This window comes from Eucalyptus grandis, chromosome 1 (genome assembly GCF_016545825.1).
Source record: "Eucalyptus grandis isolate ANBG69807.140 chromosome 1, ASM1654582v1, whole genome shotgun sequence".
NCBI lineage: Eukaryota > Viridiplantae > Streptophyta > Magnoliopsida > Myrtales > Myrtaceae > Eucalyptus > Eucalyptus grandis.
Genome location: NC_052612.1, coordinates 41,332,630 through 41,402,961, shown reverse-complemented (window position 1 = coordinate 41,402,961; position 70,332 = coordinate 41,332,630). Strand labels below are relative to the sequence as shown.

General features: G+C 39.6%; 5 protein-coding genes and 1 long non-coding RNA gene across 10 annotated transcripts in view; 3 read left to right on the top strand and 3 right to left on the bottom strand.

Moving 5' to 3' along the window:
- The window catches only part of LOC104443507, a 4,017-nt gene extending 3,203 nt beyond the window's left edge, over positions 1-814 (bottom strand). The window contains exons 1-2 of one of the 2 annotated variants that reach the window (XM_010056963.3): positions 352-814; positions 87-257 (exon numbers count right to left, since the gene is read on the bottom strand). In XM_010056963.3, coding sequence (XP_010055265.2) covers positions 87-257; positions 352-543 — 363 coding nt within the window. In that variant the 5' untranslated portion in view covers positions 544-814. The remainder of the gene's footprint in view (positions 1-86; positions 258-351) is intronic. The other variant, XM_010056968.3, reaches the window with a different exon arrangement.
- A 3,520-nt stretch (positions 815-4,334) lies between these two features.
- LOC104443498 (regulation of nuclear pre-mRNA domain-containing protein 1A) lies at positions 4,335-15,166 on the top strand. Its single transcript, XM_010056951.3, has 8 exons — positions 4,335-4,583; positions 4,965-5,071; positions 7,362-7,609; positions 10,535-10,690; positions 10,779-10,935; positions 12,291-12,430; positions 12,513-12,548; positions 13,632-15,166. The coding sequence occupies exons 2-8, from the start codon at positions 4,993-4,995 to the stop codon at positions 14,514-14,516; spliced, it is 1,701 nt and encodes a 566-aa protein (XP_010055253.2). The 5' UTR covers positions 4,335-4,583; positions 4,965-4,992; the 3' UTR covers positions 14,517-15,166.
- A 1,858-nt stretch (positions 15,167-17,024) lies between these two features.
- On the top strand, positions 17,025-22,478 carry LOC104443485 (ELMO domain-containing protein A). 2 transcript variants are annotated; one of them, XM_010056924.3, is made up of 10 exons: positions 17,025-17,406; positions 17,740-17,903; positions 18,038-18,140; positions 19,142-19,251; positions 19,773-19,841; positions 20,777-20,892; positions 20,996-21,050; positions 21,595-21,715; positions 21,895-22,037; positions 22,168-22,478. In XM_010056924.3, exons 2-10 carry the CDS (start codon positions 17,766-17,768, stop codon positions 22,267-22,269), a joined length of 957 nt encoding a protein of 318 aa, XP_010055226.1. In that variant the 5' UTR covers positions 17,025-17,406; positions 17,740-17,765; the 3' UTR covers positions 22,270-22,478. The 2 variants fall into 2 exon arrangements, with proteins under 2 accessions (XP_010055226.1, XP_010055235.1); XM_010056933.3 differs by lacking the exon at positions 17,025-17,406 and adding an exon at positions 17,414-17,545 and having other exon boundaries at positions 22,168-22,404.
- Positions 22,479-47,391: 24,913 nt separating this feature from the next.
- LOC104443459 (protein DETOXIFICATION 24) lies at positions 47,392-53,942 on the bottom strand. Of its 3 annotated transcripts, none has more exons than XM_010056872.3 (14): positions 53,487-53,942; positions 52,758-53,253; positions 52,392-52,529; positions 52,041-52,212; positions 51,146-51,953; positions 50,995-51,028; positions 50,024-50,277; positions 49,254-49,795; positions 48,805-48,891; positions 48,655-48,711; positions 48,329-48,567; positions 48,120-48,238; positions 47,869-47,955; positions 47,392-47,697 (listed from the first exon to the last, which is right to left on the bottom strand). In XM_010056872.3, exons 5-14 carry the CDS (start codon positions 51,161-51,163, stop codon positions 47,611-47,613), a joined length of 1,524 nt encoding a protein of 507 aa, XP_010055174.2. In that variant the 5' UTR covers positions 51,164-51,953; positions 52,041-52,212; positions 52,392-52,529; positions 52,758-53,253; positions 53,487-53,942; the 3' UTR covers positions 47,392-47,610. The 3 variants fall into 3 exon arrangements, with proteins under 3 accessions (XP_010055174.2, XP_010055165.2, XP_018732164.2); XM_010056863.3 differs by having other exon boundaries at positions 51,146-51,229; positions 52,758-53,256; positions 53,487-53,941; XM_018876619.2 differs by having other exon boundaries at positions 51,146-51,229; positions 53,487-53,941.
- Positions 53,943-53,975: 33 nt separating this feature from the next.
- On the top strand, positions 53,976-56,761 carry LOC120294378. Its single transcript, XR_005551744.1, has 2 exons — positions 53,976-54,139; positions 56,412-56,761. It is a non-coding gene; the product is annotated as an uncharacterized LOC120294378 (long non-coding RNA).
- A 162-nt stretch (positions 56,762-56,923) lies between these two features.
- Positions 56,924-58,412, bottom strand: LOC120286184 (protein DETOXIFICATION 24-like). The gene is made up of 6 exons (XM_039314435.1): positions 58,302-58,412; positions 58,154-58,210; positions 57,828-58,066; positions 57,619-57,737; positions 57,364-57,450; positions 56,924-57,192 (listed from the first exon to the last, which is right to left on the bottom strand). Exons 1-6 carry the CDS (start codon positions 58,340-58,342, stop codon positions 57,106-57,108), a joined length of 630 nt encoding a protein of 209 aa, XP_039170369.1. The 5' UTR covers positions 58,343-58,412; the 3' UTR covers positions 56,924-57,105.
- Positions 58,413-70,332: the final 11,920 nt, after the last annotated feature.

Here is a 70,332-nt window from a genome sequence, read left to right as displayed (position 1 = left end):
AAAAGCAAACGTCTTTGGCACCCGCGCAATCTAAGCCCGTCATCACGATGCTAAATCACAACGCAAAAATCTCTCCTTTCCTTCACCTGTTCTCTAGAAATGTCCTCCCTCCACTGATTCTTATGCTTCAGCAGCACCGACACGAGAAGGTCCCGCAGACTGACCGGCAAGTCGGGCGGGAACAGCCTCAAGAGATCGCTCTCGCCGAAGTCGTCGCCCACGCATTTCCTGATGAGGGAACGGAGGCACGCCGAGACCTGCGAAAACCCGGACAACCCACGTCGAAACATCAAGAAAGAAAACAAAAGTTCGAGACTTTTCCAAGAATTCCGAACCAGGGTCATCACTCACGGGGTCGACTTCGGAAGTGGAAGCGAGGCCGAGGAGAGACTGGACGTGGGACTTGTCCGGCGGGGCGAGGCCGGTCTTCCGGGTCAGCCAGAGGGTGATGAGCACGGTCTCGATCGCTTCGGCGGCGGCGGCGGCGGCGGCCGAGAGCTTGTGGAGTTGCAGGAAGAGGGTCGCGTCCCCTGCTCCTTCCATTTCGCCTCTTCTCGTTTCCAAGCTTTTATATCTTCTTCTTCTTGTCTTCTTCTGTTGCTTCTCGGAAAAAAAGGTATGAGCTTCAATGGTTTCTCGAGCTTCTCAACAGCTGACACCTCCTTCTTCCTCTTCGTCTTGAGGGACGAGCCATTGATGCGGGTCTCGCGCAGTTTGCGCTCCTTGCGTTTCCATTGACTTGAGGACCGCCATGAACGATCGAGTCGCTTTGCTCCAGCTTCCCAATCTCCCGTCTCTCTCCATGCGTTCTGGTTTTAAATTCTCCAAATTGCTTTTCTCGTTTGAGTATTATCCAACATTTTGGATATTGATTTGGGGAAAATTTCCCAATGAGAACTTAAAAGTGCTATAATTTTTTCCAACAATGATTTAAAATGAATCTTATTTTAAATAAGAATCTAAATTATAAGTTATTTCAAATAAGAAACTGAAATAGTCATATGATTATATAAATATAAAAGAAAAGCCTAATTGAAGGGCATTTTTATTTTTTAATCTTTTATTTTTCCCTCTCCAATTGATGGGGTTAGGGAAGGAAAGAGGAAAAAAGAAAAAAGAATATAAAAATATAAAAAATCACTTTAATTTGTTTTGACTAAAATACCAATTTTCTGATTGCTACAATAGTCATCGGCTAACTACAGGCCTTTATTTGAAACGATATGGCCATTGGGCCTTTATTTGGGACATTTGGCCGCTTTAAGCCATTATTTTAGATAATTTGATCATTTAATGTCCTTATTTGAAATCATAGCTATTTTGAATCATTATTTGAGAAAATCAGGATAATTCAACCCTTATTTGAAATTTTCCCTTGAGTTGATGACATAGTTTTTGACTAAAAATGAAATTTATTTCACAAAAAATAAATAATATTATAGTAATTCTTTAAAATTGATTGCTTGTATCTTCTATAAATATAAACGAATGAAAATTATATTCATCATTCAAGAAAATATTTTAAAATAAATTTTATCGATAATAAGACATTTTACTTTATTAATTATTTCGAATAATATAAGTCATCATTTTTAGAAAATTATTTTTAAATTATTTATTTTTAACGAAACAAATATAGCTAAGCATATAACAAATGTGTGAAATTCTATAAAATTGTCATGAGGACAGTGTTGCCAATTGATCTTAGAGAAGGGAAAAAACACTTTTTTGGACATTTGAAAAATTGAAAAATTACTTAACAAATTCACACTTTTGTAGCGTATTTAATGAAAATTAAAAATGGAAACATTCTTTAACATAAATAAGGTTCTAAAGTGGAGTCATTTTCTTAAAAAATGACCTAGAGTAGATTTTATCTCAAATAAGGGTTGTGACCAAATTGTCTTAGATAAGGATTTTTGGTCGATCGGTGAGCATGTGACTATTCTAGCGGTTGAAGAAGGAGTATTTTAGTCCAAAGAAATTAAAGTATATTTTTTTAAAATTATTTTACCTTTTTCATTTTCCCCCTTCCCTTCCTTAGCTATTGTTGGGCCTTATCCATGTCTAGCATAGGTCATTAAAAAGCCACTCTTGATCATTAGATTGAGCAAGTCCATGATCCAAAGGAAGGGGCACCCAATTGCTGGCGTACGAGAAGCGAAGATGAAAGAAGAGGGCTACAATGAATCGGAGAGATGCTTATAATATCTTCTCTTTTTGTTAAGTTCTTTCTTTTCTTAAAAAAAAATTCTTATCCAATCTAGGCTTATCCAACCCTCTCCCTTGGATTTTTTATCCGGCATTTTATCCGGATGTATCCAAGTTTGTTTGATTTGATAGACATTCCCAAACATCGGATAAGATAACAAATTATCTTATCCAGACTCAAATCCGGACTATCAAACGCAGCTTAATTGTACGTCACTTCAAAAGGAACAATGATGTAGCTTTCAAATAGCCAATTCACCTTATGCAAAATCTCAAAATTAGTTTAGTTTTTGTTGTGATTTCTTGATTGCAATCTTCCATATAAAGGTAGTTCTTACCTATATCCTTAGGTCATTTATGCTATAATCATGAACCCTCCAATACAATATAAATATTTCTTAAAAGAAGACGTTGACTTAATTCAACTCCTAAAATATCCACATTTTTTTTTAATTTTTCAGTGCATATCTATTGAATGGTTTAGACACATGCATGCAATGAGCCAATTTTTTACTATTTCACGAGTGACCATAGCTTAAAAGTTGAATATTGATTCATAGCTATTCTATCCTGTTAACATCATGTCAAGAATTGACTTAATTTTGAAAATATAAAAGAGCTACAATAGTATTTTCGATGAGTCGATGGCATTTTATGGTTGCTTGTTAAAAAGCATGTGATTCACGTATGTAAGATTAGGCACTGTTTGTTTATTTTTGTTTATATTCTCCGGAATAAAAATTTATGTTCTTTTGTTTCGGGGAAAAAAAAACAAAAACACGTTTGTAAAACTTTTGTTCATGGAAATAGAAACAAAAAGTAGAAAAACTTGTTTATTATTCTTGAAACAATTCCGATAAATAATTTTTCTTTCTCCTATTTTTTTTCCTTTTTCTTTTTTTCTTTTCTTCTTCTTCTTCTTTTTGTTGGTCATCGACCTTGGCCATGGCTAGCGTCGGCAACCAGCTAGATGAGGGCTAGCGACCTCGCCGAAGCGTTGCCGGCCCTCGAAGACGCTGAGCCTCGCCAAATTTGGGTGAGCTCGAGCTCGTCCAACTCAGGCGAGGTCGACCTCACGCCATCTGGCCGAGGTTGAGCCTCATCGGTGGCCTCGGTGGCTAGGCAAGCCTCGTGAGGCCACCGGCGAGAGGCTTGCCTGGCCACCGAGGGCATTGGCGAGGCTCAGCCTTGCCTAGATTTAGCGAGGCCGAGCCTCGTGGTGGCCTGATAAGGCTCTAGTGAGCTTGCCGAAGCTAGCCCAGTTGGTTGCTGGTCGCTGCCGTGGCCGGCGACTGGCCATAAAGAGAAAGAAGGAAAAACAAGAAAAAAGAAAAAAGAAAAAATAAAGAACAAAAAAAGGAAAAATATAATAAAAACTATTGAAAAACTAAAAGAAATAACAAAATTATACAATTTTACCAAACGCATTTTTATTATGGGAATAGAATTTTTTTGCAGTTATCAAATACGTTCTTATACTCAAAAATTGTTATTGAAAATATAAATAAATAAAAAAACTATTTCTATTCAAAAATTATTTCCCAGAACATAAATATTACCAAAGGGGCTCTTATTGTCTCTTGTTAGTGCCCCAAACAGACCACACACCATTCAATTCTCCCCTTATCTATTGGAGTCAAGAATTATATGCTAACCCCCTTATCAAGATATTTGAATCACAATGTAGACACCGGTCGACAACCAGTCATTGGAACATGGCGTGTTTCCAAGAATCCTTGAGAAACAGAACCCGACCTTCACGATGAAATAAATAACGAATCTCGCCTATTCTCGAATTGATCCGTCGTAACATTTGACATGAGAATTACAAAATCATGCTAAGGAGCCACCACCCGTTGTGACTTCAGGATCCACGTCCGAGACCATAGAACTGTCCTGGGACGCGTCTTCTATGGGCAATCATAACTCAGCATTGTCAGCAACCAGATGTTTTGAATTGGAAGTCTTTAGATTCAAATCGAACTGAAGTGTTGAAAAAATAAATTGCAAAGCCAATTCCTAAGGGCCTAAAGCCCAACACAGGCCCATTCATCTTTAACAGCGAGGCCCACAATCGCGCTCTCGCCGAGAATCGCTTCTCCGCCTCGTCGTCCTCGTTTCGCCCACAACAGCGACACCGCGCAGAAAAGCAGAAGCACCGGCCAGTCTGAAAAGCTCAAAAAAGAAAAAAAGAAAAAAAAAGAAGAACAGAAAAAATCAGGGGCGAGAAGGGCGAAAGATCATGTCGAAGCGAGGCCGGAACGGAAGCCCTCGGTCGCCTCGCGGGCGGAGACCATGACGCGAGCTCGGAGAAGACGTGCCGGGGCGGCTGATCTCGACGGCCCTATCGCTTGAAGCCGAACGGACGATCGGTGAGTCGGCGATTCGCCGTCGAAATTCCTTTTTTTTTCCGGTCGTTTGCGCGGATTGATTCGCGGGGGAATGGAATTCTTGTACGGGAGAACTCGAATTTTTCCCCGAATTGCCGAGGCGGTTGCTCCGTGCTAGGGTTTTCTTATGATTCGGAGGAGGGCTGTCTTTGGGTGGAATGATGTTGGGAAATTTTTCTGATTTCTGTCGCGTGGATGCTTGCTTTGAATCCGCTTTTTGTTTCGCCTGGATTGTGGATTTTGTCGGCTGCATGTCAGTTCCACCATCATGAGGTTGAAATTGATTCGGGCCCGCCTTTTTTTTTTTTTTTTTTTTTTTTTTTTTGAAATTTTGTGTCTTTCTAAGTGTAAGTAGCCACGCAGGTTGTCGACAGAATAATTGGAGAGCAGAATGAGCAGTGAGGATTTCGACGTGCAGGCGTTGGGCGAGAAGCTGTTGAAGCTCAACAACTCGCAACAGAGCATCGAATGTACCTATTAAGTTTCTCATTCTCTTTGCACTTTCGGATTATGTCTCTCATTAGCTGTAGATGCGATGGAAGAGTAGCGTTGAGATGAAATTGCCACCTGATTCTCAAATGTGCTGTTGTTGTCAGTGTATGTTGCTTGTTTGTGAGCTATCGTATTCTCCCTTTCTGCTGAAGGATGTGCGTGTGATGATATGGAGTAGTTGCGAAGATAATGTTATATCATCCTTGCATTTCCTTTTGTTGTAGAGTGGTGCCAAGATATTCAGTAACAGTCTGCTTATGGACATCCTACTTGTCTGGAGGGTGTACTGTATGGTTTTAACTATCACATCACATGTACCTGTATGGTACATTGGTCAAGCTAGAGAAGAATTTGTTGTGATGTATTAACTTTTGAAATAAATCTTGATAAAAGGGATGATCTGGCCATGGTTTGATTTACTACTCATAACATCGATGAGCACAATTAACTCATTGCGAATACAGGACTAGTAAGTTTCCAGAGGGAGTAGTGGTATTTAGTTCTTGCAAAAAGTTGCAGTATGCTGGTGAGTAAGTTGTGAGGGGCCCAGAGTAAATTTTTCTTTGCCGTGTTTGTTATAACATAAATTTAAGGGCATCATCGACATCGGACATCCTTGAAGTCACAATATAATCGGATGGGGCATTTGACTGCGACTTTCATTTGGGACCTAATTTTCTATGGCTTCTGTGTATTAGTTTATCATTGGAAAAGAAGTCCAAATTTTTAGAGATATACTTACTAGTATCTTTTATTTAACACCAGATGAAATAACAGATTTTTTTTTTTTTAAGTAAATGAGATTATTTTATAGGTTCTTACAGGTTGCCATTCCATTTAACTTAGAAGGAACTCAGTGAAGTCATTGTCAGCTGAGATTTTTTTCTGGATTTACTTTGGAGATGGTCTTTGGAGGAGAATGGTTTAGAGAATGGATGCTGTAAAGGATTCATCATTTAAATGCTTGAAAAAACAAGTAATCTATGTAGAAGATGTACTTTTTGAGATGGATGGCTATAGAGTGTAAAAGATCATAGAATTTATAGAAGCTTTTGCAGAGGTCAAGCTAATCTTTCCCTTAGACTACTTTTTTCTTTTTTCTTTTAATCTCAATAGGGCAGAGGAAGTGTTGTGGCCTTTGGAACCTCTGATCAATATGATATCTCTATCACTTTAATACTGCATAAATTCCTCATCATATTATTCACTCCTAGATATGGCAAATGAAGTAGTGACGGCTTTGGCATTGGGCAGTGGACTACTTAAGCATTTCTTACTTTCTGCATCCACCTTTATGTTTTGGTTCAAGACATGTGAATATTTATAACAGATTGATGGTAAATAAGAAAGCTACTCAGGAGACCGATTCTCTTTGTTGATTGTTTTATTAAGTATGTTGTTTGTGTGTGTGGAAAACACTTTAGGTGCATGTGTCATAGACTTTATTGTGTAGGTGATCACTGTCGTGGTTTTGCCCTTAATTATATAAGCAATGTCTAGTTCCCTTTGGAGCCTTTCACAAAATTTTCAACCAGAAAAGAATTAATTTGCGATAGTTAACATATGTACACGACGAGGGAAAAAGCTACCAAAAACCCTAAACTATCCCTACTGTGACACATTTATCCTAAACTTGTTTTTTTTTTTTTTTTTTATATTTTATATTTTATATAAATTTGACACAAAGACCTCAAACTTGTACCCATGTGACACATTCACCCCAAACTTTTTTTTTGTGTCTCCAAAAACTCTAAATTGTATTCGTGCATCACAATTACCTCAAAATTTGGGTAAATATGTCATATGAATATAAGTTCAGGGTTTTTGGTATCATAAAAGAATAATTTGGGGTAAATATGTTACATGGGTAAAGTTTGGGGTGATTTGTGTCAGAAAAAAAGTTTAGGGTATATGTGTCACAGTGGGCATAATTTAGAGTTTTTGGTGGCTTTTTCCTGCACAACTAATAGCAATTCAGCCACCTATTCAGGTAGGGCCCCTATTATACACTTAGATGCATGGCTTCTTTTAGCTCAAGCAACCAAATGCAGCAGAAGTGACAATGTGTGTACTAGGGATGTTATTGCACACCCAGTGTATGGATGCTACTTCTGATTGAGTTTACATTATTGTCCCAGTTTTTCACAAAGCGCTGACCCGTTCCTTCGTACTATTTTTTTATGTGCTTTCACTATTTTAAGGTCTTTCTCTTTAATATGCTTGCATCTCGCTTCTTGTTACTGATACATTCCTTTTTCATTGTATCAGCATTGTCCCAGTGGTGTGTTTCTCACAGGAAGAAGGCCAAACAAATTGTTGAAACGTGGGATAAAACTTTTAATTCTTCTCAGAAGGAGAAGTGTGTTTCTTTTCTTTATTTGGCCAACGACATTCTGCAAAATAGTCGGAGAAAGGGTAGTGAATTTGTGAATGAGTTTTGGAAAGTTCTGCCTGCAGCGCTTAAGCATGTCTATGGAAATGGAGATGAACTTGGAAAGAAAGTGGTGACCAGACTGGTGAGCCTTTTTAAAAGATGCATCTTACTGTCTTGTCATCTCTTATTATCCATCTGATAGTATTTGAGTGATGGAATATCATATGTGCAGATATAAGTGTAGGTGATCACTTATCACTTGGTTGACTAATGTTTGAGAGCTTTTCTGATTCTGTTATTTAGCAGGAGTATTTTGAATTCTGTCTGAACAATTTTGCTTTAGGTTCATAAGTTTCTATTTCATTCTATATATGTTCAGCTAAGTAATGTACGGAGAGTAAGAGTTTTCCTGTTGTCTAGGTTTTTTTATATAAGTATGCTTCATTCACCTAATAATTGAAGTTTCTAGGTTGGCTTTTCAATGCACTACATAGATTCATCTCAGAATAAGAGAGGATGACCCTTTTGGGTTTTCTAGACACTTGATTTTGCATGTATGAGGAGAAACATTGATGATATCAGGAAGAACTGGCAGTAACAGCTTAAATGATGAATTCAACATCTAAGGTTAAGAACATTTAAAGGATCAAGCATTGGGTTATTGTTTCGAGGTTATTTTTTGACATTGTGCATAGTCAATTTTGGATAGAATCTACTGGAATTAACCATTTAGTCCAATGTGGAGTCTGTCTGTATTCAAGTTGCAAAGTCAGTAGACGCATATTTCTTAGTCAACTTTCGAAAAGTGTGCTGGTTGTTATATTCCATGTTTGTCAGGGATCATTCTTATCTGTTGCATCTCATTTCTTTCTTCAGGCTTCTGCTGAAACATACATTATGCTACTGATTAAGTGAAGCTATTTGTATAAATATTATGAAGCTCAGTGCCAGTTGGGCTCAGTCATATTGGTTCATTGTCTCTTATCTATTATTTATATGTGTATACAGAGGAGTTGGACTGGTGAAACATTTGTATGCATGTTGAGTTAATATTTATCTCAGGCATACTTTCTGAATACCTTGATCATTGTTACTCTAAGCATTTGCATAAATTTGAGAATATTTACCAGTCAGAGAATATTTACCAGTCATTATGTCTGTAAGCCCATTCTGGTGACGATATGAATGGCATGATTGTCTCCAGTGAACATTGTTGCGGCCGATGCTGTCTCTTGGCAAGGGTTGAGTCTAGTAGATGAGTTGGTGGGATACTATCTGCCTGGATGAGTTGATTGAACCTCAATTTTGAAGCTTATGATCATAACAGGGCTTTTATGCCAAGGTTTTGAATGAGCTGATGCTAAAACCTGATATGTGGAGATTACTTCGATGTTCTCCATCTTAATGTCAGAGACTCAAGTGAACTTCTTTTCTTTTTCAGGAGTTTCCTCCTTTCAGTATTCCAAAAATTTGGGTTAGAACTAAACACTTTGGGAGATTGTACAATTATATATGTCTGTACTTCCTTTACTTTGTATCTCTCTTGTCAGCTATACACTACTTGTTACTGAGGTTCTTAGAATGATGCTTAATCACATGCTAAGATTTGGTTAAAGCATGTGCTTCTGGTATTATTGGAGAACAGATCACTAGACTGATCGTCATGACTTCTTATTCAATTCCCCTTGGTCTTGCTCTTTTCTTGTATTAACCACAATTTGGAACTGTTGTTCAACTCTTGGTGAAAATGTCCTCAAAACAGGTATGGTAAGACTAATATTGCTCAATGGAGGAGTTTTATCTGTTATTTAAAGCCAAAACTTTCTGAGCTGATGAAAATGCTGACCCTAATTCAATGTTTGGAACATAGACAACATGCCCTTTTTGCCCTTTAAATTCTAATCACATTGTTCATGATGCCCCCTTGGTTGGGTCGGGGAGAATAGGTTTTTGGTTGTCGGAAAAAACCCTCTCATTGGATGATTGTACCCCCTACTTCTGAAATCAAGAACTATCTACTTAGTTAACAAAGGATAGGTCATAAACCAGTCCTCCTGTTTCTTAGGCTTTGTGTCCCTCTTCTCTTCTCCAGGCTTAACAGCCATTATCATTCCAACCTTGCCTACCTCTCTTGAATTATATTCCATTCTTTAAAGTACCCCTTTCTTTTTTTTTCATGGAAGATAGTCAAGGCTTCTGAGACAAGAGCTTGTTTGCCACGTCCGAATTACCACCTTCTTGTATGACAGCTCTTTTCGATGCTTGCAATCGCCTTTGACCCTTTTCCACATCTTTATTTTCTAATTATTCTACTTGAACGAGAGACTTCACCTTTACTTAGAGAAGGGCTTGTATTATGATAGTCTAAGAATAGTTTTTGTTGGATTGGTTGGCCCAATAAAATGAAGTATTTAGGCACCATTTACTTATATAGATGATGTGCAAGTCTAGATGTATACAGGTAGGTAGTAGGTACGTGATGTGTAGATTTGCTTGCCTGTGAATAATTCATCAGGGGTTGCAAGTTTCATCTCCTTGATACTTTTCAATAAATCTTGTTTACTTATCCAAATAAAGATATTTTTATGTAATTTGAGATATTTTCTTTTGCAAAGATACAAATCTTAAGAAGGTGCAATTTGGTAAACGTTCCCATTATTTCCTCCACTAAGGTTTTGACAGGGCACTTCTATGGTGCTTAATCACTGATCTTCAAATTAAGGGGGGTTATTTACTTCAAGTATTTTGTGAATGAATGTCCTCATCTATATTAGAGGTATAAGTTTCTAAAGGGATTCCCAAGTTCTCTCGTGTTTTTGCTCAGGCCCTTTGTAATTTCACCGTTCGATTTGTTTTGAAGGCACTAAGCTCCGTGAATATATATATATATCTTTTAATCACCAATTTTATTTGGTTTGCTTCACACTTCCATTTTACATGTTGGGGCGCTGCTTATTTAAGATGCTGTCGATTCGTTTTAAGAATGTTTTTGCCTTCTCTTCCTTCATGGCTTTTCTTCTACTTTTGATCCAAATTGATGGTTTAATTTGGTTTCAAATGTGGTAAGGTTGATATATGGGATGAAAGGAAAGTTTTTGGTTCGCGGGGGCATGGCCTTAAAGATGAGATGCTAGGAAAAGATCCTCCTCCTGTGTCTGTGAGCAATGGAAAGAGTTCGAATCCCATTAAAATTGTGAAGAGGGATGCTAGCTCAGTAAGAGTGGTGAGTATAAAGCGATCCTTTTAGCATTTATTTGCAGCATACTTTTGGCCCATTTTCCTTGACTATGTTCTCGGGCTTTTAATTTCAGAAATTAGCTGTTGGAGGTCTGCCGGAAAAAATCCTAACTGCCTATCAATCAGTACTCGACGAGCATTCTACTGAAGAGGCTGCTTTAGACAAATACAGTGCTGCGGCAACCCAGGTGGAAAAAATTGAGGAAGATGCTGATAGTAAATTGAATCAAGGTGAGATCCTTGCCATTTATCTTTTAGTCTTTTAATAGCAAACAGCATCATCTTTTTGTGTCTTGTTGGCTATCTTTAGATTGACAGAAGATTATTCTGACCGTGACTAAGGGACGCCTCTTTTACTTTTCGCACGTAATAGCCTTTTGGTTAGGAAAGGCAATTTTGTGAAAGTTGCTTGTATTAAATGGGGAGGGGGAGGCTTAAGAAAGCATGGTAAAGAAGCTACACATGATCTTGACATGACCCATCTTATGGAGGGTATCATTCTAGATTGAACAATCATGGAAAAGGAAGTATTCATGTGTGTGTGTGTGTCTCTCTCTTTCATGTGCGCGTGGGTATGTGTGCACGTGGTTACGTGCGTCTCACAATCTATTTGTCCATCGTTCTCTCTTTACGCTGGGGTTGTCAGATCTCGCCAGAGGCTGGCCAATGCCCACTGCAGCACAACCCATCTCCCTCTGTTCTGTGTGTGTGTTCCATGTGTCTGACTATCTATCTAGGTTTATTTTATTCGTTTTGGGTGCCTAAGTCATCTTTATGCTCTGTTTGGGAAAGGAGAGAGTGAAGGGAATTGAATATTGGACCGGACAATGACAAAAATGAGAGGAGAGAGGGAAATTAAAATTTGTCTCTAAATTTTCATTTCTCCCCCTTTCGCTAGTTCTCCAAACATAGTGTTAGTGTCTCATTCGTCTGATAATATCAGATGGGGGGAAATCCTGGTATGTAATTGTGTAAACCAGCTTTTACACTTAAGACTCTTTTTGTGTGAATAAAAAATCCAAGAATCTGGATTAACTCATTCTTAGGCCCAAGGCAGGATATTTAATGAATAGGAACGAATTTTGAGACCAATTGGCATTTGCGTTGGCGGACAAGTTGCTTACTGGCATTTATAAGATTAGATTTTATCCTTTTGAAGCTAAGTGATGGGTTTGACAGCCTGAGGTTTTCCTAGCAACACCAATAAGCAAAGGTTCAGGTGGAAATGAAATTGATGATTCTCATAAGGAATATAGACATCAATAGCTAGCACAGTTTAGTATAAGGATGGTCACAAAGATCCACTAAAGTGGCTTGTGGTGGTAATGGATCTGTGGAGTTCATGGTGAAATTGTCGGGCAGCAATAGTTTCGTTTTTTGGGCTAATGACAGGTGCCATCTGGCTTAATCGGCTCCATTGCTTCAAAATCCAAGGTAGGAGCAATGGTAAATGCTTTTGCTGGGGTAGGATAAGTTGTCTGCTGGAGTGTGTTTCTAGATGTGCTTCTTAAAGGGAGGAATTGGACTCTGCCGTGCATTGTTATCATGGAAAAATAAAGAACTGTAATCCAATTTTTGTTGATCAGGAAGTCAGCAAGGTTCTGCATTGGTAGATGATCTACAAGAGCAAGAAGATATCATTAAGCAGTGCATAAGTCAACTTGAAAATTCTGAAGCAACAAGAGCTACCTTGATTTCCCAGCTTAGAGATGCGCTTCATGAGCAAGTACATTTTACTACTCTACTTTTGCTTGCTATTGTTGAAAGTATGTGCCATTCTTGACTAAGTGCTGATCCACACTTTCCAGGAGTCAAAGTTGGGACATGTGCGTGCACAATTGCAAGTGAGTATTGTCTAATTCTGTGACTTATGTGTGCCTGTGCTAGCTAATGCAGATGATCTTGTTGTGATAGTGTCCTTACTGTTTTTATACATCATCTTGTGGTCTGTCAGAAAAGGAGAATTTGTTGCTTTTGGCTTTATGATTTTAATAGATATCTTCAAGTTTTGGTCAATGGATTTGTTTAAGTATTGTTATCTTTGACAAGTCAAACAGCTGGATCTTTGCCCACTTAGTTAATGATAAGATCATGGGAATAGTTTATTTCTGTCCTTCAGTCGCCTTGACATAGATGGACTAAGTTCAGTAATCTTTTTTATTGCATAAATATGTAAAGGCTTGATGATTGCTTTACATGGCATGGGGTTGATCTTATGGACATCAATCTATATATCTTTCTGAGTGACTCTTCATCTTGCAAAACTATCGGATGTTTTCTTGGCTGATACTCTTATTGATTGTCTTCACTTTCTGGAAGGGGTGGTTTAGCTGCAGGGTGCCTGGCTGGATGTCATCGATTTGTGAATACTTTTAGAGAGAGAGAGGCTGACCTAGGTGACTTTCGTGAAATTTGTCCTCCTTCCTTCTCTCTCTATGTTCTCTACCGAGAAAAGGCCTCGCCCTCCTCTTAAATGATAAATCCCAGACTGGATCCAATCCGCCTCATCCTTTTTCCCATCTGAGAGAGAGGTGCAGGTCTGAGAGTAGCATTGTTTTTTCCTTTTCTGTGTACAAGATGGGGAATGGACATCTTATCGCAGCAGTCATTCACTATAGAAGTTTACTCTTTGTTTATGATGTATGTGCATTTGAGCAGGTAGAATCTGGATGCTACGAATGTTGGCAGTCATCCCCTACTACACTGTGCCATGCACAGTCAGACATTGTCACCTGTGTTTTGCTTTCTGCATTTGGTCTTTTGGCTCTCTGTAATGTAGCCTGTATCTCATCTTTTCACATTATTACCTCATATAATGTAGTTCACTATTCTTTACATGTGTTTTATTTTGTTCATTGATCGTTGCCCTGATACCTTTTGCGCGACTTATCTTACATTTGATAGTTGACAAGGCTATGCATGTGCAGGGTGCTCGAGTTCAGGTTGAACAGGCAAGTAATTTGCGGAAAAGGCTCATAGCACCCTCTGTTCTTTTACCCCAAGGCCCTACTAACTCATTCCTAGAAAGGCCAAGGATGGAGCAAAGCCTGCCTTCGATTCAACCGATGAGCAACACGACTCAGCCTCCTCTCTCCCAACCTGCGATGCCTTTTTCCTCCCTCAAAACTTCAGATGAAGACAGCAAGAAAGCTGCAGTTGCTGCAATTGCTGCTAAGCTTTCTAACTCTACATCTTCTGCCCAAATGCTTAGCTCAGTACTTTCTTCCCTCGTTGCAGAAGAGGCTGCCTCAAAGAATGGTGGCTTGAAGCCCGCTTCATTTTCCTCGGCTTTGCCTATCTTTCCCCCAGAGAAAAGGCCCAAACTTGAGAAAATGCCTGTCTCCAATTCTGGCAACTCCGATTTGGGAAACTTGTCCTACTTTAGCCCTTTACAGCAGCAATCGGGGAGCAACATGCCAGTCGCAACGTCAATGGGCATGCCACCTGCGTCACAATCAAATCAAATGCAAGCACCATTTGCTTCACCACCTCCCCCACCGCCACTGCCTTCCAGTCTATCTTCTGCAAACCTGTCTGGGAGTCAATATGTCCAATCTGCTGGTATGAATATGATGGCGGGCCTGATTCCTTATGGATTTGGAGCGAGCCTACCACCACCGCCTCCCCTGCCACCACCACATATTAGTCTGCAGCCCTTGGCAAGACCTGGCCTTCAGCCACCTCAGCAGCCACATGTGGAGCAACCGCAGCAGCACCAGCAACCTGCTTCTGGGGGATATTATCAGCCACCAGGCCTTGGCTTCTTCGGACAAAGTCATCAATCAGCAACACCGCCAGTACCGAGGCAGTGAATTTTGCTTATTTGAGATGAGGGGCTTCCTTTTTAAGAGCAACTATTCGTGGAAATTTAGCGGCAAAGCCGTTCTTTGGAAGAGTGTACTTGAAACTTTCTGTCTTGAGGTGGCGATGTTTACAGCGTTATCTTGTAAATTAGTAGAGGATTAGCAACTGTTGTAATGGGATTAATTGCAGCACCCTCCCTCTCTCTCCAGGACATCAGAACAACATAGGGGAAGAAGTTGCTGCTCCAGTAAGAGAGGGAGCAGGGAGAAGGAGAGAAAGAGAAAGGGGGTGTAGGGGGGCAGGGTTTCTGGGGAGGAAGGGGTGGTTTCCGGGAGCCGCTTGGCCGAAGGAATGTTCAGATATCTGTACTTTAGTTTTAGATGATGGAGTAGCGGGACTGTACTTTTATTCACTGCTTCGGTGATCAGCACTGAATCGTGCGAATAAGTTGTACTTCTCACCGGCCTGTCTGCGAAGATGGGTCGAATCGTTGGATTTTAGCTGTTTAACAGGTTCGAATTGGTAGATTACGGTGTGGGGCATGAAAGTCATCTTTCTTCTTTGGCTCGTCTAACCATTTGGTCAGAGGATGAGAGCTGTTGTGGGATCATCTTGGTTGTTTTATTTTTATTTTTAGAAAAGGGTAAAAAGTTTTAAATTTTTCTCATTTGTGCTAATTTAGTCATATACATTTTATTGGCGTTAATTTAGTCATGCATTTTTTCACTTGTGTTAATTTAGTCTTAAATTTTTTTGTTTGGTCTCAATTTAGTCATTTTTGATTAATTTTAGCTGGATTTTATTGACTAAGCTTTAGTCGACTCATGATCGTCGTTCGCCGTTGATAATATTTTAATATTTTTTCAATTTTTATTTTATTTTTTGATTTTCCTTTGATTTATCTTTTTTCCTTTCTCCTCCTACTTTCTCCATTTTGTCATCGGACAACCTCATCAGCCTCTAGCGAGCTTAATGGCCGTTAGCGAGGCCTGAAGCCTCACCAAAGGCCGTGAGGGCTGTTCATGCTGGTGGGCGAGGTTGAGTCTCGCCCAAGGCTGCCCACGAGCAGCCCTTGTGGCCTCTCTAGCGAGGGCTTGAGCCTTGTTAGTGGGCTGTCAAGGCTCGTGGGCTGTCACCTCTAGCTGGTCGCTAGGGAGGAAAGAGGAGGAGAAAGAAAAAGAAAAGGAAAAGGAAAAGGAAAAGGAAGAAGAAAAAGAAAATAATTAAAAAAATGTTATTAAAAAGTTGTCAACGTCATTGTTAGTTTTTTTTTTTTTTTTTGGTGACCTAGGAACTCCTGCACGGCCGGAAACCCTAACGGAGAATAAATCCCTGGGGTACACGTGCTACCACCACACACACACCCTGGGTAAGTCTCCCAAATGTCTCTGCCAGCCTCCCCAGCTTCGCAGGGGAGCCGAACTCTCGACCTCTTCGGCGGGAGAGGGAGCGTCGTGCCAGCAGAGCCACCCTAGCGGGTGGTTCAACGTCATTGTTAGTTGATTGACGTTCGATCGTGAAAATTCGATCAAAATTAATCGGAAGAGTTGAATTGATATTAAATAAAAATGTTTAGAATTGAATTAGTACTAATAAAATGTTTAAGACTAAATTGTTATAATTATAAAAGATTTAGGATTTTTTTGACACTTTGCCTAGGGAGCTTGAAGGGATGTGCCTTTTAAAGGTTAAATTCTTTATTAAGTGGTCATTGGTGTGGATTAGGTGACTATTATCGTTACTTAGTGTGGATGTTTTAAAGGCCTGAAGTGCAACATTGCGAACCACAAATAGTTTCACTTTTATTTAAATGTTGTTTTTATTTCGTTAAAAATGAATGATTTGGAAAATATTTTATTAAAAATGATCGCTTGAATTGCTTATCAAAATGAATGGGTGAAAAATATTTTTTCATCCAAAACGTCGAGACATAAGTTGTTGTTAATAATTAAAGCAATTTTTATTAACAAGTTATTTTAAGTGAAATTTTTTTTAAGCAAATGTATTTCAAATAATTATTTTTTCACATTAATGTTCGTTTTAATTTCAATTCTATTGAGACATATGATTACCAACATCTTTTAAGAGTATTTCTAATGCTAACGTAAAAGCTGACAAAACTTTAACAAGATATCGAAGTAATGTTAAGACGAGTAAATGAATCCTGTGATGTTACTCATGTTGTTGTGATGATAAAAGAAGTAAAATCATGGAAAAAAGATAAATCACCACATTTTGGTCGTCGCCGGTGATCAAGGTGTTCCGATTAATTAATTCAAGAGCATCGGATTGACTAAATTGGACTCTTTGATCGTGAATTCTCTAGACACTCGTCCCGAAGCACAAGACTCAATGAGGTGCTTTGATGAGAGCGAATTCGTGATTTGACATGTAATATGAAACACGAATCATCGCCTGCCGTGCGAAATCGAGATACCTTACGCCACGATGCACGTTCGAGCTATAGGGACGAAAGGCAAATTGCAAACTTAGGATAAAGAAGAGTCAAATCACTTTCCGAAAGGGGGCACAAAAGTTTTCAAAGTAATCGAGTCAGCTCGAGACTGGGAATTTGGGCCAAATCAGCTTCGGAGAACGGGAAGAAGAAAGACGTGAAGAGGAGGAAAAGCTCCCGTCAATTTCTTCTTCCTTCTCCACCGTCTCTCCTCGACCGCCGCCCCGGCCGCGCGGTCGAAATTCAGCTCACAGCTGTTCCCTTACCTTTGCTTCGCCGCCAAGCAAGAGGGGGAGCACGAGAGCGAGAGGGAGAGGCGGCGATCCGCGGACTCTGCAGCGACGTCGTCCGTCCGTCTTGTCTCTCTTCGCGGCGCGTCGGGAGTCAACGAGCGCGGCCCCCTCGTTTCTTCCTCTTCGATCTCAGCAGCTGCTGCTTCCCAGGTCCGTCCCGGCCTTCTCCTTCTTCGTCTGTCCGTGTGGGATCGCATGCTCTCTCGTCTTTTCCGTGTCGCCGCGATCGCCGCTGGGAAAAGCCCGTCTCCCGATGCGCGTCCGATCCCTGGATTCTTTCTCCCGATTGGTATTTTTTTTTTTTTTTTGGTTTGCGCATTCGAATTCGACTACCCAATTGCGCGTCGCGTCGCATTCCGGAGCTTTACGGCGATCCCGCATCGGTTTGGGGTTGTTGCGGAATGCTCTTTTGCTGAATTAGAGTCGCGTGTCGATGCCCGCTCGTTGCTTTCCGGCTCAGCGTGAGGGTTGATTGAAATGCAGGTTGGCGGCGGTGATTGGCGCGACTGATGTCGAGAACTCTGAGAAGAAGGCTCCATCACGGAGACGTGGGTGGGAGGGGGACCGAGCATCTGGAGAGTTCGGGTTTGGAAGGTTTGGAAGAGCCTTTGTTGGGGAGCTATGAAGACGATGATAAGCGTTCCGAGGTGAGGGTTGTCTTTTCTCGTGCTGTTTGTTTTTTGGATGGCTTGTTTCGAGTGTCGGTACTTCGTGTATGTGTACTGTTATGCCTCATTGTATTTGAGCATCATTCCTTTGGTGACTGATCTTTGTGGTGCAGGGACAAGTACTGGAAGATCTTTGGGATGATGAGAGGAAAAAGGAGCGCCTCCATTGGACAATGTTATTTAGCCAGTTGATTGCACAGTGGATGCAATGGCTTGGTATGCAGAGCTCTCCTTTCTGTTCCAACAAGACATATTCCCTACGTCTTTGTATTCTGAGTGATGGACATAGGTTGCTCGAGCATATTGGTTCCTGTCTAATGATTCTTAGTCAAGCCAAACCTTGATGGAATATGATTTTTTGATGGCTTTGATCGAAGTTCAAAATACTGCATATATTGAATGGAGTATATACAGACACGGAAGGGACTATTTTTGTTGGATTCTGTTAATTACATACTGCCTTTTCTGTGTGTTCTGTTTTTAATGATGCGTGGCGTATCCTCTCGGATATGTTTTCACGTGTATTTCCAATTGTCATTGTAAAGATGTTTTTCCCTTCCTATTGCTGCAGTAAGTTCGACTCTCTAATTTGCAGAAAAATCCTGAAGTGTCACCAGCTCTACTATTTTGATGTAAAAATGTGTAGCTGAAATTATGCATATATCTGATGTTTGTTATTTGTGGACTGCTAGATATCTTACCTTTATTGTGGTTGTTGTTTTTTGTCACTATGGTGGGAAGGCATATAGACTTTTTCATGAGTTGCCTCTTCACTGCAGAAGTGTCTAATTGCTTGGAGTTATAGCATACTTGCTTATATGGATTTGGCATGCAAACATGTTCTCCAATTTTTGCTAGTGGTACCTGCTGGTACTGACAGCAGATTGGGACCCTTAAGCACCCGTAAAGATGCTTAAGAAAGCCTTAAGATACTGAAGTCATACCTTGAATTTGCAAGTGGGCCATCAGTGGGATCGATTGTAGGTCATATGGTCTAGGTTTGTAGCACCCGGGGCTTGGACTTCTAGAGTTTTCTCAGTGTAGGTGTGCTACTTGAGCACAATCATTTGCTGTGGTACTCGATGAATATTTGATTTTTTTTGGGTGAGAAGTCACGTCTTAAGCTTAGTGGGTGATATTTCTACAGTATGTGTAATTTAGCTTTTCTCAAAGTACACTTATTATGTTCTTGACCAGCATCATTTTGCTTGTTGTAGCTAACATAGTCCTTGGGTCTGGATCGCTGATTGGACGGTTTCTTCCTCTTTCTTCTATCACTCAGAATGGACAAAGCAAGATTTTGCAACCGACTCTTAGTCCATTGCAGGTATACCAGAATATTCAGAGACTTTCTGAACATAATAATAGAAGTTATCCTTGATACTATACTCAGTGAAGAATAATCTGATGCCAACGCATTATTACTTCATATAAGTGCATTTCACAGTATCCTAATTTGCGGGAAAAGATGGATATACATTGAAGTTTGACTGATATGACACTTCATTAAACTAACGAGGAGTCATTATTGGGAAAAGAAAGAAGAAGAAGAAGAAGAAGAAGAAGAAGAAGAAGAAGAAGAAGAGGAAGAAGAGATAACATGTTAATATCATACTATAGTTACCTTGTTAGATGGAGAAGCTGCCTTAGTTGAAATTGAAATTCATAGAAGACTAGATGTTGTATAGAAAGTAAATGCATGGTTCCTTTGAGGTTTGTTTCTACTATAGGGAACCAATTATTGGCCTCTCAAATTGGTTTCTTAAAAAATGTTATTATGGTAGATTATGCTCTTTTGTAAAAGTTATTGCTTTTCTAAGTTGATCTACCATTTTGGTTTGTTTGTAGGAAGAAAGGCTTAGAAATCTCCAGCAGAGGTTGGGAGTCCCATTTGATGGTTCTCGACTGGAGCATCAAGTAAGTACATCTTTGTACTAAATAAGATCCTCCTAAGATCTTAGATTAGCAAGTCAATGTGAAAGTGGAGCTACAAACAGTTAAGTTGGTTAAGTTTTTCATCTTCCAGTAAGGAAAGGTTTTCCGTGTACAATACTTAGGAGGTTGAGGATAGGAACAAATTTGTTAACTTGCAAGACAGGCTGTGTAGCTTTATGCTTGGAAAATATGCCAGATTATTTCACTTATAATAACTGAGTGCGGGTTTTCATGTGATGATATCAGTTTGTTTTAAGATTGTTCCCTTTTCCTCTTCTCTTGCATTGTTTAATATGCTGCTGCTATTTTTTTTTTTGGTTTTTTCTTTTTTTTTTTTTGGGCGGGGGGGGTGGGGGGAGGATATGCTGAATTTTGAGAATGTGGGTGGATGTGTTGTTTTGGCCGCTGAATGTGATGCAGTATTTTCTATAAACACAGGTTCAAATGATTGACTACAAATTTCCACTCATTGCATTCCTGTTTGCTTTTAGACATGCTTAACATGATTAAATAATTGTACACCAAAAATTGCAGAAGTTAAGGTTCGGATCACAATTAAGCCGAATCTATCATCACTTCCAAAGGGGGCCTATCTAGATGATGTCTTCAGACACAGAGAACATCTATGGCTGATGCGTTTGCTCTCTGGGCGATGCCTTCTGATATTTGTGGCGAGAGAGATAGATATGCTTTGTGTGCTGAAACGTTGGTGTATATATTTCTTTAAAGGAAAGAGGTAGTGTGGGGCCTCCAGGATGACTGTTGGCAGATTTGCTTATATGATAAGGGGGATGAGTAGAACAGCCAAACTGTACTTAATTAGTATCCTCATGAAAGGACATTGAAGAGCTCCAATAATTCTGAAATGCAGAGACTATGTCAGGTATTCCTCATTTTTCTGTATTTGTTTGTTGTAGGATGCTCTTAGACAGCTCTGGAAGTTGGCTTATCCTGATAGAGAACTCCCTTCGCTAAAATCAGAACTGTGGAAGGATATGGGTTGGCAAGGTACCGATCCTTCGACAGATTTCAGGTATGATTAAGTTTTACATAGAAAGTGGTGGGTTTGAATCTTTCTCTGTTATTTGACTGAATTCCTCCTGTATGTCTTCATGGAAACCTTCTAATACTTCTAGGGGTGGAGGATATATATCAATGGAGAATCTTATCTTTTTTGCAAAGAAATATCCGGTTAGTTTTTTATTCCTCTCCACTCTATATCTCTCCCCAACAGCAATTTTCATATTTGCATCTACGTTGGTATCCAATCTTAATTACTTTTTATCTTTCTCTTCCAAGCAAAATTGAGAAACATAATTTTCTGTGGTGATTATCTCTCTGTTTCATGAAAAAAGAATCAATGCGTTATGTTGGCATCTTAAGTGAAATGTGATGGTCAGTGATTACCTTGTCACCTCAAAGAACAGAGAGAAGACTCAGAGAGCTGGTTGAGGGATGCCTATGCTTGCTCATTTTTTTTTTTTTTGGCTGTTATTCTTCGAATATCCTCCATTCCTGCTGTTGTACTTGGCGGACATTATTCTTTGTGTACATTTCCTGCAGCTGAAATTTATTCTTTTGGCTATTGCCTCCATAATTTTGTCATTGAAGTAGTTGTGTATGACAATGCGTCTGATGAATAAGATGATTGCCATCCATAATTTGATTGTATCTTGTTGTGAACTTCAATGTGAAATTAGTATTAATATCTCTAACTTTGTTATTCTTACTGCAGGAATCATTTCAGAGATTGTTGCACAAACAAGACGGTACTAGGGCTGAGTGGGAATACCCATTTGCTGTGGCTGGCATCAACTTGTCCTTTATGTTGGCTCAGATGTTGGATCTTCAGTCAGGTAATGATAATTACTGAGAGAGGTGCTTGGGCCTTCTTGATTTTCATAGGGTAAAGTGGCACAACTTTTTTTTTTTTTTTTTGTATCTGGCATTCTTAGATGATGAGTTGTGTTATATTTTACAGCTGTCTGATTTTTTGCTATTGTAAAGAGGATCGACAGTTTCATTGCACCTGCAGGAAAGCCATCATCTTTGGCTGGCGTTAGGTTCTTAGAACTGCTTCAAGAAGATGAAATGGCTTTTGATAATCTCTATTGCGTGGCCTTTCAAATGATGGATGCCCAATGGCTAGCAAAGCGTGCATCATATATGGAATTTAATGTAAGTTACCAAAGATAAGTTCCTTATGTTTATTTTCCTAGTTACTGTTATGAAATACCGTTGAAGCTTTCCTCTATTGACTGTTGAAACATCTTCAAATACTTGTCTTTTGTCTATATCTTTTCGTCAGGATGTCTTGAAATCAACAAGAACGCAGCTGGAGCGTGAGCTCTCTCTTGAAGATGTTTCTAGCATTAGGGACTTACCTGCATACAATCTGCTAAAGTTGTAACTTGTAACTGAGAGATAAAATATATAGTATTGAATTGTCCCATCTCAAGTACGGTATCTTCTTCACGTACTGTGCCTGGATACCTCGTCAATTTTTTCTATTAGTGAAGTTGAGTGCACGGCACAATTTGCTTGATTGCTGTACAATACCACGAAAATCTGAAACTTCCCGTTGTCTATCAAAATAAGTTATCGGGCATTTTGTTTTCACATTGGACTGCCACTGCTGCTACCTGCTCTTAAGGGCACCTGCTCTGTTAATGCTAGAGAGATGTTGCCTTTGGTCGTGATAATTTTTTAACCTTTTTATAGGATTTAGCAAACATTCATTTTCTGGATGAGTTGTGGCTTTCTCACATTGTTATTATGATCCGCAATGCTTGCTTTCTATTGAGTTGGTGCAAAAATGTTTACAGCAAGAACTATTAGATGAAGGTCGCCGGAGTATGAACGCTTTTCCATCTTCAACTTATAAATTTTGTCTAGTCGCTGAGAAATGTGGTCTGAAAGATCTATTAATCGATAGGTGTTGGATTATTCGAAATAAGAAAAAGAAAGAAAGAAGACAATTAGCTCTCATCCGAAAACCAAAACTGGGATGAAACCCTATGCTTTTTTTTTCGCTCATCTGTTCAGCTGTTCAGTAGCAGAGCACACGCTATTGTCTTCCGATCTTTTCAAGAGCCAGTTATTGAACCATTCCGACGCTTTGTTCACCTATAAAATCAAAGCAATCTTGTTATTGGCTTTTAAAAATCCTTCATCACGAAAGGGAGACAAAAACACAAGAATCTTGAGTTCTTGCTGATATTTTCAATCTAATATAAATCCTCCTGCACATGTAATGTGAAGGCATCTATCTGAGATGGTCCAAAATTGCATTTACCTGCTCGTCCCAGTTTTCGTTTTATAAGTAATAATACTAGGCACCGCCGTCTGAATCGTGATTGCAATTATCTTCCCTATCCATATACCCTATGGGCATCAAACAAATGAGTTTCAGCAGAGTCTGAAACCTGAGTAACAGCTATCTTGGCCAACTATTCTCCAAATAGGGAAGTATCACCTCATCGAACCAAAATTGCAACACGAAATGACGGTTAACCATCAAGTATCTAGCGAAAAGCTAAAGCAGGGTTCAGGCCCTCTAACCTAAACTTCTAACTTGGCAACATACGCGAGCACAACTCCAAGGGGAACTCCAATCACGTAATAGGAACCTATGTTAACATAGGGAACCATACTTTGTCTCCTGGAACCTACCGCTACACCTGCAAGTGGTGAACGGATGGTTCAGCAAGAAAGAGTCTGTAAATAAGTTTACCATTCGCATGACGAGTAGTGGAACAGCCCCTGTGTAACTGAGAGCACTGGCTGAACACTGCTAAGTAAAACAGAGAAGGCAAGGAGAACTGAGAGTCTTGAAACAGCTTCCGCAACGTCTTCCTCACTAGTGAATATAGGCAATCTGTCGACCATAAACTAGGCACAAGATCCAAAAGACGACTCCAATGCTAATTGAGGTGCCCAAGATGACTTTAATGGCGAACAGCGCCCCTTTTGCATTTCCTCGCCCCAATTCATTGGAAACCCTCACGCTGTAGGAATTGAAAGAATCAAGTCACAAAGCGTCAAGCAAGCACGGAGCAACTCAAAGATTTGCACAGGCTCATAGGCCATACCTAGCTCCAGCTAGGAAACCAAGGCCTACCATTAACTCCCAAGCCGAGATGTTGAGGCTGAAAAAGAAAAATCACTTCAGTTCATCACTATTCTGGTGACTGATGTCAAAGTAGTAAACGTAAGATCACTAATTCAATCCCGTCATACCAAATCGAGAAGGCAGAAATTGCAACAGCAGCATTAGTCATGTATCCTGCCAAGAGGACTAAAACAGCATTGTACCACAACTCCAAGCTATTTTGATCGAGGACAGAGAAGATGGTATCAGGGTGAGGATCGAGTGCATAAAATGGCAGATGCATACGATCAGTTGAAAGAGATGAAGTGAAAGGGTTGTGAGCCTAACGCAGCTTCTTATACTACTCTAATACAAGCTCTATGTTCGTGAGAAAAAATGGAGGAGGCTGCACGCATGTTGCTTGAGATGCACAGGAGCAACTGTGAGGCAGACGGTGTGACATACACTACACTGATTAGTGGCTTTTGCAAATGTGGTAAGTTCGATAACTCACGAGCTATTGGATTGGATGATACAGCAAGGTCATAACCCTTGTGCAACAACTTATTTGCCTATCACGTTGGCTTATGAGAAGATAGAGGAGCTGGAAGAGTGTTTGGAACTCATCGAGGAAATGAACAAGATTGAATGTGTTCCTGACGTTAGCATCTACAATGTGGTGATCAGGTGTTGAGTTTTGGAATCAAATGGAAGCAAGTGGGCTTAGTCCAGGTCTAGACAGTTTTGTTATCATGGTTCATGGACTCATTGCACACGGTCATCTAGTTGAAGCATGCGTTTATTTTAAAGAGATGGTGGGAAGAGGTGTTCCATCAGCTCCTAATTATGGCACATTGAAAGACTTGCTAAGTTCTCTTTTAAGAGCAGAAAAACTTCAAATGGCTGAAGACGTCTGGAATTGCATCGTGACGAAAGGATGTAATCTTTTCTTGATGCTTTTTTAGGTTCGTGTACCCACCAGATATACCTTGGTAAATCACATTTAGTTGTGAACTTAAGCGAAAATAGTCATTGTATATGTAGAGCATGACCGAATTAACCAAACCTGAAATTAGCTCGCAATGTTGATTCAAGAGCTTTTGAATAAAGAAAATTTGTTAAAAAAAAAAAAATCCTGATCATCCTCACAAGGTGTGATACTTATGATAGCCTGATGAACGCTACATACTTCTTATTCATTCAAGAGATGGGTTTTTCGGGACAAATTAAAATGACAAATTAAAGTTAAATAAATGGAAGTATCACATTGATAATGAGACGTGGAGTGAAATCAAGTGAAACTATATCCTCGGAGAAATTAAACCAATTTCAATAATCTTGACATATATCAGGTAAACGGTTTTAGCTTATATCTAATCTAGGATATCTATTCTGCTTAAACTATGATAATGCCCAAGTAGCATAGCCATCGGTCTTTATGGTCAAGTACAATAGCTATTTATTCATTTATCAAGTTACCAATTCAATGGTCAGGTGATTGAGACATAAAGAGTTTTTGACCTAGAAAGTAAAGGACATCAATTCAAATTTCATAAATTATGTGCAAATTACTATTCATTACAGCCGCATTTACTACTAAACCCCTGAATTTAACTGATTTATAAGGATTGTAAGTTGCTCCATCTGCCTTTCAAGTAGCCGGGCCGGGATGTAAAGGATAAAGACATAAAATTTGATATTTCAATCTATTTGAATCATGTAAGAATAATTTATTTTGATAATTTGTTTCTTGGTGAGAAATTGTCCTATTATTAAACAGACCGAACCTCTCCCTGTCATCGATCGGGTGAACAAAGCTTTTCCGGTATTATAAAGCTGTTAATGAACATGGTAGGATAGTTGAATAAAACATTATGCCACGTGAACCAATATGTTCGGGAAATCATAACAATTGGTAAAAATTATCATCGATGTGCCCCAAAGAGTTTTTTCTTCTAAACATGTCGTTGAAAAAGAATGACTATTTAAAAGATCATTAGAGGGTATTTGAATAGACAATATGCTTTAAGAATGTAATAATGACTAATCCTAATTTTCTTTTGCCAAACAATACTTCGTTTTATCTTTCTACATAACACGTCGACTGTACTTAATTAAACTTTCCATAAAACGCAATATGAAGCTACATTGCTGCACAATAGCTTGGGGAATACCAGTTCATGGAAGAAAGAACTAGGAAAGAGATGACCCTTGAAGATCTTATCCTACACCTTAGAATTGAGGAGGACAATAGGAGGAATGTAAACATTCCTATGGAATCGAAGGCCAATAGTATGGAGCTTTCCAGTTCCAATCAAGATAGGAAGAGGAAGAAGCCCTTACTAGGTAAAGGCAAGCAAAAGGAAGAGTCCAAGAAATCCCAGGGGACATGTTTTATCTGCAATAAGCATGGCCATCGGGCTAAGGATTACAAGAAGCGTCAAAACAAATGCAAGGATGGTGGTGTAGTCAAGTAGCTACATCTAACGGAGCGAGAAGATGCTGAGAAATTGATTGTGTGGTGATGTTTGAGGTACCTTGGTATTAAACAATACTAATTGGTGGTTGGACACTGGTGCCACAACTTACATTTGTGTGGATAAACATCTGTTCTAAAATTACGAGGAGGCTAAAGATGAAGAGAAGTTCTATGTGGCTAATTCTACAACAGCAAATATTGTTGGGAGAGGAAAGGTGATCTTGAAGTTCACCTCTGGCAAGGAAGTCACCTTGCTCAATGTGCTACATGTATCGGAGATTCAGAGGAATCTTATTTTTGGCCTTGTACTTGTCAAGAAGGGTTTCAAAATTGTATTTAATTCGATAAGTTTGTTCTTTCCAAAGGGGATGTATGTGAGGAAATGGTACTTGTACAAGCCAATGTAGTTGTTATTAATGTAAACTCGAAATTCTTGTACCCAAAAACTAGTAAGAAAAGTCTTTAGTTTACACTAGTGTGTCTCCTTATCTACGGATGAAAGATTAGGACATGTAAACTATGGTATAATGAAGAAATTAGCAAAGTTGGGGCTAATTTCAAAGTTTGAGTTGGATGTCCATTATAAGTGTGAGACTTATGTTGAAGCTAAGTTTGTCAAGAAACCTTTCAAATCTGTTGAAAGAATGAGTGACCCTCTATAGTTAATCCATAATGGCCTATGTGATTTAAAGTTTGTATAAAGTAGAGGTGAAAATAATTACTTCATCACTTTTATAGATGATTATACTCGATTTTGCTATATTTATCTATTAACTAGCAAAGATGAGGCTATGAGTATGTTTATCAAGAATAAGATGAGGTCCTGTATCCATGTTCCTAGACAGATTCCAAAGGATACGTTGGCCAAGCTCATTCCAAAGACTTGGATTACCAACTACGAAAAGCTACATCAGCACAACAAACCTTTCCAGTCTACAGACTCAGAGTTCGTAAGGAAAAAAGATGGAACTGTTTCCATCAGATTTGGCAAGAAAAAGGAAGAAAGTCCTTCTATCTTCCAAACCCTCTTGATGATTGAACCATGTGTTCCCCAATCCATTTCCGAACCAGATCCAAAAAGCATGTTCGACACTTTGATGGTGATGGACATCCTGTCCATTACTATAAAGACAATTATGGTCATTGTTTCTGGGACCCCTTTTGTCAATGTTCTTATTGTACAAATTCCCCAGACGAGGTAGATCCGTTTGCAAAGTCTCCACCTCGACGGAAAAGGCCAAAGGATAAGATGTTCCAAAGGTACTTAGACGGAGATTCTTCCGTTGATACTCTGGGTGAATGTGACAAATACCAATTCATGGTTTCTTATGCACCACCTCCATCACCAGAGTCCAGTACTACATCCCAAGCCTCACCGGATCCACCAAAAACACCACCACCATCTCCTCCTCAGAAAAAGCAAGTCCTCTCTCCATTCTATAAGCCAATCCTTAAATGGGCTAAGAAGCATTCTTACCCCCTTGAAGTTCCAGAAGAAGCACCATCTACTTCTTCTATTGCTATGTTTCAGGATACTGACTTTCCTCCTCTTGTCAAAGAAGGTTCTAAACTCTCCTTTCCTGCTGCAGAAGAGTTTATTGATCCTCATGGCAGATACTGCCATATGCCTAAAGTTCCTACTCCCACTGATGTGGATGAACATGGAAGACAGAAAAAAACCTGTGCTGCTGAAGCCGTCCTAAATTGGCAATCAGAGACTTTGTTAGCACAAAACAATGCCTTCAAGGCAATTGATTCCAAAATTGGAAATGTGCAACAAGACCTCCGAAGGTATGATGAAAGTACCAAGAAGATACTTTCTGAATTCCAGAAAAGGCTTCAAGCCTTGGAATCAGGACAACATCTTGGGTACCATTACCTTGAAAATCCGAAGCCAGAAATAGAGAAGCTCAAAACCCAAATCCAGCTTCTTGAAGAAGGAAGGTTCAGACCATTTGACCCATTGGCACCTCCTGTTAAAACCGGGTATTTACCCCCACCACCTCCAACATCCATTTTTGCCACTATTCCAATAGATCCCTACAGAAGAGAACCGGATATGGCAGACTTACGAAATCGTATCAAAGCCCCGCAAGGAAAAAGGGAAAGAAACAACACCAACTCCAGGTTCCATTGTCATAAGAGAAAGGACAGAACAGATGATGCTATCAAATCCTTTAGAATCTTTTCTAAAGGATTTAGGCACCCAGGAGCCTGACTCTGTTATCCAACAGCCTAAACAACCCGATCCTCCCAGTCCGAAAACCGGACTCGTGCTCCGCGAGCAAAATTCAAATGATAATCAAACAGAATCTTCGGTATCCTTTTCCTCCTCCTCATCCTTCTCATTCCCTACAGTTGATACCCTCCCCATTTCACCAGTTACTTCATCAATATTCATGGCTGACCCACCAGATGGTGACTTGGAATCAGATTATTCTGATATGGAAATGGGCCAGACAAGCAATCCTACTCGCAATACCACTCAGCATATGTCCACTACATCAAAACAATTCTTCACCATTGATGATATTCCTTACCAGAAATGGCTGCACCGACTTGAAGAATTTCATACATGGCTGAAAACCCAGTCTATCACCAATCATGATATGAACGATGTCTTGTACAATTTCGTTACAAGATTCACAGGAAGCTTGAAGTTCTGGTGGCAATCACTGTCAGAACAGGACCAGATTCATTTTCTGATGTCACCCAATTTCAGCCATGCCCTCATTCTCTTATATCATGTCTTTGTGGGAAAACCCGGTGATCTCATAGAGATAAAAAGAAGAGAGTTTTTTGAAAGACGATGCTCCTCCTCCGGAAGAAACATCTTGATAAGCATTTTAAAATAATGCTTCAAACCTTTTATCAAGTTGGAGCAGACCAAATTTGAAGCATGTTTTCCTCACCTCTATTCCGAAAGAACTATCCCAGATGGTTGAAAGATCGTTCTTTGGAAAACAAAGGCGGATACAAGATATTCCCTTGGGGGAATTACAGCAAGAAATCCATCTATGCCTAGAAGAATTATGCTTAAAACGCAAGATGGTGCAAACATACATCACAGATGACAAACGCCTCGAATCAGCCTGCTCCCGTCAAGAGCTGAAAATTAAATGCTCCAAGAAAGACTGTGATGGTACACGTGGCAAATATTCTCGGAAGAAGAAACACTACAAGAAGTTCTGGATAAAGAAATCCAAGCATGGTTCCAAGCACTTCCGGAAAAAGAAGAAATGGCGATACCTACGCAAAAGAAAGGATCGTACAAACCATAAGAAATCAAATCGTTGCTACATCTGCAATCAGAAAGGACATTTTGCCAAAAATTGCCCTCAAGCGAGAAAATGTCGGAATCATCTAATCCATCATATTGAGAACGAAATAGGTATTTCTCTCGAAAATGATGATATTGAATCCTTATTCTCTCGATGAAAAACCATCGACCAAACTCTTTGTGCCATTCCCTCTTACCAAACTTCCGGTGGAAACCGAGTCGGACTCGAGTCCGAAGAGATTTTCCACATATCACCATCATCCCTTAACCAAATCTGACATATTTTCGAGCCAAACTCACTGTCCACACTTCCCCGTGAAAATCCTTACATCAAAGTTTGCTAAGCCTATCACAGTTATTGCTCTCATTGACACAGAGCAAGTTGTTCTATCCTAGATACCAAAATTCTTCCCGAAGAATTCTGGACCCCTTACATAAGATATTTCAATTCAAGTCGGAGATACTTTCTCCACAAATGTCGAACCACTCCCGTAATCTGTCCAGTTCTTCCCGCATGTTCCATAACGCAAAGATTTTTGGATCTAACCTTCCCAATAAAGATCGATAATTGGGTGGGACATCATGACTCAAATCTCCCAAATTCTTCGCATCATTCCCGGAAAAGGTCTTAGATATAAAGATCAATTCTCTCGAGTTTGTTAATATCCAGAGACTGTTTTCCATTGAAATGAGTCTACTAGATCCAATTATGCAAAAATTGTTAGAATCTTGTTCAGAATCCCATGCAGAATTCGCTCAAAAGTGCTCCCATCCTTTATGGGAAAACCCGGAGTTCTTTGTTCGCCTTCCTTTAAAAAAAATGAAGACATAAACCCAACCAAGGCGAGCCACATGGGAATGAAACCAGAACATTTGGTTTTAGCTCAAAGGGAATGCTCGGAACTTTTGCAACAAGGCCTTATTGAAGTTTCGACTCACAATGGGCTTGTGAAGCCTTTTATGTCAATAAGCGTGCCCAAAAAACAGAGGAAAAATGAGATTGGTAATCAACTATCAACCCTCAATCTTTTCCTCCAAGACGATAAATTCCCTTTACCATCTAGAGACTCACTCTTTAGTGGTTTAACCAAAGCCCACATCTATTCCAAATTCGACCTCAAAGCCGGATTTTGGCAATTGGGCATCCATCCTGAAGACAGATCCAAAACAGGATTCTGTATCCCGAACTAGCACTTCCAATGGAAAGTTCTTCCTTTTGGATTAAAGGTAGCACCATCCCTTTTCCAAAAAGCCATGTGTCGTATCTTCCAACCAATTTTGTCAAGTGCAGTTGTATATATTGATGATATTCTGCTCTACAGTCCTGATGAACAGTCACACTGTCAACTCCTTGAGCAGTTTGCAGAAATCGTGAAAAAGCATGGCATTATGCTTTCCCAAAGAAAGATGAATATTGCCCAAACAGAAATTGAATTTCTTGGTATGCACCTTAACAAAGGAACATACTACCCAGGGCCACATATTGCTCAAGAATTATTAAAGTTTCCTCAGGATAATTTCACAACAAAGCAAGTCCAGCAATTTCTTGGGATAATTAATTATCTCAGAGTTTTTGTCCCAAAAATTGCAAAGCTTCTGATCCCCTTGCAATCCATGCTGAAAAAGAATTTCCCACCTTGGGGAAAAGCTCAGACCAAAGCAGTTGCTGAACTTAAAGAGATCATGCAGAATCTCCCACCATTACAAATACCATCAACAGGGAAAAGAATTCTCCAAACTGACGCCAGTGATGAATACTGGGCAGCTGTTCTTTTTGAAGAAATTGATGGTAAGAGACTCCTCTGTGCCCATAAGAGTGGAAAGTTTTCTCAAGCTGAAATGCATTACCATTCCACTTTCAAAGAAATCCTAGCAGTAAAAAATGGAATCAAAAAATTTGAGTTTCATCTCATTGGCCACCACTTCCTGGTGGAATTAGACATGGCATCTTTTCCTCAGATGACCAAGTTTAAACAAAAACAGATTCCAAATTCTCAACTGCTTCGATGGGCTGAATGGTTTTCAAAATACTCCTTTGAAACTAAGCATATTCCTGGAAAGAAGAATGTACTTGCTGACTTCTTATCAAGGCCAAAGGCACCAGCCGAGATCAACATGTATATCAAAAGGCCTGCTTTCCATATGCTCAACCATGGAGTAAAATACAAAATCGAGAACATCAAAGATTCACGAGCTGGAAATACCCCAGGAGATTATTCAAAAATCCCGAACGACAGCCTTGCCGAGAACCCGGAGAACCTCATGTGGCAAAGCCACACGACCTATTCGATTCAATAGGGGTTCGATTCTTTATCCTTTTGGGTTAAATATGAATTATCCATTCATTTATCCTCTTATCTGGAAGGAAGATGATTTTCCTGAGCAGCTCAAAACGTTATTATGGTACTTAACCAATAAGTATCTAATAGCTTTTGAAATCTCAACCAAAAGATTCATTGCTAACCTTACAAGGATATTCTTGCTTGGAAGAAACATTGAAAAGGAATGTGATAGAAATCTTTTAGAATTTCTAAATTGGTTCTATCCCCCTACATGTTGGAAACAAGATTTAGAAAAAGAACTAAGATCGATGATGCCAAACCCTGAAGTCCATACCATCATGTTTTTCGACGTCCTTGGAATTTTTGCAGAAATAATGGAAGCATTCTCAATGCACCACTGGAAATAGGAACCACATCCTATAAACCTAACTTGAACAATGAGAAGCTCGGATTTACGATCTTATCCTAGATCTGTTCGACTGTGAAAACGAATATCGAGAACTCCAAAGAATCTGTGCCAGGAAAACAAGACCATTCCAGAAGATATTTGGAATAATGCACCCACTACGTGAGATCATTATGACCTAGCACCAAAAGCTAAGGAAGCACTCGGACAATACAGACAAGCCTCATCGTCCCAAGAGCCTGAAATGACAAGCGAAGATGACATCGTCCAATCCACCCAGGACCCCTATGCACGCTTTGGAGGACCTCTGTCCCAGGATCCCTATGAACAATTCCAAAGCATGGACACATCTTTCTATGCAGAGCCATCCAATTGGCCTCAGCCAAGAATTCCTGACCTTCAAGAAGATGAAAATACAAACTGGGCTGAAGAAGAAGCATCACATTGGGCTCATGAACAAGCATCCTCATCACGAAGATTGAACCAAATCCTCTCACCAGAAGACCTTGAAGCCCTTGAACAGAAGTACGAGGCACATCTCCTAGAAGACAGCTCGGATGACTCAGTGTGTAGCTACAATGCTCGTGACGGACGAGACCGTTGAGTCCGTACAATTTCACTGTAGCAAATCACTGTTCACTTTTACTATAGCACTAGGCTAGGGAATGTACTGTTCACAGTACAGTTACTGTTCATAGTGTGCGAATAATTCCCTTTCGGTGCCCCTGTTTGTTCCCGGACCCGTGAGCTAGGTCCATGTGTGTCTTTGTGACCTCTTATTGCCTATATAAGGCGAGGAGGGTGTAATGTTTTGGGCAAAGTCCCCTGAAGTAAAATGTGTGCCTTGTGAAAATCTCTCCATGATTTTCTAAACTCCCTCTTCTTCTCCAGCCTGGTAGGATCCTTCAAGAAATGCAGCTTGGGTAGGTTAGAAACGTTTCCATCCTGGCATCTCTGAGTGTCTCTAGGCTCTGAACTAAAGGGCTGTGTTTTTTTTCTGCTAAAAGGCTGTCCCTGAAGGGCTTAAACGGGGATGTTCGCCCATGTGGGATGCATACCTGCAGAAAACTTACTCTCCTTCCCTGGTTCTAAGTCTAGGACTTGATAGATGAATCAAAGTGTTTGTTTGACAGAGGAGGAAAATATAGTTCTTCCAACCTAAAAGAGTGGTGTGCTAACTTAGAAATAATACTCCAAACAACTGCATCTTACACTCCGCGACAAAATGGAGTTTTTGAACAAAAGAACAAAACTCTAAAGGAGATGGTTAACGCCATGTTTCTGAGTTCGGGTTTACCTCAAAACTTGCAGGGGAAGTGCTTTTAACTACAAACTTTATTCTTAAAAAAATATCCCATAAGAAAATAAGTAAGACTCCATATGAGTTATGAAATTGAAGGTTGTCATCCTACAATTTCTTGAAAGTGTAGGGGGTGCGTAGCCAAAGTAGCAATTCTTCCTCCAAAACAAACTCGGTCGAGGTCGAAAATGGTGAATTGCATATTCATTAGTTATGCTCAAAATAACAGCACATATAGATTTTTGATTCATAGATGTCTATCCTAGAATCAAGAGATGCTGAATTATTTGAGGATATATATCCCACGAAAGGAATTCGAGATGAACCTTCCTAGAAGAGATCTAGAGAATTAGAATTTGAGAATGATGAAGTTTAGGCCAAAGAAGCTAAGCTTTGAAGGGGTAAGAGGTAACGGATTGAAAAATCTTTCGAACCTGACTTTCTAATGTACATGTTAGAAGGTAAGTCTCAAACGTTTCAAGAGAAGATGTCGACTTCAAATGCTCCTTACTGGAAAGAAGTTGTTAACAATGAGATGGATTCTATCATAAGTAATCACACTTGGGAATTGGTTGATCTTCCATGAGGAAATAAACCAAGCGGATGTAAATGGATCTTCAAAAGGAAGCACAAGGTAGATGGTTTCATAGATAAGTATAAAGCACAACTTGTTGCCAAAGGGTTTAGACAAAAATAAGGCCTAGACTACTTTGATAAGTACGTGCCCTTAATGAGAATAACATTAGTTAGAATGTTGATTGCCATAGCATCGCTATACAATTTGCAAGTACATTAGATAGATGTGAGAACTGCATTCTTGAATGGTGATCTCGATGAAGAGATTTATATGAAACAACTAGAAGGATTCAAGGTTAAGGGACAAGAACACGAAGTGTGCAAACTTATCAAATCATTGTATGAACTCAAACAAGCTCTTAAATAATGCCAAGATAAATTTGACTATGTGATGATCTAAAATGGGTATATAATATTTATGAGTGAAAAATCTGTGCGCACTAAATCCACATTAGTTGGATATGTGCTTATTTTTCTATATATTGATGACCTATTGATTTTTAGAGATAGCGCCGAGGTTATCAAAATCACCAAGAGGGTTCTCAAGAAGAGCTTTGAGATGAAAGACTTAGATATTGCGAATGTCATACTCAACATCAAAATTCTAAGAAATTCTAATGGTCTAGATTTAACACAATTTCATTACATTGAAAAGGTAATTGAGAGATTTAAAGAATTTAGCATTAAAAATGCAGGTAATCCTTTTCTTCCACACCTAACTTTAAGAAAGAATACTGAAAATAGTATTAGGTAGCTGGAGTATTTTCAAATGATTGGCAGCATCATGTACATCATGAATTGCACTAGATCGAATATTGCGCACTTAGTAGGGAAATTGAGCCGCTATATAAGTAATCCTAGTCATGAGCATTGTAATGCGCTTTTGAGAGTGTTGGAAAATTTGCAAAGAACTAAAAACTATGTTTTATAATATGGCAAATATTAGCTATTTTGGAAGATTATTGTAATGCCAACTGGATTTTAAATTCCGATAAATCGAAATTGACTAGCGAATATGTCTTCATGCTAGGAGGTGCTATAGTATCATGAAAATCCTCAAAGTAAACTCTGATAGTGCGCTCCACAATGGAATCAAAGTTTGTTGCTTTGGATAAAGTTGCTAAAGAAGCAGAGTGGCCTTGGCAATTTTTAGAGGATGTTCCGTTGTAGCTAAAACCTGTGCCTCCAATATATATTCACTGTGACAATCAAGCAGCAATTACAATGGCACAAGATGTAATATATAATGTTAAGTCTAGACATATACGTCATAGACATAATGCCATAAGATAGTTGCTCTCGAATGAAATAATTTCTTTGGACTTTGTGAAGTTAAAGGAAAATATTGCGGATTCACCGACAAAAGGTTTGTCGAGAGAGTAGTTAAACTGCGCATCGAGGGAAATGAGTTTAATAGCCTTAACCCAATAAAGAGGTTCTAAGGTGGAAAACTAACTTAGCGATTGGAGATTCCATGGACTAACTTCAATAGGACAACGTAGATTTTGAAAACTCTAGTGTGAGCACCGTCTCTTATTCCTATGATGCAACGGTGCTTTCTACAACGTGTTAAGGGTACGCTATACGTTTGATGATTCCTATACCTTGGACTTCAACGTCTTAGTAAGGTATGGTAAGATACATTTAATAGTAATGCACTTATATGTATAGAGCTAGCTGACTCTATGAAAATTTTTTAGGGCTAGATTTTCTAAAGCACACATGAATCCTGAGAAGTTCATGGTTGTAAGAATGAATGCAAACGAGAACCAATTTTGATTCAGAGATACTCTATGTGAGGTTTCTTGTTTGGGCTTACACCAACAACTGGCAGTTCAAGGCCTAGTCCACCAATTGGTTAAGTATGTCCAATAAGCTTTCACTAAAAAGGTCCAAAGCGAAAGCCACCTATTTTAATGTAGTGCATTTCCACTTGCACATTTAGAATTCATTGAGTCAAAATGTTTTGTTGATCCATTAATGTGGGGGATTGTTCTAATTGTGGTGGGTTAATGGATCAATGAATGCAAGCAAAACAAGATACTTTGTTTCCGTTCACCTATCTCATTAATTCGTGTATTTCTTGAGTTCATGTATTTTTTGGATTTGTGTATCTATTTAATTCTTGATTTATGTATCTCCTGGGTTTTAGTATTTATTTAATTCATGTATCTACTAGATTCTTGTAACTATTTATTTTATGGTTCATGTATCGTTTCTTTACATGAATTTGAAAAACTCTATAAATAGATTTCAAAATCTTTCGACAAAGTCTTGTTTGTATAGTGTTGGTACCAATAGGTTCGAGGTGTTGTATTTTGGAAGGCGAAGTTCGTGAAATTGCTTAGTATCATTAGTAGGAACTAATCGTCTTAAGGAGATTTGGTTAACCGTACCTCACCTCCAATTCTTATTTATTTTGTTGTCACTTTCTCGATAAATTTTCTGCTTACAATAAACAATGTTGCATATCTTCTCCGGATACGTGTCTCATGTTACATATCTTACGTGTGGGTTTTAGGATAGAACTCTGGGAAAATCTGCCATATATGATCGTCCCATTCTCCTTTTCTCCCCTTGTTTTATGTACTACAACGAGGGCAATAATATGCTGAATTTTGAGACACGTGAGTGGACATATTGTTTTGGTCATCGAGTATGTTGCAGAGTTTTTTTTAATAAACACAAATTCACATGATTATCAATTGCCGCTCATTGCATCCCCGTATTGCAGAAGTTGATATTGCATCATTCTTAAGTTGTGATGTTATTTTTAGAAGGAATACAGAAAGAGATCATTAATAGCTGATGTATTTGTTCTCAGGAAGATGCCTTTTGAACTCTGTGGCAAGACAGAGGAGGTGAGGACACTTGGAGTGCCATAACTTGGCACGCCGGGACACTTAAGTGCCATAACTTTAAAATGGTACACTTAAGTGCCATCATCGGAGTAAAATGGGACACTTAAAGTGCCAATTCGGCCAAAAACCGGCCAAAATGCAGACGTGGCATTTTCCGGCGACATGCTTAACTGATGTGGCAATTTTTTTTTAAAAAAAAAGCACACGTGGAGGAGGAAAACGACGTCGCCCCATCCACTGTGCATTTGGTCAAACTAAACGACGTCGTTTTTCGTTAGTGTTAAACGACCTCGTTTGGTTTATTTGGATTTTAACATTTCGTCAGTTCACACTAGGTCTGACGTCCTCTCCATCCATCGCCGTTCACAGCTCACCGTTCGCAGGTGATCGCTCGCCGTCGTCGCTCGCCGTCGTCGAGCGCCGTCATCGCTCTCCGTCGTCGATTTGCTCAGGTTTTTTCTCTTCTTCCTCTCCCCTGTGGTGAAATTAGGGCTCCGACTTGTTTATTAGGGCTCGGACTTCAAATTTGGGGGTCGGCTGGGAAAGGTCAGGCTTGATGTGAGATTTATGGCTGAGATGTAGTGCTACAATCCTATTGGGGGGTTCGAATTGACAGTTTAGGAGCGGCATTGAAATATAGGCTCGGTATAGGGCTCGGCGGGGAAAATTAGGGCTCGGTGTAGGGCTCGACGTTGCCTCATCCACTGTGATGTGTGATTCATTCAGGGTGTTGAATTGTGATGTGCGAAAGTAATTTGTAGTGGTCGGATGTGAAATGTGCGATGATTGGTGATTGTTAGGGTTCAGAGTATTGGACTTTGCACATGTTCGAATCGAAGGTTGTGGGGATGGGGACTTCTGGATATTTTTTTAATAAATTGCATTGTTGAGGACCCATGCTGAGGAATCTCTCCATATTTTAAAGAAATGCGACGGCATAATCAAAGCAGTTGTTGGGTCCCATCTTTATTTTTATTTGTCCTTGTCCTGAGGCCTCTTGTTTTCAAGCTGCAGCTGTCGTCCGACCGCATCTTCCTCTCTCTTCTTCTTTTCTTTTCTTTTCTTTAATAAAGAGTGTAGGGACCTCCACTTGCAATTGTCTGTTCTTTGTGAATGTGGTCCCAAAAGTTAATTGTATATTTGTCCTCTTTTGTTGCAGAAATGGCGCATAAAGACTATGTTGCTGTCATCGTTTACTACGGTGGAGATTTTGTGATTGGGGAGGATGAGTGGGAGTATGAGGGGAGGAATGAGGGTACTATCTTTGTAGATATAAAGAAGGCATCTTATATTGGATTTGTCGGGGATATAGTGACATTTTTGCCTTGTAGAGTACAAAAGTTATCTGACTGTGTTCTGGGAAAGGCTTGAGAGATGGTTTGAGAGTTTTGGAAGATGATAATGGTTTTAGGGATGTCTTATATCATTATCTTCATGGCGAAGAGGCGAAAGTGTTTGTTGAAAACAATAGTGAGGACGAAGATGATGATAGAGATACCACCCAAGTAGGAGAAGGAGGAGATGAAGTAGGTCATGATGGACAGGATGGGGAGGAGAGGGGCGCATATGCTGTTCACCAGAGCGATTGTGACATGGGTGATGTCACCATCACTGAATTAGATTGGGAAGTAGCTGAATCTAGTGACGGTGATGATGACGATGACGATGACGATGAAGGGTTGGCTGCTGAAGCTGAAAATTTGTTAATCTTAAGTGACGCCGACGATGAGGAGCTTACACAGTCAAGGAAAAAACAAAGGGACTTTTTGTTAGATAGATTTGCAACTTTGCATGTAGCTGTTCATCCAAACGAGAGACGAAGGCCCCGCAGATGTTGGTGTTGCTGGCCGTGTCCCGGAGACAGATTATGAAGAAAGCATCGACACCGCAACTTCCCGGACGAAGTTGAAGAAGATCAACGAGCTGTGCGTAAAAGGAAAAATAAGTTTCCTTCCTATGATCCATCTGTTGCGTCTCCTACTTTGTCAGTAGGTATGAAATTCCATGATGCGATACAATTTAGGGAAGCTATACTGAAGAACTCCATTGCTGCACAAAGAAATATTGATTTCATTAGAAATACCAAGAAATTTGTAAGAGTTAGGTGTTCGCAGCAAAACTGTCAATGGACGATTTACGATGCGTTTGTTAAGAAGAGTGGGTCTTTTCAGATTAGAGCCTACCAAGAGAACACACTTGTTCCATTAATTTTCAAAACAAAAGGGTAACGAGTGCATGGTTGTCCAAGCACTTCTTTGATCCGATCAAGGTGATGCCCAACTTGAAACTTGCTAACTTTAGGATGCTGGTGAAGGAGCGTGTAGGCATCAATGTATCTAGGAATCGGTGCAAAAGAGCAAAGCAAAAGGTGATAAAGGTACTTATTGGTCGGTATGGTAAGGAATATGGGCGGTGTGGGAGTATGCTTGGGAGTGTAGGGCTGCAAACCCTACAAGTAGAGTGTATGTAGAGGTGATTGAGAGACCGCTTCCGATCATGGGACCAAGTTCGATAAGTTCTATGTGTGCTTTGATGCATGCGAGACGAGGACTTTTAGCTGGTTGTAGACGGATTATAGGATTGGACGGCTGTTTCTTGAAGGGCTTGTGCAAGGGAGAATTGTTGGCAGCGATTGGAAGAGATGCGAATAACCAAATGTTCCCACTAGCTTGGGCTATTGTAAAGATTGAGAACAAGGACAATTGGTCCTGGTTCTTGAAAATCTGATGGCTGACTTGGAGATAACAAACGGGGAAGGGTGGGCATTCACGAGCGACCAACAGAAGGTAATGCTTGCTTTTTGAAAAATTTAGTCAATAATTTGCTTTGCTTTGTAATATGAACATGTAATTTGCTCTAGTATTTCTTACTTTGAATTATTGCAGGGATTGGTTTCGGCAGTAGTCGAGTTATTGCCCCATGCTGAACATCGAATGTGTGTGTGGCATATATACGGAAATTGGGCAAAGAACTATAAAGGGGATAAGCTGCAATTGCAATTTTGGCAATTAGCAAAGAGTGCAAACATGGCTGACTTTAGAATAGCCAAAGAAGGACAGCTTCAGTTGACAAAAGAAGGTTGTGCTACCCTATTTCAACTAGAACCGAAGCATTGGTGCGGGGCATTCTTCATGAGGAGTTCAAGTGCGATAACGTCGACAACAACATTTGTGAAGTATTTAATTCGAAGATAATAGATGCCAGATGCAAACCAGTCATCTCAATGCTTGAAGATATACGAGTTGCGGTTATGACTCGGCTGCGAAAACAAAGAGATGAGGCTGCAAAGTGGACAAGACAATATGGTCCTAGGATTGTGAAGAAATTGGATGAGAACTTGGCTACAAGTACGCATTGTCATCCCATTTGGAATGGAGATGACGGATATGAGATAATGAAGGGTGCAAATAAGTATGTTGTCAATCTAGGAAGTAGGAAGTGTTCATGTAGAGCATGGCAAGTAAGTGGAATTCCATGTGCACATGCCATATGTGCCATCCAGTTGAAGGGCGACAATACGGATGATTACATCGATGATTGGTACCATAAATCAAAATATCTTTCTTCCTATCAGTTCATGATGCAGCCAATTAGAAGTAGCAAGTTTTGGGAGCCCACGGATCATGAAGCACCTCAACCTTTGCCACTGAAGAAGACAATTGGAAGGACAAAACGAAGACGAAAAAAAGCGGAGGGAGAGGTCTCGGGTCAGCAAAGAATGAGCAGGTAGGGTGCAAAGATCACGTGCTCTTATTGTCGCCTAACAGGCCACAATATTAAAGGTTGTCAATTGAGGAAGCAACAACGGTTGAGGCAAGGTGAAGGGCCTAGTGAAAAGAGAGTTGGAGAAATGCACACAGGGGCCAAGTGAGTCGACTGTTCTTCGACCAACAAATAGAACCCCGGTAAGTCATGAAATTTATTTTATGTTTATGTTGCTTTATTGTCGTTTATTATAAAAATGTACATAATATCCTATTTGGCCTTGTATGTAATGTGTTTGTTAGGTCACAAGAAGAACCTCGCAATTCATGAAACCGAACAACCTGTTCGAAGAAGGCAAGGTAGAACACAAACAGGTGAAGGATTGGCCCAAGCAAAGCATCACGGCCAGTGAAGGATTCACCCAAGCAAAGATCGGGGCCAGCTGAAGGATTAGCCCAAGCAGCATCACGGCCGGTGCGAAATCGACTGTTTTTCAGCGGCAAAAGAAATACCCAGTGCTAAATTCAACCAATTTGTATTCAGTTTTTATTATTATATGTCTCGATATTATATTTATGGTATCTTTTGGCCTCTTTCTCGGTTCGAAGAAAGCAAGTTGGAACTCAACCGCCAACCGAAGGGCCATCACGAGCCACCTCAAGGATCATCACAGAGCCACCGGAAGAATCACCGCAAGGGGCACCACAAGTACCACCACCGGTACCACCGAAGGGCCCAATAGAAGGAGGTGTCACTGAAGTTGAAGGGCTACACGAAGGACAACTAGAACAAGGCCAGGTGAAGGGGCAGGTACACAAAGGCCATCTAGAAGACGCCCGGACAATTGGTCGAAGAAGCCCGGGCCGTAGTTAAAGGGCCCAAGAAAGCGGGAAAAAGGGGCAACAAATCACAAGTTCTGAAAGTGATGCCCCTATTCAAACAAGAGGGGCACTTGGGAAGAGGTTAAGACAATATGGCTATGGCCTTTATACGATGAGCGTCTTGTCATTCTCAATGTAAGTTTTATTGGCTGCATTTAATTTAATTTATGCTGTAGATTTTTGCTAACAATTTATTATTTTTTTGTAGCCTCGGGAGAAGTTCGAAGTTCTTATCTCGGCCCAACTCAAGAATCGACGGCTGCACCAACAAAAAGAAAACATCAACATCAACTGTGCCAACAAAAATAAGAGAAAGAACCCGGCTCCATCTCCAGCTCCTTTTGATTCAATTCGGCCTAGGACATTTGCAGCTCCATCTGAGTCAGTGGATACTGAGAAGGTTGAAGAAGAAGTTGCACGTCCAGTTAGAAAGAGTGCCAGAATTATGAATCAAGTGAAAGGCCTATCGAAAGGAGGACGAACAGGGGGTGTCGTGCATATTGATTGATGAGATGAGATGTGATAGGATTTGTGGAGCTTAGGAGTAAAAACGGTTATATAAACGATGATGTTGTCGTGCATATAGAAAGTCTATGGATAACCATCTTTTGTTTTTTTTCTTTAGTTTGTCATTCATTGATGTTGTCAGACTCAGACTTGATGAAATATCAATGAAATGACATTGATGTTGTCAGACTCAGACTTAATGAAATATCAATGAAATGATCTTACGGCCTTGTCAATTTATGTTGTTGTTTATCATGGATTCTGCTTTTACTTGTTGTTTGCTGCTTGTTGTTGGTGTTCTGTGGTGATAGCCGGAGTCTTTGGTGTATCTCGGTGATGGTGGATGGTGATGTTTGGTGGTAGTCGGTTTGTTGTTGGGGTGCTAATGTGGTGGCCGGGGTTACTCTGTGTGGCTGGTGGTGATGCCTGGTGATTATTGGTTTGTGGTGGGGTTATAGGCTTAGCAGCTGCACCTACACCTGGTACAAGTGTGCGGTTGCACATCTTACACCATGTGTACTGGTGCAAACTAGTGCAAAGCTCAGCTTGCACTAGTATCTTGTGCAGCAACACCACCAGCATGGTGGTGGCTAGAGCGCCTAGTGTGTAGTGTGGCTAGTGGTGATGGTTGGTGGTGTCGTCGGTGCTGGTGGCTGGCACAATTTTTACAGAAAACCCACAAAAAAATTGGCACTTAGCTAATCCTATTCTAAAAAAACTTGGCACTTAACTGTTCACTTTTAACTACAAGTGACACTTAATCGATCACTTTAACAATAACTTGACATTTAAGTGATCATTTTTTCATTGCGACTAGCACTTACGTGATTACTAAATACAACTTATGGCACTTGGGTAATCACTCATGTTTGTCTTGTGTATATGTTGGTCTGCATCAAAACAGAGAAGATGATTCTGCATCAAAACAGAAGATGATGGTAAACTTATGGCAAGTCCATTCGACAAACAAACAACAACAAAGCAACAATGATCTTGTTCCACAACACAAACTTCTTCGCATCTTTCAAAAAGAAAAAACCCAACGTTTAATCCAGAACAACACCATTTTTAACTATGGCAGTCGGAGAAACTTTTTCTCATTTTCAAGTACTTTACATTTCATCATAAAGTACAATAGACAACAAAACAATACCATAATATACGCTTGGTAACACTTTTGTTCAATTTTCATCATTGGAACTTCATTCTTAAAAGGTTTAGTTGAAGATGCTTGAGCGTGCATTGAGACTTCATTCTTCAAAAGTTTAACTGAAGACACTTAAGCTTGCATTGAGTCAACATCGTCCAAGTCGTCCACGAACACAGATGGAGATTGCTGTCTTTTATGAAGTAGATCCAATATCATCTCTGTGGCTCGGTCAGAGAACTTCTCATCAATCCATTTGAAGTATTTGCACTTCGACGCTTCTTTATATCGGGCGCATCCATAAAATCTTCTCCCAGATTGATTTGAGTCCACGATGTTCTTCTTGGACTCGGTAACCCACAAAAACAGAAACGCTGGCCTTCTCTTTCGCTTCGGTGAGAGGAAATTAAGGCGCCGCGCGAGTCCCGCTCTCCATTTCCAAGATTCGACGAAGGAATTTTGGGCAAATGAAAATTAGGGTTCGAGACTTCAATTCGAGCACTTCAATAGCGATTTTGGCCGATTTAGGGTTTTAGATTTTGGGCATTTGGGGAGACGACGTCGTTTTTGGAAGATTTGGGGCTTTTATTATGCGAGACGACGTCGTTTACGGTGAGTGAGAGCCGACTCAGCTCTCCGGCAAGCCACGTAGGCAAAAAATAATAATAAAATATTGCTACGTAAGATTTCCGGCAAGGGTCGCCGGAGGTGACACTTAAGTGTCCCACTCGAAAAAAAAAGTGGCACTTAAGTGTCTAGTTTTGAAGTTATGTGACTTTAGTGTGCAGCGTCTTGAGCTATGACTTGTGCTTTGAACTTCCCAAGACAGAGAGATATGCTTTGTGTGCTGAAATGTGGGACTATATTGCTTTACAGGAAAGACAGTAGTGGTGGGGCCTCCAGGATGTCTGTCGGCATATTGGCTTATATGATTTACAGGGATGAATAGACCAGCCAATCTGTACTTAACTATATGTCCTCATGAAAGGACATTGAAGAGCTCCGATAACTCTGGAATGCAGAGATTGCGCCTCAGATATTCCTGAAGTTTCTGTTCTTGTTTGTTGGAGGATGCTATTAGACAGCTTTAAATGTTGGCTTATCCTGGTAAAGAACTCCCTTCGCTAAAATCAGAATTGTGGAAGGATATGGGTTGGCAAGGTCCTGATCCTTCGACAAATTTCAGAGTTTTATATTGAAAGTGGTCCTGGATTGGATCTTATTTGTTATTGAACTGAATTCTGAAAAAATAATTAAAGGATTATGTCGGCAATTTAAGTAAAATATCATGGTCTGTGAATATTACCCTATCACCCTTAAGACCAGAGAAAAAACTTAAGAGAACAGGTCGAGGGATGCCTATGCTTGCTAATCTTTTTTGTTGTACTTCGAATATCCTCTATTCCTGCTGCTGTACGTGAAGGATGTTATTTTTTATGTACCTTTTCTGCAGCTTTAATTTATTCTCTGGGCTGTTGCTTCCATGATTTTGTCCTTCAAGTAGTAGTGTATGCCCATGCATCTGATATGTAAGACAATTGCCCTGCATATTTTGATTGTATCTTGTTCTGAATTTCCAACATAGGCTTAGGATTCGTATCTGCCGATGTTTCCACCCTTACCACTGGAATCATTTCAAAGATTGTCGCACAAACAAGATCGCACTAGCGGTGAGTGGGAATTCCCATTTGCTGTGGATGGCGTCAACTTGTCCTTTATGTTGTCTCAGATGTTGGGTCTTCAGTCGGTAACAATAATTACTGAAAGGGGTGGTTGGGTTCTCTTTTGACTTTTCATTGGATAAAGTGACATGATCTTTTTGTGGCATTTAACCTTCTTAGATGGTAAGTTATGTTATTCTATGACGTCGATTTCTCGCTATTGTAAAGAGAGGACCGAGAGTTTCAGTGCACCTCTAGGAAAGCCATCCTCTTTGGCTGGTATCAGGTTCTTGAACTGTTTAAAGAAGAGGAAATGACTTTGAATATCTTTATTGTGTAGTCATATGTGGAATATATTGTAAGTTACCAAGGATAAGTTCCTTATGTTTGTCGACCTATTACTATTATGAGGGCAAAAGAACGATTCAAGTGCCATAACTTTGGCCAAAGGGACACTTAAGTGCCATAACTTACGAAGCGTACGAAGGTACACTTAAGTGCCAAATTCGAAAAAAAACGGATCATTTAAGTGCCACTCCGGCCAAAGTCCGGCCAAAACGCCAACGTGGCGTATTTCCGGTGAAGCGCGCCCAAAACGACGCCGTTTTGCACGCTGACGTGGCCAAAACGGCGTCGTTTTGGGCCGACGTGGCAAAAGAAAATTAAAAATTAATTAAATTAATTAAATTAATTAAATTAATTTTAAAATTAAATTTAGTTAAAATATTTAAAAATAATAATTTTAAAATTAAATTTATTTAAAATATTTTAAAAAACTTTAAAAACCTTTAAAAATATTTTTAAAAATTAAAAAAAAATTAAAAAAAATAAAAAAAATAAAAGGGAATGGGGAGGCGGTGAGGATCGGCCCTCAGCCGCCGCCACCGGAAGGGCGGGCGACGGGGGGGAGGGTCGGCCGGGGTCGCGGGCCACGGCCGGGCGCGACCCCCGGCCGGCCGGCGGCGGGGCTCGCGAGCCCTCGCCAGATCCGGCGAGGTCGGCGGCCCTCGCCCGGCCGGGCCAAGGGCCTCCGCCGCCGGGGTCGCCCCCGGCGGCGGCGGCCTTGGCCCGGCTGGGCGAGGGCCGCCGACCCTCGCCGTCGGTCGGCACGGCGAGGGCCGCGAGCCCTCGCCCGGATCCGGCGGGGCTCGCGAGCCCTCGCCGGTTGGCCGGCGAGGGCCGCGAGCCCTTGCCTAGATCCGGCGGCGAGGCTCGCGGCCCTCGCCCGATCCGAGCGGCGAGGGCTCGCGAGCCCTCGCCGCCCGGTCGGCCGGGTCGCCGCCGGCCCCAGCCCGAGGCCCGCGACCCGGCCGACCCTCCCGCCGTCGCCGCTCTTCTGTTGAAACTTTCCTGTGTCTTTTATTGAAACATCCTTCAAACACCTCCCCCCTTTTTTTTTTTTTTTTTTTTTATAATTTTTTTTAAAGTTTTTAAAGTTTTTAAATATTATTTTTAAAATATTTTAACTAAATTTAATTTTAAATTAAATTAAATTATTTATTTATTTATTTTGTTCCACGTCGGTCGAAACGACGCCGTTTTGGCCACGTCAACGTGCAAAACGGCGCCGTTTTTGGCCGCCTTTTAAAAACGCCATGTTGGCATTTTGGCCGGATTTTGCCGGATTGGCACTCAAGTGATCTCTTTTACTCCGATTTTGGCACTTAAGTGTACCTTTTCGTAAGTTATGGCACTTACTTAAAAAAGTTTTCCTTTTCAAAGTTAAGGCACTTGAGAGGTCCGCACGTCCTATTATGAGGTACTGTTGAAACTTTCCTGTGTCTTTTATTGAAACATCTTCAAACACTTCTCTTTATTTATCTTTTCTTGCCAGGATGCCTTGAAATCAACAAGAATGTAGCTGGGGCGTGAGCTCTCTCTTGAAGATGTTCCGAGCATCAGGGACTTACCTGCATACTAATTACCAAAGTTGTCATTTATAACTGAGAATCCTAAATATATAGTTTTGAATGATCCCATCTCATGTTCAGCATCTTCTCCGCTTACTCTCTTTATGAATACCTTGTCAATTTCCTCTACTAGTGAAATTGAGCACACGGCACAATTTGTGTGCTTGCCATAGAATACTGAGAAAATGTGAAACTTCCCTTTGTCTATCAAATCATCTGGCATATCATTTATATTGGACCGCCTTCGCTCCTAGATGACCTCCTCTATTTGAGCTAGAGGAATGTTCTTTGCATCATTATAATTTGTCAAACCTGTTATAGAATTCTGCAAATGTTCGTTTGCTGTTGGATGCGTTAGAGCTTTCTTACATCATCATTATGACCTGCAATATGTGCTTTCTTTCGAGTAGGTGCAAAAATGGTTACAGAAAGAACTACTAGATGAAGGTCGCTGAAGTATGAACGTTTTCCATCAACAATGAATTTTTTCCAATCACTGAAAAATGGGGTGGGAAAGCTTTATCAATCGGATAGGGATTGGATCAATTTATTCAATGGCTGTTATAACAGAGGTCAAAAAAGAGAGAAAAAGAAGAAGCAACTTGTTCTCATCCGAAAACCTAAACTGGGATGAAACCATATGCTCTTCAGTTTTTACTCATCCGTTCAGCTGTTCAGAGTGGTAGAGCTCTCACTGTAATCTTCGGATCTTGCCAAGAACAACCTATGGAGCTTTTCTGTTGCTTTGTTCACCTATATAATGAAAGCAATATGGTAATTGGCTTTTAAAACTCTTTCATCACGAAAGGGAGACTAAAACAAATAGAATCTTGATATCTTGCTGATATTTCCAGCTAATTCAAACTCTTGCAGCATATATCATGTGAAGGCATGTGACTGATGTGCTCTAAAATTTGCATTTACCTGCTTGTCCCAGTTCATTCTGTAAGTAATGAAACTGAGCACCGCTGTCTGAGTTGCAACTCCAATTATCATCCCTATCCATATACCCTGTGGGCATCAAACCATGGAATTTCCAGTCAGAAAACGAGAAATAGCTTATCTTGGCTAAGTATTCTCTGAATAGTGAAGTGTCGCTCCATCAAACCAAAAATATAACACAAATGACAGTCAGGTTCCCTGTGAAAGACAGAAGCAGGTTCAGGCCTTCTTACCTGAATTTCCAACTTGGTGACGTACGCAAGCACGACTCCTAGAGGCACTCCGATAACATAATAGGAACACATGTTAACATAGGCAACCACACTTTGTGTCCCAGAACCTACTGCTGCACCTGCAAGAGAAGAACGGATGGGTCAGCAAGGAGGAATCTGTAAATAATTCTGCCATTCACGTCATGGGAAGTGGAACAGCCACTACTTACCTGAGAGCACTGGCTGAACACTGTTGAGTAAAATAGAGAAGGCAAGGAGAACTGAGAGGCTTGAAACCTCTTCCGCGACATCTTCCTCGCTAGTGAATGTGTAGGCAATCCGTCGACCGAAAACTAGGCACAAGATCCAAAAGACAACTCCAATGCTAATTGAGGTGCCCAAGATAACTTTAATGGCGAACATTGCTGCTTCAGCATTTCCTCGCCCCAATTCATTGGAAACCCTTACACTGTAGGAATTGAAAGGATCGAGTCACAAAGTGTCAAGCAAGCACAGAGCAATTCAAAAATTTGCACAGGCTCATCATAAGCCATACCTAGCTCCATTTAGGAAACCAAGGCATATCGTGAGCTCCCAACCTGAGATGTTGAGGCTGAAAAAAAAAAAATCAAATTTGGTTCATCACTTTCATGGCCGCTTACCTCAAAGTAGAAGAAACGAGACCCCTTATTTGATGCTATCATACCAAATCGAGAAGGCAGATATTGCAGCAGTGGCATTTGTCATGTATCCTGCCAAGAGGACTAAGACACTAGTGTACCATAATTCCAAGCTGTTTCGATCAAGGACAAAGAAAATGGTCAGAGTAAGGAACGATACATTTGTGAGGATGAAAACAACATGAATAACCATTAAATATCGCCAATCATATCGGCCAGTGCTTCCCCAAAGACAATAGAGTTGTGCCATGGTATTTCAGTTGTTGTGAACTGACGCCAGCACACAAACTTAGGATTGTGATCAAGGCAATTCTAGCCTTAATGAAGAAATTTTCTTTTTTCAATCCGTTCATTCAACTCCTGAGAAACAGATTTAAACTCTGTAATTTCTCTCTTGTAATATTTTGAGCATGTGAGTTCATTCACCTGGAATTTCTCAGAGGCATGAAGGAAATTCGATAGAAAGAAAGTCTACCACAGCATAATGCCAGAGGACATGGAAAGCTTTATGACAGGCCATAAATTGGCAAATGCAGCCCAGGTGAAACCCGTCCAAGTACTTTCGCACCAGCCTCCAAACATGTACACAAACTCCCCAATCACCCCTAACCAACTTGATATTATCAGCGCACTCATTGCTCCTGGGATTCCCCAATCTAGTACGTACACAAAGAGCCAAGACAACAAGACATGAATTGCGAATGAGATGGTGCAGAGCCATCCTATGATGGCGTTCTTGAGCTGGCTCTGCAAGAACATTTGGATGGTAAAGAAGAAGACATAGTAGTAGATGATCGGGATGAACCACAGGGCAATGTACCCAGCGGCTTCAGCTACTTCATCTTCTATACCAAGAAGCTTGAAAATGGACGAGCTATAGACAAAGACCGGGACCAAGATGGTTGCCGTGACCAGATTGATGATCCAAGATCTTTGCAAGTAAATGCCTAACATGTGGTATTGCTCTGCACCAAATGCTTGCCCGCATAATGTTTCAGTTGCACTTGACATGCCCAACTGCAGGATCAAAAAGTTCATTTGCAAAGTTCACAGCCTATACACCCAAATATTGAATATTTAATTGAAACCCCTCTCTCGATCGCCGATATTGCATAATTTGCAGAAGTTTAGGGGAAAAAAAGTGTAAATTCGATAGTTTCTTGGAAACATGATCAACACCGGTCCATATTCATCAGATTATTTACTCATGATCAGAATTGGAAAAGAGGGGAGTCTAATCCTTACAATTATTCCATTGGCAAATCGCAGGCCGATGATTTGAATGAGCGCATAAGCGGCGAGCTCTGTATCACTGATGTGCCCCACGAATGCTTGCGTCACTACGAAGACTCCATAAGTAGTCACTCCGGCCAACATTGCTGGGAAGGTAACTCTCCATATTTTCTTTGACTCCGCCCAGACCTTCCCTAATAGACTACCTTCGTCTTTTGCTTCTGTACCAAGAAGCCTGTCCTCCATCCTGTCGTCACTCATGATTCCTGCCACAAGAACGCAAAGCGTGAAATTCTTCGGGAACGTTCATATTGCGGATACACAGAAACACAATTCATAGGATGACAAAAAAGATCTTTTTCCTGAGCCTATTAGTCATTGTACAACTTGAACCTAGGGGTGAGTGGTTCCTAGTTCCTTACAGGTTCCGTCTGGAACCTGTAACCTACCCTCGGGTACAGGTTCCTCATTTTTTGGAACCTAGAACCTACTCGTCAGAACCAAGAACCTGGAACCTACTCTGTCACAGGTTCCGGGGTTGGTTCCAGGTTCCAACAGGTTTTTTTTTTTTTCCTCATTTTTTTGGTTTCATTTTCAGGGTAAACTATGCAACAATTGCTCAATCCCGCCATTGGGTAAGATCTTAAGGAGAAGCCGCGTTTGATGTTATAAGCCAGCATTGTGATATTCCAAACCACTCTTTAAGTTTACAAGCAAACTTAGTTTTGCTATATCAGATTAAAAAAAAAAAGTAACAACAGCATACTACATAATAAAATTGAATTCTCTATGAACTTTATGAACCTATGACAACATCCATCATAGTCTCCTGCACACTGCAAAGGCTAAAAACCTCTCAAAATCTAGGCTTGATACTTGCATGACAGAATCAACAAGCCAAATAGAAGCTGATACTTAGGTCGTTTCAAATTTATGAAGTTACCATTCAAACTAAACAACAGAAATGTGTGCAAAATTAGAACCTGGTGTAGTTGTTGACTCATCTAAATCATCTTCCTGTCAAATAAAATATGATAAAAAGAATTAGCGAAACGATGATGGAAAGAACAGGGCAAAAAGTACAGTGCCTGTAAAAGAAAAAGAGCATGTAGTTGCAAATAAAACTCGACTCACTCTGATGCCGAAAAGCATAAGAGCATGAGGGAAATTCCTATGCAACCTCAACTATTCAAGTTGGCTTTGATTGGTGGGCAGCATCTGCAAATGAGAAAGAAGACTCAGAGTCCACTCATTGAGGTCGTGAAGACTCAGACTCAGTGGTCGTGTCATTTCACCGATATGCTTAACAGGTAGACAAGCGCAAAGTTTAGAAGAATCTGACGGACCAGCAAGAACATATGCAAGTTTGCCTCAATAGTCTATTTGAAATCAGTCACCAGGAAGTACATGCTAGTGAAAAAGAATAGAAACAAAAGAGAAAACATCAGATATCAATATGTTTGCCTTTCCATTGCACAAGGCAGCCAACTGAAAAACACGGAAAGGTAAACAAACCTGAGAACTATATAATTACTGTAGATATCATAGATATTAGAGATACACCGCATCCACCCTTTTTAATTACTCAAAGTAACCTAAGCTTAAGGTTTCATTAATGATCATATACAGTCAACAGAATACAAGGTTTACGCCATCAGTCATCTCAGCACAGCAAGATATCCTAAATTTAAGGTTCATCAAAAACCCTAGCTGCTCCAAGGAGACAGATCTGACAGGTAGTCTCACAAACAGATCTAACTTCTTTTTAGAAGATCTGAAGTCCAGCACCATTGGGGTCTCAAAGTTGCAAAGCAGAAGGCACTGAAAAAATTTGCCACCAAAATTGTCCTACTGATGCTGCTCATATATCTGCATGTATGCCTCTGAGAGTGCAACCATATGAGGAAGCGTTTCTGAAACATGCAGATCCTACATCTCATACCTAAAGCATAATGTAAGACTTGTCAATCTACACAACAATTGCACTCTTATTTCCCCAAAAATCACAGAGAGGGAGAGAGAGATTTACCAAAGTTCTTCGAACTTCCGCCGAACAAAAACCCTGTAAGAACCTTCACCAGGTTTGCCATCATGAACAACGTTGGCAATCAAATCATACTACGATCGCAGCCTCTCCTCATCTCCTGGTGTGGGTAATGGAATGTAGTCCTTCAATTCCAAGTTCTTGACAGGAACATTAACTGCAAAAGCAATCATAAGCAATCGGATACTCAAAAGTACTAATTTGATCAACATTTCACATTCGTCATTTCATATTGTCTTCTAAATCAAATCGCAGCATTATGAAATGGCTGATCTGATCATCATCAAAGTTTCCCAATTTTTTTCCAACTAAAATCATCAGGTTCAAAAAGCTTACCTAGAGTTGGGTTCTTCTCCACAAAAAAATTGTTTTTCGTAAATCTCTTAACACGGCATCTCATCCTTGCAAGGCGGGGACGGACAACCTCTGTTACTGTTTCTCCATCAAATTCCTTCAATATGTTAAAAGGGGTACCTGAAAGAAAATAAAAACAATAAGCACTTGGGACTACAATGATGCAGAAGTGCCACAGAAATCTTTGAGGACCTCTCTCATCTGATATTCAACTTGAAGATTCCCCATCACATGATACAAGCCCATGATGAAAATTCATGATATGATCACAATCCCAAACTATCTTCAAGTGTATTATTTGACTCGATTCTTCCAATAAATGGTACCAAATTGTTGTAAAGGACTGACCAAGCGGGAGGCATCTAATGTGCTTAGGCGTCAGGGGGCGAGCAACGCCGGGGGCGACTGGGCAAGCGGCGTCGGGGGCGAGCGGCGTCGGGGGTGACCGGGCGAGCGGCGTCGGGGCGGCTGGGCGAGCGGCGAGCGGCGTCGGGGCTGCTGGGCGAGCGGACGAGCGGCGTCCACCGGGGGATCGAGCCACGTCCAGCGGCGGTGTCGAGGGCAAGCGGCATCCAGCGGCGACGTCGAGGCGAGCGGGGGTGACAACGTCTAGGGAGGCAAGGGCGGGGCGAGCAGGGAGCGACTGGCGTCCAGCGGCGGGACAAGCGGCGTCTGGCGGCGGCGTCCGGCGGTGGCGTCGAGGCCGAGCGACGTCGGGGACGAGGCAAAGGCAGAGAACGGGAGAGGACAACCGGAAATCGGAATCGGTCCCTGTAGAATTATGAACCGGTTCGGTTTCTCATTTCCGGTTTTATCCGGGAATCATGCTCATCCTACTTTGAACCTGCTGGATCCACATGAAATCATAAAATATTTTTTTTATTATTTCTTCAAGAAAAAGGACACCATGAGAATTTTTTCAAACATTTATTTGTCTTATAATTAATATTATTACATTTAAATAATTAATTGAAAATTATAGTATTTATTGCTTAAGTGAAATTTAAAAAAAAATTATTGATGTTAAAATGATTGAAAAATAAATTATGGAACTAGCAAGATAACTTAAGACAGCACCTAGCCAGTCAAGCTCTGCTAGCCCACGACAACCCGCACGAGCTATTGCACCACCTGCATCGCCGCCACACCTGTCAATTCCTAGGCCTAGCCATTTTACTGTAGTCCTTGCCAGCTACCATCTCAACCTGGCAGGCCTGCTGCAGACCAGCTTTGACGCTGCACCTCTGCCCTTGCTCAGCTGCAAATCTCAATCGAGTTTCCAGCCTTCCCGAAGCTTTCCTTGAGGTTTCCTGGCGCACCAGCTGCTCCCACGGATCTCGCCAAGCCTTGGAGCCACCTCGCCAAGCCTATTAGCCCTCACCACTATCCCTACGGCCCTCGTGGTGTCCCTAACCATGCCGACGAGCTGCTTTTGACCCAGTCAAAAATATAATAAGGAGAAAGAAGAAGGAAAGAGGCCGAGAGTCTTCGGGAGAGAAGAAGAAAAAGAACAGAGAGAAGAAAAGGAAAGAAGAAATAAAAAGAAAAAGAAAAATGGGGAAAAGGAGGAGATAAAAGGAAACAGAGAAAGAAAAAGGAGGAGAGAGAGAAAGGGAGAGCAACGAGCTTGCGCTCAAAGAAAGAAAGAGGAAGAGAGGAAGAAGAAGAAGAAAAGGGGTTTTGTGCGTTTTCATCATGGCAACCTCACCAAGCCACCTTAACTATGTAAGGTAATTCCTGGTAAGCACTCATGTTGCCTGTTCATTCAATCGGAGTAATTTCGGACCTAGGTTTGAAATTTGAAATTTTGTGAAAATCAAGTGGCGAAGTATGATTTTTGAGTGGTTGAGCTACGTATTTTTGTAGAAATGATAATTTAGGATGTTATGAAGCTTTAGGATTTTATGGATTATGATTTGAGCTTACAATTTGCCCAAAACAAAATTTTGAAGTTTATCGTGCATGATGTACAGTGCGCAACCAGGACTTCGGGCCGTATTTTTTTGTTAATTTTCAGCTTGATTTTGGGTTTGTTAAATTGGGGTTCTTGTAGTACGTTGGTTGGGCTTTCCATTGACTATAAGTTAGCTTGAAACGGAGTTTGGTGGAGAAAATTATGGCATGATAAAGTTTCATGCTCAAGTTTCGCGCTATGGACAGCTTTGAGTAATTGATTTGGTTTAGCGATTTATTGGCACATAGGAGTCATTTTCTAAGTGCTCATGCTTAGTTTGATCAAGTCATAGTTGAGGTAGTGTTTCACTCGATTTTAATTTGTTTATCATTTATGTGATAGGATTGCGAGTTTGACGATTCAAGTAACGCTTGTAATTTAATCGTAAGATATAAACTTATGTTTTCAAAACTATAAAGATTTGATATTTTATGAGTTATGAATAAACATGTTTGTTGCATAAAATTTGGATCGGGCATATACTACGTTTTGGTATTTGAGTAGTGTCAGAACTTTTTTGTGGAAATATATATTTCGTTTGATGAATGAAGTTGAGAAATATTACATGTTTTGGGTTTGTGAAACCTTTTTACGAAAATCTCGACTTTGAAATGGTTTATGGAATGTTATATAGATCTCGATTTGTGATAAGCTTTTTGAAATGTATTTGATTTGATTCGATTGGTAAAATTGATTTATGATGCGAGTTTTGAAATTATTTGAGATGTTTTATGAAAAGTATTTTTGGTGGATGAGTTAAGTTGCTAAATCTTTTGGTGATATATAAAATGATTTATGGATTTGATTTTGTGAATTGTGGATGGTGTTGTTTGGGATTGATATTGATGCTCAATATTGTTGTAAGCCTAGCAAAGGGCTTGTGTGTATGCGTATACTAGTCTAGGATATCCTTGTGGGCCAAACTACCCGGTTAATAATAGGTGGAGACATTGCCAATGGGAGAATCTTGGTCGCCTCATCACTAGGAGTTGTATCGTGACCATGATTTGATATTGAGTAACGGATTGGTCAATGGAGCATACCATTGACATATGATATGAGTTTGGTAGATGGAATGTACCATCGATGTATAATTTGAGATTAATCGTTGGAATTGACCATTGACGTGTAATTTCATTAGATCATTGATATGTGGCATAAGATTAATTAATTGAATGGACTATTAGTGTGTGAATTAATGAGATTGATCAATGGATTAGACCATTGATGTTTATTTTGATGTTATTATGAAATGATTATTTTTGTTATAAATATAGCTATATTGAAGCGTGTGTAACTTATTTTTTTGCTGTGTGTTTTTAATATCTTGAATTTGGGTGAAAAGAGTTGCAATTTGGTTTTGTAAATATGCATAATGGATGCTTGATCCACTTAGAAGAGATGCACTACTCGTTGAGCTGTGGCTGCTCACTCCTCTATCTTTCAATTTTTGGAGTAGGATTTTAGGAGTTTTGAGGTTGCGTTCTTTAGGAGGAAAATGGTCATGTCATCCGCCACTCTTATTGATTTTGGGGTGTGACACCATAGTCTGCCAGTGTCCTTGCGAGCATCCATGCAATGTTAGATATATTTATGAGAAATTTATGAGTAAGAGTCATGTAACAAGCCTCTATAAAGACAAGTCCTAAGAGTTGCGAAAGCTGGATTTAAGGACAAATTTAGCGATTCCAGGCTAAAGCACTAGCAAGATAGGTAACTTCCCGGGGAAGTAGCCGCTTGTACACCGAAGAACAAAATCGTGAAACTCACTATGGAATATACCAAAGCGGACAATATCTAATAAGTTAAATCCGAGGCTTTACATATAGAGTGTAAAGTAGGTCAGGTTCTTGGACCGGTTAAAGAAGAGAAAATGGCTTTGAGTAGTCTTTATTGTGTAGTCATATGTGGAATTTATTGTAAGTTACCAAAGATAAGTTCCTTATGTTTGTCGGCCTAGTTACTATTATGAGGTACTGTTGAAACTTTCCTCTGTCTTTTATTGAAACATCTTCAAACACTTCTCTTTATTTATCTTTTCTTGCCAGGATGCCTTGAAATCAACAAGAATGCAGCTGGGGCGTGAGCTCTCTCTTGAAGATGTTCCGAGCATCAGGGACTTACTTGCATACCAACTACCAAAGTTGTCATTTATAACTGATTGTATATATATATAGTTTTGAATGATCCCATCTCATGTTCGGCATCTTCTTCGCTTACTCTGCATGAATACCGTGCTTGCTGTAGAATACTGAGAAAATGTGAAACTTCCGTTTGTCTATCAAATCATCTAGCATATCGTTTTATATTGGGACTGCCTTCGCTCCTAGATGACTCCTCTATCGGAGCTAGAGGGATGTTCTTTACATTGTCATAATTTGTCAAACCTGTTATAAGATTCTGCAAATGTTCATTTGCTGTTGGATGGGCTAGACCTTTCTTACATCATCATTATGACCTGCAATATGTGCTTTCTTTCGAGTAGGTGCAAAAATGGTTACAGCAAGAACTACTAGATGAAGGTGGCTGAAGTATGAACGTTTTCCATCTTCAACAATGAATTTTTTCCAATCACTGAAAAATGGGGTGGGAAAGCTTTATCAATCGGATAGGGATTGGATCAATTTATTCAATGGCTGTCATAACAGAGGTCAAAAAAGAGAGAAAGAAGAAGCAACTTGTTCTCATCCGAAAACCTAAACTGGGATGAAACCATATGCTCTTCAGTTTTAACTCATCCGTTCAGCTGTTCAGAGTGGTAGAGCTCTCACCATGGTCTTCGGATCTTTCCAAGAACAACCTATGGAGCTTTTCTGTTGCTTTGTTCACCTATATAATGAAAGCAATATGGTAATTGGCTTTTAAAACTCTTTCATCACGAAAAGGAGACTAAAACAAATAGAATCTTGATATCTTGCTGATATTTCCAGCTAATTCAAACTCTTGCAGCATATATCATGTGAAGGCATGTGACTGATGTGCTCCAAAACTTGCATTTACCTGCTTGTCCCAGTTCATTCTGTAAGTAATGAAACTGAGCACCACTGTCTGAGTTGCGACTCCGATTATCATTCCTATCCATATACCCTGTGGGCGTCAAACCAAGGAATTTCCGCATGGTCAGAAACCAAGAAATAGCTTATCTTGGCTAAGTATTCTCTGAATAGTGAAGTGTCGCCCCATCAAACCAAAAATGTAACACAAATGACAGTCAGGTTCCCCGCGAAAGACAGGGGCAGGTTCAGGCCTTCTTACCTGAATTTCCAACTTGGTGACGTACGCAAGCACGACTCCTAGAGGCACTCCGATCACATAATAGGAACACATGTTAACATAGGCAACCACACTTTGTGTCCCAGAACCTACCGCTGCACCTGCAAGAGATGAACGGATGGGTCGGCAAGGAGGAATCTGTAAATAATTCTGTCATTCACGTCATGAGAAGTGGAACAGCCACTACTTACCTGAGAGCACTGGCTGAACACTGTTGAGTAAAATAGAGGAGGCAAGGAGAACTGAGAGGCTTGAAACCTCTTCCGCGACATCTTCCTCGCTAGTGAATATGTAGGCAATCCGTCGACCGAAAACTAGGCACAAGATCCAAAAGACAACTCCAATGCTAATTGAGGTGCCCAAGATGACTTTAATGGCGAACACTGCTGCTTCAGCATTTCCTCGCCCCAATTCATTGGAAACCCTTACACTGTAGGAATTGAAAGGATCGAGTCACAAAGCGTCAAGCAAGCACAGAGCAATTCAAAAATTTGCACAGGCTCATCATAAGCCATACCTAGCTCCATTTAGGAAACCAAGGCATATCGTGAGCTCCCAACCCGAGATGTTGAGGCTGAAAAAAAAAATAAAATTTGGTTCATCACTTTCGTGGCCGCTTACCTCAAAGTAGAAGAAATAAGACCCCTTATTCGATGCTATCATACCAAATCGAGAAGGCAGATATTGCAGCAGTGGCATTTGTCATGTATCCTGCCAAGAGGACTAAGACACTAGTGTACCATAATTCCAAGCTGTTTCGATCAAGGACAAAGAAAATGGTCGAGTAAGGAACGATACATTTTTGAGGATGAAAACAACATGAATAACCATTAAATATTGTTAAAGCTCATAAAACAACAATCAAAACAGAAAAATTTTGTTGTTTGAGAGAGAGAAAAGAAAAAAAAAAACAGAGCATAGCACTTCATACGTCTTGTGCGAAAAAAAAAAAAAAAAAAAAAAAAAAAAAACTGAGTACAACAACTAAATACAAAGTAGAAACTGCTCACAACGTGCAACACATAACTGCACACAAACGTGCTATTAATTTCCTAGAAAATAGCAAAAACACTAAATGCATAACTAAATGAACTTGGCTCTTTTTTAATAAAAAAAACAGAGGAAAACAAAGGAAAACATGACAGAAAACAGCAGCTGAACAATTCCAACAAACTCCTCCTTGGATCAGTTGCTGCTACAGATTTCTATTTCCTCTCTTAACAGCTCAAATCTTCCAGCCTGAAGTGATTTTGTGAACATATCTGCAAGCTGATCTTCAGATCTACAATAGATCAATTTAATTTCGCCACTTTGTTGCACCTCACACAGAAAGAAAAATTTGACTTTGAAATGCTTGGTTTTGCCATGGAAAACTGGATTATGAGATATTGCTAAAGCAACCTGATTATCCACATTAACTTCAATGCAATTACTAGAATTCAACCACAAATCTTTCATTATCTTCTTCAGCCACAAAGCTTGATTTGCAGCTGTAGTAGCTGCTATAAACTCAGCCTCTGCTGTGGACTGAGCTACAATCTCTTGCTTTTTGGAACACCAGGAGAAACAAACAGAACCAAGACTAAAACAATACCCAGACGTACTTTTCATGTCATCCATTGAACCAGCCTAGTCACTATCAGAAAATCCTAGTAAATTAAACTTATGATCTTTCTTAAACTTCACACCAAAGAACAATGTTCCTTTGAGATATCTCAAGACCCTTTTTGCTATAATCAAATGTAACTGACTAGGATTACTTATAAACCTGGATAAAACACTCACAGCAAATAGAATATCTGGTGCAGTTTTGTAAGATACATGAGACACCCAATCGACTTCTATACATAGAAGCATCTACTACATCTATTCCATCATTCTTCTCTGACTTCTCTTTAGCAGCCATAGGAGTGCTTACACTTCAATAATCTTCCATCGGAAACTTCTTTAGAATTTCATTCATGTATTTTTTCATGTATTTTTTCTGACAGATGAAGATCTCATATGAAGCCTGTTTGACTTCCAGACCCAAAAAATAAGCCATCTTTCCCAAGTCCGACATCTCAAAAACTGCAAATAGATCTTGCTTCACCTTCTTTATCAATTCCATATCATTCCCCGTCACTAATAGATCATCTACATAAAGTGACAGAATTACAACATTGTGATTCACCTTCTTGACATAAAGAGTGAACTCACTTAAGCTTTTTACAAAGCTAAAATCATGCAAATATCGATCTATCTTCCCATACCAAGCTCTTGGAGCCTGCTTCAGTCCATATAGAGTTTTCTTCAACCTGTATTCACTCTCTTCTTGCCATTTGATACTGAAGCCTTTAGGTTGTTCAACAAAAATCCCCTCCTCAAGCTCTCCATTTATAAATGCAGACTTGACATTTAACTGAAATATAGACCACCCCTTCTTTACTGCAATAGCTAATGGTAATCTTATTGTATCAAGTCGTGCAACAGGAGCAAATGTTTCAGAATAGTCTACTCCCCATATTTGTGCATAGCCTTTCACCACCAGTCTAGCTTTGTGTTTATTGACAAAACCATTATGATTAAGTTTTATTCTAAACACCCACTTAACCCCAATCACATTCTTATCAAATGGTCTGTCAACAAGCTCCCATGTGTGGTTTTTCTAGATCATTGCAATCTCCTCCTGCATTGTTGCAATCCACCTCTGATCCTCCTTAGCTTCCACACAGTTAGATGGTTCGAGCATTGCCACATTGCTTCTTTCATAGATTCCAACAAGTGACATTGTGCCTCTCACTGGTAAATCATCCACACTGTCTTCCAATCCATCTATAACTTCATCAACCTCTACATCTATTGCAGGTTTTTTTTCGAACTGCTGCTGTTCTGCACTCTTTCCTTCCATCCAATTCCATTTATCTTCCTCTGGAAAAACAACATCTTTGCTTACAGTCACTTTCCCTGTCATAGGGTGAAAAATTCTATAAGCCTTTAATTGGAGACTGTACCCAATGAAGATTCCAAGCTTTGCTTTCTTATCCTGCTTGTCCCTCTTGACCTCAGGAACATGAGTGTAACACAAACACCCAAAAACCTTCAAATTTTTCACAGAAAATTTAACACCATACTAGACTTCAAAAGGTGTTGACATCTCTAAGGCCTTTATGGGCAATCTGTTCAACAAGAACGCTACAGTATTAGCTGCTTCAGCCCAGAACTTCTTAGGTAATTTCTTCTCCTGCATCATACATCTAGCCATCTCCATAATGCTTCTGTTTTTCCTCTCACTAACCCCATTCTATTGAGGTGAATAGGGAGCAGTGAACTGCTGCACAATTCCTGCTTGCTCACAATTCAACTTAAACTTATGAGTAGTATACTCAAAACCATTATCGACTCCGAGCATTTTAATTTTCTTCCCACTCGATTTTCAACTAAGGCTTTAAACTTCACAAACACATTAGCAACTTCAGACTTGGCTTGCAGAAAATAAATCCAACTCATTCTAGTCATATCATCAGTGAAGGTAATGAAATACCTGCTACCATTGAGAGAAGACTCAGACATAGGTCCACATAGATTTGTGTGGACTAATTGCAGCTTCTTACATGCTCTCTAGCCTCCTCCTTTGAAAGGAAATATGGCTTGCTTTGCAAGAAGACAAATTCTGCACTGTGGAAATTCCTCCTCCAAACTTGGCAAGTCATCTGCCAAGCTATTTCTCTGCATAAACGACATGCTCTTCCTATGAACATGCCCAAGTCTTTTATGCCATAGCTCTGCATTTTCTTCTTTGCACTTTAAAGCCATTTGTTGCATCTTTTGTGGCTTGAACATGAAACTCTTGTTCCTCATTGGGATTCTTAGCACTTCTTTGCTATCTGCATTATTGATAAGACATTCATTCCCTTCGAACTTCACTTTATAGCCCTTCTCAACTAATTGACCAACACTTAACATATTCTAGTCAATGTTTGGCACAAAAAGAACATCACCGATCAGCTTCACCTCCTGATTTCCTTCAATAGCCACTGTACCCTTCCCTTGCACTTCGATATACTGTCCGTTGCCAATTCTGACTCTAGACCTGACTGACCTGTCAAGACTCCTAAACAGCTTCAAATTGCTAGTCATATGATTGGTACAACCACTATCCACCAGCCATGCATCATTCCCAACAGAAGATTAAAAAAAGAAGCTACAAACAAGTGCTCTTCCTCGGTTTCATTCACTTGCTACTGTGCTTTTCCTACTTGCTGGTAATTTTTTCTTTGCAGATGGCTTCCGTGTGACCCAACTTGTGACATCTTCTGCATCTAGCATTAGGCTTTCTCCAACATCTAAAAAACTTATGATTAGTTCTACCACAGTATTGACAAAACTTTTTGTTCATCTTCCATTTGCTAGACCCACTAGAATTTCCTTCTTTTGCTACAAACTTGGAGTCACTAGCATTTTCTCTGGACTGAATCCATTTCTTCCCTTTGCCTCCATCATTTGACTTCACTTTAGCTTGCAACGCACCCTCTACAAACTCTTCTCTTCTCATCAGTCTTCTATGCTCCTATGCTTGCAGAGCATTTAACAATTCTGCAAGTTTTATATCAGCTAAGTCTCTTGTATTTTCTAGAGACGCTATGGTGGCTTCGAACTTCTCTGGAAGAGACACCAGGGTCTTCTGAACAAGTCTTTCATCCTTCAAGTCAGTCCCTAAAACTCTAATTTTTTTCAGCTATCCTAACCAACCTATCAAAGTACTCTTTCACTGACTCTAAATTCTTCATCTGTGTCTCTCAAACTCCCTCAAGAGATTCAGCACCTTCATGCCTCTTATCTTCTCATCTCCCTCGTATTCATCCTTCAAGAAATCCCATATTGCCTTTGCAGAATCACATCTCATGATCCTTGTGAAGATAATGGGTGAAATAGCAGCATACAGGCAAGACTTTGCATTGGCCTTCCTTGTGATTCTCTCTTTATGGTACTTTATTTAATTCAAGTTCGGATTGTCTGGAAGTGGAACAACCTCATAATCATTCTCCACAGCCTCCCATAAATCATGACCCTCCAAGAATGCCGTCATCTTGATAGCCCAAGCCTGATAATTTTCCCCAATAAAGACTGGAGCAGCCATTGTAGAGAATCCACTCGATCCTGCCTCCATCAGCTTTTTTCTTTGCAGATTGGAAGCAATCCTCACTCACTTATCCTCACTTCACAGTCGCTTAAGATCCCACAAACGCTTTGATACCAATGTTAAAGCTCATAAAACAACAATCAAAACAGAAAAATTTTCTTGTTAAAGCAATCCTCACTCACTTTATGATACGGGTTTTGAAATTATTTGAGAATGTTTTATGAAAAGTATTTTTGGTGGATGAGTTGAGTTGCTAAATCTTTTGGTGATATATAAAGTGATTTATGGATTTGATTTTGTGAATTACGGATGGTGTTGTTCAGGTTGATATTAATGCTCAATATTGTCGTGAGCCTAGCGAGGGTCTTGTGGGTATGTGCATACTAGTTTAGAATATCCTTGTGGGCCGAATCACCGGTTAATAATATGTGAAGACATTGCCAATGGGGGAATCTTGATCGTCTCGTCACTAGGCGTTGTATCGTGACCATGATTTGATATTGAGTAACGGATTGGTCAATGGAGTAGACCATTGACATATGATATGAGTTTGGTAGATGGAATGTACCATTGATGTGTAATTTGAAATTAGTCGTTAGAATGGACCATCAACATGTAATTTCATTAGATCATTGATATGTGGCATAAGATTAATTAAGGGAATGGACTATTGGCATGTGAATTAATGAGATTGATCAACAGATTAGACAATTGATGTTTTTTGATGTTATTATGAAATGATTATTTTTGCTATAAATATAGTTATGTTGAAGTGTGTGTAACTTATTCTTATATTATATGTTTGTTATATCCTGGATTTGGGTGAAAATAGTTACTGTTTGGTTTTGTTAATATGCATAGTGGGTGCTTGATCCGCTTAGAAGAGATACACTACTCGTTGAGCTGTGATTGCTCACCCCTCTACCTTCCAATTTTTTTTTTTTTCAGGTTCTTCAGTTAGCGATGAGTAGTACAAGAGCGATATCAACGATGAGACTTTTTGGAGTTGGATTTTAGGAGCTTTGAGGTTGTGTTCTTTAGGAGGAATGACAACCATGTCATCCCCCACTCTTATTGGTTGTGGGGTGTGACACCATAGTCTGCCAGTGTCCTTGCAAGCGTCCATGCAATGTTAGATATATTTATGAGAAATTAATGAGTAAGAGTCATGTAACAAGCCTATATAAAGACAAGTCCTAAGAGTTGTGAAAGCTGGAATTAAGGACAAATTTAGCGATTCCAAGCTAAAGCACTAGCTAGATAGGTAACTTCCTAGGAAAGTAGCGCTTGTACACCAAAGGACAAAATCGTGAAACTCACTATGGAATATACCAAAGCGGACAATATCTAATAAGTTAAATCCAAGGCTTTACATATCTGCGTTTGACAGTCGGGATAAAATTCGGGATAGGATATGATTTATCATATCCTACGTTTGGTGCTCGCTTAGGACAGGATAAAGTCAGATATAAATGGATATAGACAGGATAAAATTATCTCATGGGGGAGGTGTGATAAAGGTAGATAAGATTTCTAATGTCTATATTAGGAAAATTATTTTTCTTAAATAACAAACTTATTAAGTTAACAAAATTGAAATTATATTTCAATATAAATAATAATTGAATTATAATTTAAGAAATAAAAATAAAAATAAAAAAATTCATTTTTTATTAATCCTATTTTAATTTATATATTCAACTATAATTCTATCTTATAATAAACATTCAATCTATAAATTAAATATTTATATTTATTATATCTTTTAGGTATTTTTGTATTTTAGGTATGGTAATATAGTTTACTATTTGATAAAATTTTATTAAAGAATGATGAAAGGGGAAAAATAAATAATAAAGAAAATAATATAAAAACAGAAAAATAAAATAAAAATAAATTAAGGAATAGTGTTACGAGAGATTTTCACTATCTCTGTTTAAGAACATTTAAATTCATTTATGATGATATGCCATTCATATAAATAAAAAAATGTACATGATTGTCGCGACCAATTTTTTTCGGGGTTTAAATAACCTAGGGTTTGGCTAATGGATTGTTAAGTCTAGACTTAACTCGGGCTCTCCCAAGCCCATACCAATTCGCGACTTAGGTTCAAATTCTTAACATGCAATTGATTTTCAATTAGGAGTCGCCACTAATCTATTTTTGGTGGGTCAATTAGAAACCCAAGTAAAATAACGGGAGAATTATTTTATTCCTACGAACCAGAGACTATGGGTACGGGGACTTGGTTACACTAAAATTCTCTAACGCCCTTTCGGTACCTTTCTTTTTATTTTGAAAAATGTTTGGCAAGTAGTTTGGATTGATTTTAAATCTATTCCCTAACATGTGAGGTGTTTATGCAGGTGCGCAAACCACCAATTTAATACTCAAGTAAAGCAGAAAATAAATTGCAAGACTTACATCAAAGTAACGAAAGCATCTGCAATGTTAAATTAAAATCAACATCAACAACCCTAGATATGGTTTCTAATTAACACGCAATTCCTTTTTTTTTTGTTTTCACTTTTTTAATGAAAATCATGCAATATGCAATGCAATATTAACTAAATGACCTAATTCTAATGACATGTAATTTCTAATTAAATGGGCCTAGCAAAAATACTAAATGACATGCATCTCAATGATTCTAACCTTAATGACGTGCATATGACATTTTTTCATTTTCCTAAAAGAATGCATTTTATCCTAAATAATAAAACTAATTCAACCTATGGCATTTTTTTGTATTTTTCATGAAATTCGAAATTAGGTTAAATGTGAAAATTATCTAGCTCGATTAAGATCCTATTTAATTCATATTAGGAATTAGATTGGGCCAAATCCTAATTTAAACTAAAATATTATCTTAACCTAAATAATCCTAAAATGCAATATATCTAAAAATGCCTAAACTTATAATAATAAAAAAAAGAATTATCTAAATTAAACTAAGTGCAATTTAACCCTAATATGCAATGACATGCAAAATATGCCTTAATTCTACATGACAAGTGTATGATGATTTTTTTATTGTTTTATTAATTTTCGAAATTTATAATTGCCAAATAATTAAACATGCAACTCAATTTAAAATCTAGCAACCTAAATGGATTTTTTTTGAATTTTTTTAAATTTGAAATAAAATTCTTATTCTAAACATGTAAACCCTAAAACATGCAATATTCTAACTCAAACATATCTCAAGATAAAGAAAGCAATTAAGACAAGACAACTTATTCAAAATCATCAAAATATCACACATCGTTCAGATCAAGGGATAATATTTCGCTAGTAAAATCGATAAATTGATCTTAAGCCTTAAAGATCAAAATATCAATTTTAATCCCACTCGATTAATTATTTCATCTAAAGCCTTATAGATTAAATAAAAAATCACGTCGCGGTTGCGAATCAAGTGACATATTGAGATTTCCAATTATGCATAGAGAAATATTTCAAACAAAGAAACCAAGATATAAAAATAAAATAAGATAAAATAATCCAGCCTAATAAAATAAAGCAAATCTACCTAATTCGATTTTTCTTTTCTTTTTTTCTTTTTTGAATAAAAGAAAATCTTGACCACCGGTTTGGGACTCCGGCAAAGGGTTCCGGCGGAGGTGGTGCAGACCGAAGACCAGCGATGCGGGGACCGGCACTGCAGCAAAACCCTTGGAGAAGATGAACAGTAGAAGTCTTTTCAGTTATTTCTTTTCTTTTTTTCTCTTTCCCCCTCTGCTGCACGTCCCTTCTCTCTTTTCCTCTGCGCACTTTTTCTCTTGTGCCCCCCTGTTCTCACGTCCAATCTCTCCTTTCCCTTTTTTTTTTTTTTTTGACTTTTTTTGTGTTTCTTTCCTCGACGAACCCTAGAGAAGCTCCCCTTTGTATGGCCGTATGTATCAATAGTGTGGCTTCCTCCTTTCATCTTCTCCGTACGCGGCTCTTATATAGGTGAATAACTTTGATTTTCATGGATTATTTCACTTCCTTTCTCAACTCACGCACAAAATCTCTTTTGATTATGAAAGATTTCTTGTCTTGAGACATAGAATATATCGCTCAAAATACCCCCACGTGTGATATTCTTCTTGATATTTCATGCTTAAACTTTCAATTTTCTATAATATATCGCCTAATGCGAATATATGAAATAATTACCGAATATTTGAAGAATAATATGAATCCTTTATGAAAATACCGAATTGTCAACTCGTAAAGGTGAAGCTCATCCGCCGCTGATCAAATGCAAAAGTGATAAAAGAATAATGTAAAATGCTTCTAAACTATATGTTATGCAATTAATTAATTAACTAATATTTTTTTTAGGGGTTAAAATTGATCAATAATTTTTAATGCGATAAATGAATAAACGGGTCGCCAAAATTTAGGTGTCAACAGCTGCCCCTCTTTGAAGGTGAGCTCGAAGAGGTTGCATTCAAAGACAAATTGAAACCTAAATTTTGACTATGCACATGCAATGAATGATTTTTTGTTGGAAAATGAATTTCATTTTTTAATGCAATTTATATGATGCATGGAAATACTAATACAAATGATAGATGAACCTACCTGGAATAACTTACCTTCGAGGATGATAGAGTAATTCGAGATAGTGGGTGTTACTTGTCCAGGACCCGTACCATTCTACGGTCGCCCAGTATGGCAAAAAGGAGCTGCTTTCTCAGGACCCGTACCATTCTACGGTCGCCCAATACGGCAGAAAGGTTTTGTAAAGAATTGCTTTCCCAGGACCTGTACCATTCTACGGTCGCCCAAGACGGCGAAAGGTTTTGTCTATGACCCGTACCATTCTACGGTCACCTAAACGGGGATTCACTTTCCAGGACCCGTACCATTCTACGGTCACCTGAATAAGGAATAAGTGTTGTCAAGGACCCGTACCATTCTACAGTCGCCTCGATGAGGAAATTGCTTTTCCAAGACCCGTACCATTCTACTGTCGCCTGTTAGAGCAATAAATGTTGTCTAGGACCCGTACTATTCTACGGTTGCCTAGACTGAGGTTTTGCTTGGCTAGGACCCGAACCATTCTTCGGTCGCCCAGCCTTGCCATCATCCAACCAGGACCCGAACCATTCTTCGGTCGCCCAGCCTTGCTACAGAAATCATCCAACCAGGACCCGAACCATTCTTCGGTCGCCTTAATCAGATTGAATCTGGAGGAAGAATCTTTGGGGGACAACTCCATTGAGTGTCGGTGAAAAGGACTCTAGGCTACGAAAGCACACCAGGTCGATAAAATGGACACCAGGCTACAAAAGCACACTGGGTCAATAAAGAGACTCTGGGCTATGAAAGCACGCCAGGTCAATAAAGAGGGGGGCTCTGGGCTACGAAAGCACGCCGGGTCGATATAACTGGACAGCTTGACCAAGTCAAGTGTCGATGCACTTGAGAGAGAATACTTGCACAATGACAAGTATTTTAGAGTACAGTAGAGATATACTTACGTGGTGATATCTCTGATTATTGGAGAAAAATGTCTTTTGGAATTTAGATATCCTGTGGAGGTCTTTCACCTTATGGTGGAGGTTTCTCATCTCCTAATATCATGAAACATTCTGAAAGGAACTTGAATTACCTGTCAGACATGATTTAAAGCAAAAACTGATATGCATTCATCAAAGAGATAGACAATCTGAGCTACTCTAGAATGCATATTTCAAAATTTAGTGAGGTTTTCATCAACTCAATCGAGGTCCTTTGCATCACCCAAATTTCCACTGGAGAGAATTATCATTCAAGACAATCTTCACTCATGACATGGATTTCCTAAGAATACCAAATGAGAGACCTTTAGTTAGAAAGGACTTTCACTCACTCTCATTTAGAGGCTATTTTGTGAGAATCACTCCATCTCATTATCATCATACCAACAAGGGTCTGAGTATTCTCGCAAGCAGTACAACCTTACCAATCTGAGAGGTCTTTAATAAGGACCGTAATGTGGGCTTGGTCAATGGTTTAACAAATGGACTCTTTGAGTCAAGGCAATTGAAAGAACAATTTTGTAATCATCTCCGGGTTTACAAGTCAAGAACCCTGCAAAATAAGAAAGATATAATCTTGCTCGCACTCCTTCGAGCGATGCTTAAAACATGTGAACCCCTATGTTAATTCAAGTGCCATAATCTGAAGAGGCTTTGTAAAGGACGTAACGTAAGCTGGGTTCATGGGTTGAGAAATGAAAGGATCATTAGGCTCAAAATGTGTGTAAATGGTGAAAGTTGATGATCATCTTGGCATTGCCACCAGTTTTCTTTTTCATCATCAGGGATTGTCTTCATGAAATGCCCCATTGATTGTAAAAACTCAACTTTCGAGTTCTTTGAGTATTGCTCCATCAGGATTCAATTCTTGCAATTGAGAGTCACCTTATCTTGACTCTCTTTTCATCTATGGGCATTGGCATTGTTTTTACTAGGCACACCGCTTTTCATGCCCCTAGTTCTTATTCATTTTTTGTCACTTTTTTTTTCATGGCCATTGGCCTTGCTTTTACCAGGCACACTGCTTTTTTCATACCCCTTAATTCTATTTTGATTTCTATGCATGTGTCAAGCAATTACACTTTGAATGACATTCAAACTTTCAAAGGTCTTCATCTGTCTCTTGCCTTGCCCCAGTGTGGGGGATGATCACCAACTGGGTTTAAAAGAAAAGAAATTGTAGGCTCAAGTGGGCTATGCAAAGGTTATAAGTGTATACGATAGAGAAAGAACTGCTCTTCGTCATTCTAAGGCACTTAAATTACCACATGAATTCAATGTAATAGCATGACTAGAAGATTGATGCAAGTGAGAGCAAGAAAATTTCAATCCATTTTCTTCACCTCATGGTACTGCCTTACCCTCTGATTTGCCCCAATGTGGGGTGGTTCTTGATAGGGATAATTTGAAAAAAATCTCAACAAGTGTATGGGGCTCAAAAGGGGTTAAGCAATATATCACCTGTAGTGTTTGGAATAGAGAAATAAACTGCCCCTCATCATTTTGGTCATCGTACCTTTTGCGAGAGAAGTCTTTACCTTGCAAATATGGAACTTTCTACACTCATCTCATAAGTGTATAAGTAAGGGACTGTGTATAGGATAAGGCTTGCCCTTCATCATCCTGACATGTCTCATTCAGCATTCTTAAACATTGATGTCACTCCTATAAATTGTCTATCTTGACAAATCTCCACATGAAATTGGTGAGCTAAATCAATATGAAATTTCTCTTTTCAAAAGAGTCCAACAACTTTAAACATGAAAAACTTTTGTGACTTCAAAGCAAACAATTTATCGCACTCAAAACATGGTTTTAAGCACTCATTCAGGGGAATCGCTCCATAAAAGAATTGCCTTAGCAGTGGATGTCCTTGGATCGTCTCTATCCATCAAAAGTGGAGATCCTCTTTTGCCCCTGCACAAGAGAACGTGCATGAATAGGATACTATGCAACATCAGAGTAAATTCAAATTACACAACCATTTTGGCTCGGATTGAGATTTTGTCTCAGTCATGTCACTACTAGAATCTGTAGTACCCCAATTCTTCATCTGCA

Excerpts from the sequence above, each read along its gene's own strand:
- LOC104443498 (XM_010056951.3), top strand. The coding sequence starts at position 4,993 with ATGAGCAGTGAGGATTTCGACGTGCAGGCGTTGGGCGAGAAGCTGTTG. Across the intron at positions 7,610-10,534 it reads AGAAAGTGGTGACCAGACTG|GTTGATATATGGGATGAAAG; the intron begins GTGAGCCTTTTT and ends AAATGTGGTAAG. Across the intron at positions 10,936-12,290 it reads TGATAGTAAATTGAATCAAG|GAAGTCAGCAAGGTTCTGCA; the intron begins GTGAGATCCTTG and ends TTTGTTGATCAG.
- LOC104443485 (XM_010056924.3), top strand. The coding sequence starts at position 17,766 with ATGTCGAGAACTCTGAGAAGAAGGCTCCATCACGGAGACGTGGGTGGG. Across the intron at positions 21,716-21,894 it reads GATGTTGGATCTTCAGTCAG|GAAAGCCATCATCTTTGGCT; the intron begins GTAATGATAATT and ends TTGCACCTGCAG. Across the intron at positions 22,038-22,167 it reads CATCATATATGGAATTTAAT|GATGTCTTGAAATCAACAAG; the intron begins GTAAGTTACCAA and ends TCTTTTCGTCAG.
- LOC104443459 (XM_010056872.3), bottom strand. Across the intron at positions 49,796-50,023 it reads GATTTGCCAATGGAATAATT|TTGGGCATGTCAAGTGCAAC; the intron begins GTAAGGATTAGA and ends TTGATCCTGCAG. Across the intron at positions 48,892-49,253 it reads TCCTCTGGCATTATGCTGTG|CTTGGAATTATGGTACACTA; the intron begins GTAGACTTTCTT and ends TGATCGAAACAG.
- LOC120286184 (XM_039314435.1), bottom strand. The coding sequence starts at position 58,342 with ATGACAAATGCCACTGCTGCAATATCTGCCTTCTCGATTTG. Across the intron at positions 58,211-58,301 it reads ATATCTGCCTTCTCGATTTG|CCTCAACATCTCGGGTTGGG; the intron begins GTATGATAGCAT and ends TTTTTTTTTCAG. Across the intron at positions 58,067-58,153 it reads GGTTTCCTAAATGGAGCTAG|TGTAAGGGTTTCCAATGAAT; the intron begins GTATGGCTTATG and ends CAATTCCTACAG.